Genomic DNA, 72089 nt, shown 5'->3' on the forward strand with positions numbered 1-72089 from the left:
CCATTGAAAATCCCACACCACTTGATATGAGACTTAGGAACCCCATAATACCCAAGTCTCTATCATAGCACCACCACCACCAAGAGTCAACATTTGGATCACACTACAACACTTCACTTGGTAACACTTCACTCAATTTCCCAAATGATCATAACCACCCTCCACCAGTCAAAACTCTTCATAGGCCTTCTTGAGACACCAACAGCTAGATCTGATACAAATCGGGAAGTTAGTGGTTAAGGACTTGAGAGAGGAGAACCAAACATTTAAATATTCTATTGAGCATCTCAAAAGCATCTGATGGTACCCGAGTCCATCCGCCCCCATATTCATATCAATGTAGATGGAGTGCTTCATAGAATTCTAACCTAGCTATGAGTAAGAGATTGTTGAAAGGATTAGTGACAAAATAGGTAATGGAGGATGGTATCGCTCTTGTATCACGTTGAGAAGAGAGAAATCGAGAAGGAATATAATGAATTTTGTGTGTTGGGTACACACATGAGTGTTCTTGTTTCTAATGAAGAAGAGATACAAAATGAGGAACAAAATCAATATCTAATAATGGAAATTTTTTGGTAAGATATTTCTCTATGAAATCATATTATATTTGTTTATGTAATCAAATCATATTAACATACCAACTCGTATCTCTAACACTCCCCATCAAGTTGTGGAACATAGTTATGATGAGACAAGCTTGTTACAAGACCCCCTTGAAAGACTTAGTAAGCACGTCAATTAGTTGTTTGCCAAAGCTAACAAAGTAAATAATGACAACTAGTAGATATTTTCCAGACATTGTCAAAGTAACAATCAATATTCAATATGTTTAGTCCTTTCAAATCATATCTTTAACACTCATCCTCAAGTTTGAACATATCTATCATGAGTCAAGCTTTTAAAATTTAGTTAGAAGGCACTACGGTAAAAAATACTTGTCGAAAAAACATTGGCAGCAAGCAGTTTTCATCAGAAAAACGTCGGCGATAATGGAAAAAATACTAGTAGTACACAGTACATGTCAAAAAACATCAATGGTAAACACTATAAACCCAAAATGAAACTATCAGCGATAAACAATATTCACCAGATAAATGTTGGCAGGAAACAACACTTGCCAAAATGACATTGACGATGGACTATGATAAGGACGATGAACAATGTGTTCAACATGAACAGTGACGGGTAGGGAGAAAAACAAAAACTGAAAAATGTACACAATTTCTAAAATATTTACTCCTATAAGCATTGGGGCCCACATGGAAAAACTTGATGACTCCAGCTATCTTCACTAGCATCAACAAGTTGAGCCTGTTATTAAATCGTATCGACTTCAGCAATTCATTGTTAATCCTACTATACCTCTACAATATCTCCACGACCCAGATCATGATTCTGATCTGTGAATCCTGCATATGAAGTTTGAGAAGTTCAAGATCCAATACTTCTTAATGGCTTCAATTAATGTTATTGAAGTTGATTCTCTCTCACATTATTGGTTCGACCTACTGCTATCAAGTTTGGGACACGGTTAATGAGTATTTTCATCTTCAGACAAAAACACATGCGCTTCATCTTTGTACCGATCTTCATTGTGTATCTGTCAATGGTAAGACGATGCGAGAGTTTTTAACTCACATCAAAACCATTTTAGACAAACTTCCAGGTGTGGGTAACCCTGTTCTGCTTGAAGAGCATGTTGATGCCATCCTTGAAGTTTACCAGTAGAGTATGAATCAATCATTTCTATTAATGAAAACAAGTTTCATACTCCCTTGTCAAATCTCAAGAAACTAAAGAAATTTTACTCAAAGGAATTGTTGGTCTTGATGGTCTTTACTCTTTCCCAGATCTCCAACTTCAAAGGTCCTTTGTTTTGTTGTCTTCTACAACTGATTCTCCTTCAAAAACTGATAGTGTTTTTTATGTTGTTTTGAACCGAACTGTCACACTACATGGCATGTTATTCTTGGTCATCCTAGCTCTATGTTCTTAAATTCATACTTAATCGTTGTAATATTCCTTCAACCAACAAAAATGTTCCTGACTTTTGTTCTTGTTGTATTGAGAAATCCAATAGACTTCCTTCTTCTACCTCTGAAACTGTTTACATAGCCCCTTTGGAATTAATTTTGAATGATCTTTGGGACCCTCACATATTACCTCACATTTTGATTACACTTATTATGTTTTCTTTGTTGATGTGTATTCTAAGTTCACATGGATTTATATTTTTAAATCTAAATCTGAAACTTTCAATTTTTCAACAATTTAAAACCATGGTTGAACTTCAGTTTAACAATCAAATCAAAAGTGTTCATATCCAATTGGGGTGGAGAGTTCAGACCCTTTAATGATTTTCCATCAAGTCATGGTGTCACCCACAGATTAATTTGTCCACACCATCAAAATGGTGTTGTTGAAAGAAAACACACAATGCTGAAACTAGAATTACTCTTCTCCACCATGCTTCTTTGCCTTTGGTGTTTTGGGATTACACTTTCACTACTACAAGGTATCTCATTAACAGAATACCTACTCATTCATTACAGTTTAATATCTCCTTCATGTTGTTGTTTCAGAAGACCCCTGATTATAACTTCTTAAAAACTTTTGGGTGTTCTTTTTTCCTTTTTTATGACCTTGCAATACTTACAAACTTAATTTCAGGTCCCAAGAGTGCTTTTAGGATATCCATCCTCTCAAAAGGGCTATGTTTGTCTTTCTAGTTCTATCAAGATTTACATCTCCAAAGATGTTATCTTCAATGAACAATTTCCCTATAACAATATTTCTCAGCAAAGCCCTGATTATCTCCTGATGCTAGTCACCCTCTTCATGATCATCATCCTTCCTCTATGTCACCCACTCAGCCTCCTCTCTCTCCTCGGCCTATTAATATTCACCCCATGCAAACCAGATCCAAATATGGACAACATAATCCACCTCCTCATCCTTCATTGTTTCTAGCTCATAGTGAACCAAAAGTAGTCAATCAGGCTCTCGCTGATCCAAATTGGTTGTCATCCATGCAGCATGAATGCACTCATGAAGAATCACACATGGGATTTAGTTCCGCTGCCTTCTGATAAAAAATCCATCGCAATAAATGGGTTTATCGCATAAGACAATGCAGATGGGTCACTCAATAAATAAAAAGCCCATCTTATGGCTAAGGGGTTTCATCAAGCTCCTAGATTTGAATTTGATGACACATTATCTGCAAACATCAATCCCACTATTTTTATACTAGTGTATGTGGATGATATCACTTTCTCTCTCAAACAACTTGGCCACTTGGACTATTTCCTGGGCATTGAAATCAAGCAATTACCCAACAAATCGCTTCTCATGACTCAAAGCGAGTACATTCATGATCTTCTTCACAAAACCAACTTGGTTGAAGCTCATTTTTTCTTCTCTTATGGCTTCTTCCAGAAAATTATCTAAAGCAGGTGGGGATTCATTTCAAAATCCTACACTCCACAAATCTGTAGTTTGTGTTCTGCAGTATGCTACTCTTACAAGACCTGAATTAGCCTTGCAGTTAACAAAGTTTGCCAATTCATGGCAACTCCTCTTTATACTCACTGGGTGGAAATCAAGAGAATTCTATGGTACCTTACTCTCATGGTCTTATGAAACATGTGGAAATCAAGAGAATTCTATGCTGATTGGACCTCTGACATTGATGACCGTAGATCCACCTCTGGTTCTGCCAGGACCGACAAACAGCAAGTTATAGTCAGGTCTAGCATGGAGTGCGCTAAACACATGGAAGTTAATGTCTTTTATCTTCATGAAAAAGTTCTCTCCAAACAACTTCAGATCTATCATATTCCAGCCTTGGACCAATGGACAGATTTGCCGACGAAACCTCTTTCTCCAACCAGATTTGTTTTGGTCAAAGACAAACTCAATGTGAGAGACATTTCTCATGCACCTCCACCTTGAGTTTGAGGGGGGCTATTAGGACATATTAGAATAAAAGAATATAAAAGATATTATTTTCTCTGTCTGTATCTTTCTGTAACATTGTTCCCTCTTCAGTTTGTTATTTCCAGCTGTCCCTTTCAGTGAATCTATTTTGGGTTTTTTGGTCTTTTTGCTTTCAAGGGTAGCAACTATAAATGCTCCTATTGTATTCAGCTTTATACATAATAGAAATAATAAAATATCACAACAGTTTCTCTTTTCTCCAAGAATAATTAAAAACAAATAAAGGCATTCTTAAAATAATAGATGGCAATCAAATATAGGCTAAAACACAGATAAGTTTAGTTTACCCAATTAAAAAATATCACCAATAGCATACCCAATCAGCATCTCCATCCATCTCTTTCCAAAATATATCCAGTTGTACAGTAGTTAAGGGAACAATATCTGAAAACGTATAAACACATGGATATATTACTTGTAATGTTCCACTAAACTTCTGATTCAAACTTTTGAAGCTATATGAAATAAAAATGTATAGTTGCAAAAAAACAACAAACTTAATAGTGATATATGCCGTCAACTTTCGTAAACAAGTAAATTCTACCAATAATATCTGATTCTACCAAAGTTTGTTTACCAGACTTGTCATCCCTTTTGTGTTGCAGATTGAAGGGTTGAATTTGAAAAATGCTAATAATACCATGTTGCCATGGACTCGGACCAAAGAGAAAGACAACTTGATACAAAACATGCTTATCACACATGATAGCTAGCTTTTTAGGTCATCATGTAAACAAGACATAATACTTGGCAACAATTACAGAAGCTTAGGCTAAAAAGCAGAAAACAAAGGCCTATCAGGAAAATTAAATCTGACACATATAGCATAAACTATATTTGTTCAACGTCAGCATTCAAAATTTAAAAGAAAAGGTAATTTTTCAAACAGATAGCAATTTTACTTTGTACGAAAGAACATCTTCACATACTCCTTTATAAAATTAATTAATATTGTATACAAACAGAAAATGTAGGCCTCAATAGATTAAGTCAGAAACTATTACAACAGGGTTACAACAGGCCTAAAAGAGACAGAAAGTTAACTACCAAACTAACCATCATCCATTGGAAAGCCACTACTCTTTTGGTTTATCCATATTTGTAACGGAACACGAACTTCCTGTACAAATCAAAGTTAACATACTTGAAAATCTAAAAATACTCAAACCAATACATGTAAAAGGTTGGAATAAAAATCTCCAAAAATAGACATATCCACAACCAGTAAAGCAGGATAAAAGAAAGTGGGATGTATAAGAGCTCAAAACTAAAGAATTATCTAAAATTAAAGACACGGCCATGATTACTAATCAAAAGTGATACCTAAACACAATCATCATCAAAGAGGAAGATGGCGTAGTAAAGGGAAAAAACAGTGCATGTTTACTAGCACTCATCCTGGAAAACAACTACACAAATTAAAAGGGAAAAAATATGAAACACAAGGAATAGCCCTAGCAAATACTTAAGTACAAAAGTAGGATCCAATCCAACAACTCTATGAAAGTTCTCTTAAACCATTGATTCATCACCTAAAACAATCTTTCCTGCTCTTTACCTCTTACCAGCCTTCTTATTCCTAGTAAAGCAGAAACAATCAATAAGCATGTTCACATTCTCTGGACAATCATTTCATTCCACTTACATGCATGTGCCTTGAGATGGCATATTACTGCCTTGGAATTCCTTAAAAAGATGGGAAACCATGCATGTCAAGCTGGAATTTTTAGCTACCCTTTCTTCAATTATTAGCTCCCAATATAACACAAAAGAGTGTTTAAATTAAAAAGGCATAGCACAATTTTCGAACAAGACAAACAAAAACCAAGATATATCATGTTAGGTATCCCACATTAAGTAGAATGAACTACATGATGCGGTACTTAAACCTAGAGGCTCTCCCCCTTAATGGACTAATCTTTTGGGTTGGGTTCTCCTCTTGTATTTAAGTCCTAGCAATTGGTACTTTTACTCTGAGAGTAGGGTCACAAAAAGGCTACCTATAGGCTGGATTAGAGTATAGATTGACTACTAATAGGTGAGTGAAGCCACCAAAGAGAAAAGGGCAACCATCAGTTTACTGTTGATGGAGTAATGCCTGTAATAGATGTCAGTCCTTAAAGAGGAGTGGACAATATTAGGAGTCTCACATTGAGTAGGATGAAGTATTTGAACCTTGAGGTTCTCCCACCTAATAAACTAGTCTTTTTGGACACTCCTTGTGTTGAAGTCCAAACATACTACCATTATAGCTTGCCATAAATAATAACATGAATCGTACAAGATTATGGTTTTAGGTGTAGGCACAAGAATGGTCTTTTATATTATATCTCTAACAGTCCCCTTCACAGCTCATGCAACAGCCCTTTGGACTTGCAGCAGAGATAACGCAGAGGTCTACCAACCTCATGCTATAATTCAACATTTTGTTAGAACAGGAACAAACTCAAGTGAAGAATTATTACGAGATATAACTATTTTTAGGACTTATTTTTAAGAAGCTACTTCTTTTAGCTTTTGAGAAAAGTACTAAAACAGCTTTTATTGAGAGCTTTTTCTCAAAAAGCTTACATAATTATTATAAGTCCTTAAACATGTTTTTAAGCATTTCAAAGAGAAAGAAAAGGAAAGTTTAAACAAACAGGCTCTTGGTCACATGGGCTCTAATACGGTCATGAAGCAACTTTTCCAGAAGCTTTACTTGCTAGGTAAAAAAGCTCATGACTTTCTTCCGTTTCACATCCCAAAAACTGAGCATGAAAATAACACGAAATAAACACTTTTCAGTATAAAGCACAGCAAGTCATTGCAAAACCAACCAAATTAGTAACATCATTTTTGGACTCCGCGTGAGATTGCCCATTTTCAAATATTATCCACCCTCCAGTTATGGCACTTTTAATATAGTACAAATAGCGAATGTTTGAACCCTTGTAAGATGGTGGAATAATGCTAGGCAGCTTTGTTCGCACCACATCTGCAATTAACATCCCACATAATCAACCTTAAATCAAAATATATAACAAATCAGTACTAAAGCATGCAACGTTCAAATTAGTAATCACCAAGCATGTATGCTGGATACCAGAAAAAAAAATTATTTGTTGTTTTGTTTCCTTTTAGAGAATAAATTAGAATGAACATTTTAAAACTTCCTGCAAAATTGAGGGTTTATTATTTAAGTCTATAATTAATAGTTCTGGATCAAATTGCCCATTTGTCCAATTTTAACTTATTTTGCCATCACTTTCCACGTTGCATCAATGCCTAACATCTTTACATAACTCTTTCTTTGATGGTTTCATTACAGGATATAGGTTCTCCTTTATTCCCACTTTCTCTTTTCGTATCAATTATTAGAAGATCCTAATAATATGAGCAAGACCTCTCCCAAATAAGATTGAGATAATTTCATTGATGAAATTTGTCCCAAAATAGCCCAAGACCAAAGAGTCCCGCCTATTGTCTCTTTATTTTATCAGGTCATAAAAACATACTCACGTACTTCAGTTCACATATACCAAGTCCTAACTTCAACAAATCTACAGTGCACTTCATTTTGGTAAAATTAAAACTTTAAAACTCTAGTACATAATTGCGAAACAAAGCAAATATAAAATAACTTATAACTGTGTCATCCCTCAAAACCAAAAGTCATAACTCCAGCAAACAAATAACTTAAAGAAAGCCTATGGCTGAACTAGCACAGCAATCAACACATTTTTAAGGCATGAAAGTTGTGTGGGAAAATAGCATCAGACACTGTTCTACTAGAGGCTATCTCTAACAAAAAATGAAGCAAAATACTTCAGTGTTGTATTGCCCCCGTGAAAATGTATATGGAACAGTTTTACAATCTCTAAAATGCCCATATTAAGAATTTGAGTACCAAAATTCCACATGCATAACCAGACTATGAAGAAAACATATAAGAAGTAACAAAAATGAAGAGAGTCGATAAAAAAAATCAGAATACTTTAGTGTAGAACTTATCATACAGGATTTGGTAGCGCCAGCATTAATAATGTGGTTTGCAACTAGGAGTGGTGTTGAGAACTCCAGAAAAACATGCTCACCTGAAATAATAATAATAACAATAATCATAATAACATCAATGTTATTATATAACTGTTATAGCATCATAGCATTACAACATGGCATTTTCCAATTCCTCCACCAAGGGCATCTTGTGAAGGGAGGCCCTTGTGGCGGAGCCATAAGCCAAACGGTGTCTTATACTGCAGAATTTCCACCATATTCCGCCATCCACCATTGATAACCTTCATACTACAACTACTGCTAATATTAATAAGAGGGTAAAAAATGTTATTGGTCTCCCCAAATATCTCGAAATTCGATTTTAATTCCCATAAAAATTTAATAGGTGTTTTAATCTCTACACATTTTGGTCTCCTCTAGAAGTGCTAGCAATATACCCCACTATCAGTTAAAGTTTATTAAAAACTATAAAACCAAGAGTGACGAAGACTAATTAAGTAATCAGTGAAGAGAGACCCACAAAAAAAATTGTAATTTTTACTAAATTTTAGTCAGTAATACAGATTATGATCAAAAGAGTGTGTTATGTGTTGCTAGCCTTTATCTTAAAAGAAAACCACGTCACTTCAGGTAAGGACTAAAAAAAGTATATATAGGGAGTAGGGAGTAAACCTGAATTTCAAGATATTTTGGCAGAACATAACTTATTTTACCATCATAATAACAATGATGATACAGTAGAAACTATAAATTTTCATCTGGGTGTTAACAAAATAAACAAAACAGCAACTAAAAGAACTCCAACTCCAATTTGACTGTTGTTATTGTACCAACGAACCTCTCCTCTGTTTCGAGCCAGGATAAGGCTTCTGCGTGGCGAACCACTGAGTGTCCAGTTTCTCGATGCCCCTGATCTCAAAACCGAGTCTTTCCATCAGAAACGAGCACCCTTTTGAGGGATTGGAGATCTGGATGGTCACAACGACAGGATCACCGGGCCTGTAAACCTGCCTATCGGTTTCGAGCTTCAGTGTGGGGGAGACAACGGGCGCGACTCCTTCACCCTTCGATGTCGAAGTGGCGTTGTCCACCGCGTGGGAATCTCCGCCTCCGAAAATTGAGAACCTCCCAGAAAACATTGCTGTTTTTTGGGTCCAAGGTGTTTGGTTTTTTGCCTGTGAGAGCGATTCGGGTGAGAGAAAGAGCAATGGGTTTTTTCCAAGGAGGGGGAAAGAGAATTGAAAGGGAAAATTGGGGTTGTGAGAGAGAATTGGGAGGAATGGGGAAGAAGGATATCGCCGGCGATGATCAGAGCAGTGTGTTGAGGTTCTCACACGGGATCTGACCTGAGTCACATGGAAATCCACTGTCCACTATTAGCTGAATATTCAATGTCTAATAAATTCAAAATTAAAAACAAAATAACGATGAGTAATTTTGCATTTTTTATTATTGCACCATCACCCATATGTGTTTTGCATATTATATTTATATCATCTTATTTTATTTTAATAAATTCAAATTTAATACTTATGTTAATTCCAATTTTAGATATATCAAGTCAAATAATATATTATTACTTATCGTAGTTATAATAATATATAATCTATATCAATATATATTTCATTCTATATATAATAGATTCTATTTATCACAATATATAATATGAATACATATTTTATTTAGTGTTATTGCTATATTAGAAAGATATGTATATATAGTTACGTTGGATAAGTGTGGTAGTTTTTTATTATTATTTTCTTTTTTATTATTATAGTTGAGAGTGAGTTTTGTGTTGTGATTTAAAAGCACAACTAAAGTTTAAAAAATAAAAAATATTTGTGTATACTAAAATTGTGGATTTTTTATATTTCTTTTTTATTTAATTTGATATATTTTATTTTATGTCTAAGATCAGGGATGACAATGTTGAGACGAACTGACTTTTTAACTTGTTGTCCTACTTAAATTTGTCTCGTAAAACTTGTAATTAGTGCAGGACAAGTATCAGGTAGGGTGGAACGGGTCAGCCTGCATAATCTGCATATCTTAAAATTTCATTTCAATCCCTAAAAATAATAGGCCAACCAACTGTAATGTCATTCCTCCTACTACATACAGTTCCTGACTTTCGTAGCTAGGATAGTTGTTATATGGGTTATTGGGAAAGCTAGTCAAAATAATCCAATTGTTCAACATTGGAGTTTTTTTATGATTAATAAAATTTCATTAAGATACATTTGTACCTATGATTTTTTTTCAAAAAGTTTTCCTTATGCATCAACTCACATTTCTTATGCAGGTTTGGTCAACCCGACCCACGTTTTGCGAGCCAAATGTAGGATAGGTCAGTCGCATTGTCATCCTTATTTAAGAACTTCAATCTTGTTTTAGAGTGAGTTACCTCGTTGACATCTTTTTTTTAATTTAATAGATTATTTTAAGTTTGAAAGATAACAACATTATTATATACCAAAGTAGAATTCAATATCTATAAGCATTTATCAAGGTAGAGTGGCGTAAGAGTTCCTTCCCCTGCAAATAGCAAGAACTTTCTTTTTCGTTACCAAGGCACACAAGATGTCACTGGTCCAAACAAAATTGTATTGGAAATTTGAACATGATGACTATAATCTTTTGATAAGGTCAATGCTTGACCCTTCCAACAATTGCAGGTAGCCAAAAATTGAGTGCATGGTAAAGATTATCCATCACATTATATTAAGTCTCAACCAAGTTTGTCTTTAAATGTTGAATCATTTTGTAGATAACATGATCCATGTTTCATGTTTTCCATATATTGGTGTTAGTAACTTTAAGTATATCAAGTTTCATCTCCTAAAGCTCCACACACCAATGGAGTTGTGTTGAATTTGAATAGGAAGGTTGAAGTAGTACGCCAATGAGAGGTATTTAACCAAGTTGGAGCAAACACAAAGTTGCAAATGTCATTTAGGTTGAAGCTTTGTCAACATGGCCTCATTCCTTGAGGTAGAAGTTTCCTTTTGGAGTAGGAGTAGATAAATACTTCATTGCTTATAGGCTTTGTCCTAGGCCATTAAGTGTAACATAAAAAAAAATTAATATTTTCATATACAGTAATAGATTGTCTAACAATAAGATATTTATAAGATTGTCTTGTCTAATGAGGGATCTAATAGCATGTTAGATGCTTAGACACTTTAATACATCCTACAACTTTACAACCCACTATTAGAATAAAAAAAATATTTTCTTTGGTTCTACTATCCTCAAAACACAAACTCATATAGTTTCCTGATAAAGAGATCGTATAATGAAAAATCTCCTGAGATTGAGAACTCTCATAAAACAAAGAAATAACACTTTCACATATAGCACAATGAAAACCCATTGGGTATAATGATTACACGTTTACTGTTTATATATATATATATATACCAACAAAATGATTTTGCTTTTTTTTTTGCTTGTTTTACCCTGTTATGCTTCTTCAAATGAACCTATTCTATACCTCTCAAAACTATTAATTTTTGTTTCCTATAATATTTCCAAAAGTTCATCTTCTTAGTACTAGACGCTCAAAATCTTTTCTTCCTGTTAAAACGTGATTTGGAACAGTGTATATGAGATCTTCAAACTAAGATGTTTAAAAACAATCAGAGATTATCACGACAAGTTAGAAAGTCATTTACAAAACTTAATTGGAACGAACTTGTTAAAGAAAAAAAGATTCCAGAACTGTACACAAAAACAGGGGCAAACAGAGTATGTTCGAACTACAATTTATTTCCATTTGATTATTTCAAGAATATTTACATTGTATCTCAATATGTTAGAATTGGTTCAAAACAATTTATTTCTCTAAAATATACTCAAAATCTTCTTTGCTTCCTAAAAGCATTCATTGTTACTAGTTTATCACTTAAGTCAAACCTAATACATATTCAAAGTACGGGGATAACATATTAGACACATTGACAGTCTAATAGGTCATAGACCTTATAGAATATCAATAAAATAATAAAATATATACATATACATGTATAATAGTTAAAATAGTGAGGGATTATCTCATCAAAAAAGAGACAAGTCTGGTAAGAGTAAAAATCTACAAGCATTTAATATTACAGATAAGACAAAATTGACTTGGAAAGACTTGAGTCATAAGGTAAGAATATTCTTATTCTTAATTGTGTCATCTTACTTTTTTACCTTGCCACTTGCTTTTAGCAAATTAGATCAAATTAACTTGAGTCAACACAATAAATACATATTTGTTCTTTATCACATCACTTTATTCCTTACTCATGTTATCTTATCTCTTATGAATATATTGTTTACAAAACCTTTTTATACTAATTTGTGTCATAACAATTTTATTATATTTATGGGTCACGTGATCATGATGTACCTAATTTGATTATATCTCTCCGGATTAAATGAGTAGAAGTTATTATCTTTTATGATTGGAGGGTGGTATTGGGATTACTCATTTATCTTGAATATTCATAGCAGAAGTTATTCCCAATGTTGAAGTTATTCCCAATGTTCTCTTAGTGTTATTCTTAAGTGTTTTCTCCTGATGTTATTTCTAATGTTTTTCCTAATATTATTTTCTGAATTCTCTTTAATTGAATGTTGCAAATCATCTAATGGTTATGTTTCTCTTGCTATTTACTTGTTTAGATATAAGAAGCTTCTTTCAAGTCTTTTAAAAAAAGAAAAATATGATTTATTCATTTATTATTTTTATGCAAATCTTATTTGTATAATATATCTCACTTTCCTATTTTCTCTTTTTGGCATATACAAAACAAATATCAAATTAAAATAGATACGGAAGTTCCACTCATGTTGTTATATTTTTTTCAGTTAATAGTTGGACCACTAATGTACCTGAAAGCTTTTTCACTTTCAAAGGCACATGACATTCTACTATCACCTTTGCCCAAATTTTGGATGTTTCACTAGTACTGAAAGTTCCAGTTATGGTGTCATTTTACCTTTCACCTGCAATATACATGAATTCTTTAATTAGTTTATTTCCCCAATCCAAACAAAAATTATAAATATATATATATATATATATATATATATATATATATATTCAAATATAAAAAGGATTTAGAAAGATCCTTGTAACCTTTAAAACACATTTCCATGGAAAAATATGAAAAGGTCATTGCATTGGTAAGACGATCTTTGTTGTACAAAGTTAACATCTAAAATTTTATAATAAATATTTATCAGATTCAGTGAGTTGTCTAATACCTTGTTAGACGTTGAGATTATCTAACACACTGTTGTCTAATACATCCCACAATTGTATAAATTGCTATTAAAAAGAATAAACATTTTTATTAAGCTTTGTTATCGTCAAAACATAAACTCGTATAATTTTCTGATTAAAGATCATATAATGAGTGTCAATTATAAGACATACTAATTAAATCATCTATTGATACAAATTATGACTCAAACATATAAGGCTTTTCAAGCTCATTTTTATTTCTTTAAACCCGTCTAAATGCATAAGAACGTTGTTTCCCAAAAACTAAATGGGTTTTAAACTAATGATTCTAAGTATAATCAAAACAATTGTGTTTCAATTGAATATTTACTTACTGTACTGGACAGGAGTGCTCAGAGTTTCGATCTAAACACTAGGACATGTTCAGTTCAGTTTTGGGCGAGTATGGTGTGTTGTGTTTGAGCTTTTTAATTCTATTAGTATCGATTGCTATGCACTTGATGAGATAGAGCCCCGAGCTTTGTCCAAACAAGAGAAAAATAAAGTACGGAATATGGCCTCAGTTTCACTAGTTGTTACTTTGTATGAATTTTAATGCAAAGATAGTGTTAGAGTCTTTTAGTAAAACATATGGCTTTACCTTTTAACCATAATGAACTTTATTGTCAGTGGCCATTCTGAAATGTGGTTTATAATACATATTATATGGTTTATTTACTCATCTTGCAGATTTTTATAAGTAGAGAAGGAGGAAACAAAAAAATTTCATCAATTTTGGCTCCTGGCCAGCATGAAGGTTTAGGGTAAGGTGGCTTGTGTAGAAGTTTGTAAAACAATGTTTCATAACTATAAGTCTTGCAAAAAAATTAAGCAATACTATTTAGCAATTTTATAAATTTCTTTTTCATGTTACATTATGCCTGCCTTGATATCTTAACTATCTAGTAATAAGAGAATATTAATCAGTGGTAATAGAAAATATCATTGGTACAATTACACCCAATCAGTCCCTATAAGTATAACTATCTGATGTTCACTTGGATGATAATGATTGATAAGTTACTGCATGTCATTTGTACCAAAAAAAATTCTCTTATTGGACAATTTGAGATTTCATAGTTGCATTGTCTTGATGACTTTTTTATTGCTTACATGAAGTTATGTATGAAAAAAGAAACCTAATTTTGCATAATATTTCCATCTGCATCTTGAGAAAAGCTTCTGATGATGAAAATAATTGATGGGCTTAGCACAATATAAGTTTGCTTTCTAACTCTTATGTAGAGGCATACCACAATACTCTAGCAAACTTTGACTAATGTACTGCTAACTACTACCTATTTAACACTTGAGAGCATATTGACAATATTAACCAAGTTGCAAAAATGTTACTCTTTTGATCTGGTGATTAGTGTCATTTGAATTTTAGATTATGCTTAACATTTTGGTTTTTTGGGTGCTTTTCATGTATCTAAATACAGATACATAGACTCAAATTCATGTTAATTTGTTTTTCATATCTACCAAGAAACTTAATGATTAGGGCATATCATCATGGGGATGGAATCTAAGTGGGCAACACTCAACCTACCATGCTTTGTTTCCAAGACCTTGGATAGTTTATGATGGTATATTCATTTATATTAATTGGTTCTTTACTAAACGTGTATGATCCTTATTAATTAATAATTTTTTTCTTATTCTCAGGTGAGCCAAACCCAAAACTAAAAATATCATGCCGGTAGATATCCCCATTCGTACTACATAATTATAGAGAAAGTCGTCTACCTGCTGCAATTTTTGCTTATGCGATGTGTAATTTTCTTTTACCATTGTTACTTAAATTTGTATGTAAAAGAATAGAAGGGTCAGTTTCCTTGCACTATTGTTTGATATTTTTGTTTTCCTTTTTATTGACACATAATATTATATACTAAATACAAACTAGTTGTTGCACTTTAGTTTTTTAGAGAAAAATTAATTGCATTTTTCTTAGTTTACATCAGTGTAAAATCTACTATTATGTCCTCTTGTATGAAATGACATTTCACCTGTTTATGTTTTGGTCCTCTCTTAAAAAATTGGATTAGATGCATTCTATAAGGTTGTTTTTTATTGTTGCAAATTACCTTCACTTTGACTTGGACTCTTTTCATCCCTTGAAATAAGTTAGATTTTTATTGATAGTTGTCTGGTATTCATAAAAGAATTATGGATTTTTTGGAATTGAGGAGAGGGAAGGAATAACAAAATTGTAGGAAGTCTTTTTTTTGGTATGCCTATTATTTAGAGAACACAAATTATGTAAAGAAATAAAAAAATGAGTGAAAATAAATTATTTAGATGATTAGCATTTGTTTATGTTAATTCAAAAGTCATTTGAGGCTAGTGAATTCTGGGTGGATTATATAAAAAAAAAATGCTTTGATGTAATAAATTACCAAAAAGGATTTGCAATGATTTAAAAAGTTGGTTACTTATTATTTAGGGAATACAAATTATGTAAAGAAATAAAAAAGTAAGTGAAAAGGGTTTGCAATGCTTGATTTAAAAAGTTGGTTACGGGATAAATGAACTAAGAAATTTCAATTTCTTATTGCTATCAATTTCTTTTACTTTGTAATAATATATCTTTTTAATGATTACAACTTTTACTATTTTGGTATACATTAAAATATGCAACTTGCATATTTGAAATATTAATATTATATACATTATTTTTAGTTAAATTATAAATGTGATTTAAATGTAAAATTACATACATAGTTTAAATGTGTAATTACGTTTTAAAACAGTTTGATAATGTTGTATATTGCGTAATTTTAAGTTAAGATGTATTTCACGATTTTTCACGTTAAAAAAGTGTTGTCTAAAAATACATACAACATGGACATAAATATTGTTTAAAAAGACAGATAACAAGTAAATAAGTGTTTCCTTAAATAAGCATTGCTTAAACATTATGGAAAAAAAATGTTACATATTTTATCAATATGTGTTCTCGCTGATTGACCTCGGGTTGACTGGATGGGCAAGCTCCGCTTCTAGATTGTTTTCCCATTAGTGCACTGAAACAACGCTCCGCTGAGACATAGGGGCTCTACCTGTGGATCACACTCTGACGATCAAGTTAGTGAGAGCATACAAAATAATAATCAGTTTCAGTCTCTAGTACTCAGAAACAGCATACATTTATCGGGGGTCTCAAGACCCTTTTATAGTTATCCCTTTAACATCTTTCACTCACGAGAATATAATCTCAACTGAAAGCATATATAATAGAAAAATATTCTGCCTACGGACACATTTACTCACGATGTTAACAACAGAAGAGAATCTCGTGCACCTTTATTCACGAGTGTTTGCTACTTAGTTAACAACTTTAACAACTTATATATTCACATATATTCTATTCTAACAGTTTAATATATATATCAACATATATATTTAACTAACAACTTTATATTAACATATGATCAAACTTATTATCTTCCCTATTTTTAATTATTCTTCGTCAGGCTTACCAATGAAACTAAGTTGAGCTCATGACCTGCCCTTTGGGCCCAAAACCGAGTTGACCATACCCAAATACTTGTCCCAAGGTCCCGAGCACACGAGCACTCCTTTCCAGTACAATATGCAACACTAAAAATGCGTTGTCTATTCTATCAATATGCAACACTGAAAATGTGTTGTCTAAGACAGACAACATGTAAATAACTGTTGCCTGAAAAGATAAACAATACGTAAATAAGTGTTTCCTAAAAAGACAAACAACGTGCAAATAAGTGTTGTCTTTACCAATGACAACATTCAAAAAAATGTTGCCTAAACAATAGGCAACATTGAAAATGTGTTGCCTAAACATTATGAGAAAAAACGTTGCCTAATTTTTTTTTCAAAAAGCATTGCCTATTCTACCAGCATAAGGCAATGGTTGTAAAAAAGTGTTTCCTAAACCTAAGTCCACGACTGCATACACCTGCAAAAGCGTTGTCTAAAGTTAAGGCAACGCTTTTCCTACTTTAGGCAACGCTTTTTAGATGTTGTCTAAGGTAAAACATGGTGTAGTGCTTGTTTAGATTGTGAGTTGTCATTTTTCACGTGGATGGCCTCCTCCGCCTTTATGTGGGTTGCTCATCGTTCTTTCACTTCAGCCACCGATTCTGCTCGGAACCTGATAAGCGAGTCACTGAAAGGAATTGCCCCCATTCCTTTCATGAATGTCGCGACTACCATATCTTTGTTTGATGTATGAAGTCTTACTGAAACAACACAAAAATGATTCAGATAGTCCTTTAGGGATTCTCATTCCCTTTGTCTAACGTCAAAAAGGTCGGGCAGCGGGGGAGGATCGACTTTGTTAGCCAAAAGTTGCTGCTTAAAAACCTGCAAGAACTGTTGAAAATACGTTATGTATCCGTCTAGGACTTCGTTGAACCATTGTAGGGTCATTCTCGTAAGGGTCCCCATGAGCATTTTGCACCGAACAACATCTGACCCGCCCGAGATGATCATCCGAGCTCGAAATGCTTTCAGATGATTTTTTGGGTCTTCCACTCCAGAGAAGGGGGTTATCTTCGGCGTGATGAAGTGGGGTGGAATCGGTTCTTCCATGATTTACTGCGAAAAAGGCTGGAGGTTGTCTCTTGAGGATATGTTTGGGGAACGTGCTTAGACATTGCGTCGTTTCTGCCGATGCATGACTCTTCGTAATTCCTCGTCGGTTTTCTGGAGCTCCTCATTTACCTGAGTTGCCTCCTCCTCATTCACCTGAGTTGCCTCCTTCTCATTTGCCCGACAGTATTCCACGTTGGCTTGTTGGAGAGTTCTCATTGTCTCCATGATTTGCTGCAACACGGGAGTCTCATCTCCATAGGGCATATGGGCTCCTTGCCTCGTGTTCCTCATATCGTTTGATGACTGGGTGGGATTTTATGTGTTAGTATTTAGCGGGATCAATTTTACTTTCCCTACGGTGGGCGCCAAATAATTTTGCCAACAAATATGGGTCAGGTCTTGATGGTGAACTCCGGGTTAGCCTTCCAACTTTGCCACTTTTTTATGCTTGCAATCACAACAAGGAAGAATTCCACCTGTTGACAAGACTTCGACGATGAAGTCAGTAAGAACATAAATTATGAGTGTAGTGTATAGTGTATGAAATAACACTTACCTTTATTTGGGGTCTTATAACCCTTTTTATAACACTTGTAGATCCTTTAGAAATTACAACTTTAAAATAATTTATTAATATTTTTCTTTATTTTAGAAATATAAATAGGCAGATATCATCTCTGTTAGTTTATATTTGCTGAAATCGATTTAAACAAATATAATCAACTTATTTAGTTATGCATTCATTTTTTATTCATTTTTTTTTCATTTTCTGGCTGTCGAGGTTGATCCATTTACAGACCTATTATGTCTGATATTTATTTGGGTCGAGTTTTATTTTATTTGTATTAGACCTCAATTAAGTGGATCATGAAAAATTATGTTTTAATTGCTCGAGTCCGATGAGTACATATAGTATGAAATTTAAGAATCTAACTTTTACATAAAGAGACTAAATATAAGTTTACTAGGGTAAATGACTTATTTAAGTATATTCAATTACTATGATACAATGTAATATTTTAACAATACAAGGTACAATAATATGTTTAAAATATTTAAAATCTAAGTTGTCTTGAAAACATAAAAGTGATGTGAAGTTTCAACAAACTAGGTGATGGTCTCATGTTTTTGCACATCTTTTAATAGAATAATTAAATGGAGAAAAACTATAAGGGTAAGGAAAAAGTTTTAATTCATTTTCAAGTCAACATGTGACTATGATAGTACGATTTTAATATTTCAAATTAGTTATTTATTTTTTAAAACACATACAATATAAAAAAAATGTCCTTTCTCTCATAAATATGATATGACATTTTTTTTAATAATACACAATGTAATAGTGAGTTTAAATTGATTGAAAAAGAACCAAGTATATTTTTGAAAAAGATAACAATGTGGTGTAAAATTTCAACATAATATTTTTCAATAATACATAGAGTAATAGTGTTTTTAAAGGTGATAAAAGTGTAGTGTGAAATTTCAACAAATTAAATAGTGGTTTTCATCTTTAGGCATTTTTTAAATAAAATTTGAAATAGAGACTAAATATGAATCCAGAGAAGAAAAAAACAACTAATTTAAATTTACCATTGTAGTCTACACGTGATAATGATCATTGTTTTTAAGTTTTTAAATATGATACTTCTTTTAAGTAATTTTTTTATCGTAAAACATTGTGAAATTGAATAATTATGTAAATAAAATTCATAAAGTAACTAATCTTATTATTAAAATATACTTGTTATAAACAACTTATTGTAGGGATGGGAAGCGGCTGGTCCGCCCGCATAGGTCAGTTCCGTATAGGTCCGCTCCGCATAGGTCCGTTCCGTATTTGGTTCGTTTCGCAAAGTGAATGTGGACTAAATTATCTGTTCCGTTCCGCATAAGGGTTAACTCGCAGGTTTGTGGGCCAACCCGCATTTAATTATTATTATTTCTTTTTAGAAATTGAATGTTTTTTTTTATATTTTTTCTCTTAAAAAATTGTCACAAAAAACAAAGGCATTAGGATTAATATAGCAACAAAAATTAATTGAATGTTACATAATCCAAGTATCAACGTTCCAATATTTTTGACTTACCCACTACCTAACATATCCACTATTATTTATTCCAAATTACATGAAAAATATCATATCCAACATCCTGTATTTTCATTCCCAAAATTGGACCAAAAAGGAGTCTCAAGGAAATTATAATGACCCTTGTAATTTTCTACCCAAAATGAAAAGGAAGAAAAATAGAACATTTACTCCACTGCTAAAGTCAATTTTTTTTAATGGTTTGCGGGCTTGCGGGTCAGCCCGCCCTACCCGTTGCTGGCCCGCGCGGGCCGCGGGTTATGTGGAGCGGACTAATGCGGGTTAGCGGATTAAAAAGGTGAACATGATCCGCCCTGCTTTGCCATCCTATGTATAACACACAATGGTCTTCGTTTTGTTTGTGTTGTTATATTTTATAGATAAAACAACCTATTCTTTTCTCTATCATTTTAATACATCATCATTCTTAAGATTTTCTTCCAATTTTCATTATAATGAAAATATTTTATCATATTCACATTTTATTATTTTATTATTGGTATTTCAAAAACAGAAAAATATATATTTTATTTATTTTGTATGACTGGAAGTCTTCAAGTTTATATTATATGAGTTTTATATACCATGGTTCTTTCTTAATGACTAACTCATAGGAAAAAAATAACAAAATTTAGAGAAAAATACATAACTATAAATAAAGAAAAAATTAAGACAAGAAAAGTATTTAACCTTTGTCAAAGAATGAGAGTTATCAATAAAATGTTCTTATACATCAAAACATAATTTTATATAATTTAAATTTAATTATTATGCATTCTTACTTTGATAAATTTTACTTTATTATTTAATAAAATTTATTATTATTATTATTATTATTATTATTATATTTTTAAATAATTAGCACAAAATCTATCACATATAACTAGTATAACCTTGCACTAGAAGTCACATAACACTACAAAAAAAAATTATTTTTAGTGAGAGTTATATTTGACATTACCGGCAGTTTTAACCCCCGTGCGTTACTCGAGGTTTGCTTTTCTTCTGGAAGAATCAGCGTCGCTAAATGATTACCGACGGTTTCTAAGAACCCTTGGAAAATAATCACTTTCCGGCGATTTTGAACCCCCGTTATTCCCGGCAGTTTGACAAACCTCTGCTATTCTTGACGGTTTGGGAAACCTCCGCTATTTCCAGCGGTTTGAAAACCCCACTAAATTTAAACCTGGAATTGATAAAAAGGGAGATGCAGGTGAAAGATGAAACCTTTATTGAATTTTGCACTTTCTCCACCCTCATATTTTGAAATTCCAATTTTACCCGTTAAAATAAATTATCCCTATTTTCTAAATTCCCAAACGTTTCAAGTCAATTTATTTATTTTTATAAAATTATAATCCAAAATATAAAATATGTATAATTTAAAATCTATATTTTCATTACAAGAAAAAAACGCTATTACCCATGGATTTCTTTTTTAATGTAAATTCAATTTATCTACTGAAAATTCCGTAGGTAATGCTATTACTCTTGGAAAGAGGAGAAGTGATACATTACCTACGACTGTTAGGTGGTGGAAAAAGATGATACAGTGGGTAATATTCTTAACTCATGGGTAAAGTAAAAAACTTAAAAATAATTAAAAAAAAAATACTATTTTTCGTGAAACACTTTTTATTTGTTTCTAAGAAAACATGTTCTTCTTGCTTCCTCTCCAACGAAGCATTCTCTAACCTAGGTTTTCTTCACTTCAAAAATGGAAAACCAAGAAAGGGCTCGATCCTCAACCTTGCGTTCAAGGAGTCAAAGGTCTTGATGAGGAGTTGGTCGTGCGACGTCAATCCTAAGAGCTTGGTGGCGGCCTGGTCTCTGTGGCTAAACGTGTACACCTTCTTCATGTACAACTTCAAATCCAAATTGTGAGCACTTGAGAAATCGAATTCTAAAAGAAGTTGTTCTTTCTCTGTTTTGAAAATGTGTTGCCTAAATTTCCTATTTCTTGTTCCAAAATTGCAACCTAAATATTGTGTCTTCCTGAATCCCCAATTTCTAGTTTCAATTTGTGAAACCGAAAGCCCTAATCTAATTTGTTGTTCGAAAATGAAAACCCAAATTTCCAATCTCGACTTCGAAAATCAAAAGTGAAAAATTCAATCAAGAGCTCTGCAAAGGAAGTTGGATTGAAGCCTCATTCTCGTCTAGCGCTTCAGATTGTGGTGTCGTTGACGAATATCCATCGTCGCGGCTTGAACTAGTGGTGAGTCAGAGGAGACATTTGGAGGATTCATTGATTAAGTATTGAGAAAGGTATTGACATTCTTTCTCTTTCATTTGTGTTTGGATAATGTTCAATAGGTTTAGGGTTTTTTACGGCATACTTTAAATGAAGGGGAATTCTGAGTACTCAAATCTCAGCTTGTGTTTTGGGTGGCTAAGATGGGATATCTCAGTATTTCATGGTTGACTGTGTATGAAATATTGTATGAAGCTTTGATGTGATGAAAATGGACAGTGGTGTAGCATGCGTTTAGAAATTAAGTGTAATTGTATTTATATGTGGAAGGGGTTAGTGATGAGGGTTTATAAGCAAAAACAGATTATATATGTAGAAACATCAAAAGCTTTTTCTTTTTTACTTGAATTAAGTTATTTGGTTGAGTTGAAGAGAGAATAGGATACCTTAGAATCTTAAGTAGTGGGAAATTATTGTGTAAAAATAACTAATATAAATTATTAATGTTAATCTACCTGTGTGCAGTATTCCTTCTTCCTAAAACCCTTATACTATTTTCCTTCTAAAAACACATTCTTAGTTTTTCATTGTCCATTTTTATTTATTGTTGACTATATTCTTGTGATGTATTGCCATATTTTCACCATTTTAAAATAAGTCCAAGAAGAATAGGGTAATATTGGGTCACTTCTCAGATGTATATTTTAGCTTCTTTGTGGCTAGCATCCCGAGTGTTTAGGGTTTAGGGTTTGGGTGGTCCACATTCTCTTCAATTTCAAGATTAAAATGACTTCCTCATTTCAATATTGAACTTAGTATTATCAGGTCAGTACAAAATATTAAGGAATATAAGGATGAAACTAGACATGGAAAAATAAATTATTTGAAACTAAAATATATCAAAAGAATTTGTACTATGTAATATTATCAACAACCCATTTATTAATTTTCTTATTATCTTATAAAAAAGTTAGCATATAAATCAAGGAAGAAAATTGGTAACACAAGATTATGAGAAAATTTACTATTATGTTAAATGAAACTACAAGAATTTTGGCTAAGAGGTGAGTAGTTAATCAACTTTTGTATTGTGTATTGTTTCACCTTCTTGACAATTAAGAACTCTGAATGATTTGTGTTTTTAGTTTCATGTGTTATGTTGAACGGTTTTGGTTTTGATGCTAAGTTAAAGTTTTGTGGAGCTCTAAGGAACCTGTTTTTCTTTATGTTGCATGTTATGTGAGCTCTGAATATGTTTCCAAACACACACTTCATCAAATTATTAGTGTTATAACCTTCTCTCTTCAACCGTATTGGCAATGTAACATGAGGATTTCAATTTGATAGTTGAATTTGAATTTGGAGCAATATAGAGAGGCACAATGACAACTATGATAAGCCAAGTTGAAAGAGTGTTATGCTTCTCTGAAACTGAACAGTACGAGCTCAGTCCATTGCATATCAACCACTTTGGTTTGAAGAAAATCTGAAGATATCAGAGTGATGTCATTAGGTAACCATATTTCAACTTTTTTTAATTCCTTTCACTATCTTAAGAGTTTTGGTCCTCTCAAGTTAAAATTTTTGGATACCAGTGGATTAGTTAAATCTGCTGTCATGGTTAAAAGGGTTTAGAGAATTTGGAAAATGAATTGAGCACTTATAAATGCTGGCCTTTTGTGGGAGGCATGCTCTCTCTCTATCATGGACTAGTGTGGTCTTATTTGCTATTTTGCTGACTTGGCTTAAGTGTTTTCCCTTTCACTAAGTTGTTTTGTGCACTCATCTTCATCCATTATGCTACCTTTTTTTTTGTTGAAGTATGAAATAATAGGAGAAAATTTTTATTTGTTTTTTTTCCTAACTTGCCTTTAAGAGAAAACTACATTGAAAAGATCAATGGATATGTAAATTCTAAAATGTAAAATTCTCTAAAGCAACAAAACATAATGCAACAATCAAGTATCATAGCAATTCAGAACCATTTTAATGATTCTTTATTTACATTTTCTGTAATGAATAATAACTTGTGGTTTACGGTTGAAGACCACAACATAAGAATGTACATCAAATCATAAAAATTCCATTTGAACTAGAGAATTAGGTTCATAAAAAAAAATCTTGCACAACAAATTGAGAAACAACCTATCATTATTAAGTAGTTGACCTGATTAGCCTTGGGATATTGGAACTCAAATCGTTATTATAGGTTGACCTTTTTAGACCAACCTATAATAAAACCACAAAGGTGGCATTTAAAAAAGAATATTCAAATATATTTCTTCTTTCAATTTGAGATGTTCTTTGGAAGTATTTCACACATGATTAAGAGGAAATAGGAAAAGTTGTTAGAATTAATTTACTATACATTAGAATTTTACAACTGATTGATAAGGAGATTTTCATTTTCTTTGTTTTGTGTAATACAGTTAGGTACCTATTCTAATTGGTTAGTATTGTTCTTCCTTTCCTTATTTCTGATATACGAAGTGCCATTTAACAACAATTTGAACAAGTGTTGCTGCAACAAGAACCACCAAGGCAAAAGGAACCACTAAGGAAAAGGAGCCACCAAGGCAAAAGGAACTACCTAGACAACAAGAAGATGACGATATTGATTATGCATGCTATTAGGATTATGTTTGTAGTTCTTTTAAATTTTAGATTATATTACAAGTTCACTAGACTTTTGAATTATGGATCTTTAGTTATGTTTCAAGTTTGTTTGAATTTTTTTTATATTTCAAGTGGACTTGAGTTTATCTTTCATATGATGAGAACTTCAATTATATTATGTTTGAATTCGAAATTAAATGTGTGTTTTATTTTATTTTATGTTAGGTGTATTGGATGATGTTTGGTAATAGATTGTTCAATTAGTATATCTTGAATATGTTAAATTTATATAAGTGTTTAAAAAGACATTCTTTTAAATAAATGCATGAATAAACATTTTGATGGATATAGGATTACCTACGGACTGGTGGTCATGGGTATTACCTACGGACTTGTGGTTGTGGGTATTACCTACGAACTGGTGGTCATGGGTATTACCTACGGACTGGTGTTCGTGGGTATTACCCACGGACTGTTGTTACCTACAAACTTATATTTTGTAGGTAAATTACTGACGCCAACATTACATACGGATTTCTGTCCGTGGGAATTCCGTAGATAATGTTGATTTACCTACGAATTTTTGTTGTTACATACGGATTTGGTTCGTAGGTAAATTAATTTTTTTTTGTAGTATTGTATTTTGCATCATACAAAATACATATTTCTACTTGAAATTGTAAATGTATATTTTTAAATAGAAACAATTTTGGAATGCATTTTTTTGAAACCTGAAATATATTTATTCCCAATGTTAGTATAAGGTTAATTATACATCTAAATAAAATCATATTTAATCTTAAAATTTACTTATAGTTGTTTTTTAATATTTAAAAGTTAAAAAGATAAAGAAAATTACGTTAAATTTTAGAAAAACAAAAATAATTCAAGTTTTTTTAAAAAATATATCTAATAATACATTTAAAATTTGCTGCACAAAACACATTTTACTCCAAATCATGAGACAGCTTCGTTCCCAAATCATGTTCCCTGATTTGTTCATTCTTCAAATTCCCAGCATTCAAAATCGCAATCGCAAAGCGTAATTCCAATAGCTTAGGAGCTCTAACGCCATTCGAATATAATAAAAAAACAAATAGGAACAATTCTAAAAAAAAACCTTGAAGTTCTTTATATAATTGCATTCCACTTTCAAGAAATTTTTATCCCATTTTTCTTTAAAGTGAATCTGCAAAATGGAAGAGAAAGTAAAGTATCATTTTTCTCTTCCATACAATTAAAACAGAATCCACAGATAACTAAAACCTATAAAATCTTAGAAAGTGAATAATAAAACAATCCCTACTACATTCTTCGATTATGATTGTTGATGTTGATAATTTGTTTCATCATTAGGAACACTTCCTTGATCAGATGCCTAAAATATAAAAATAGTTATAATAAGTAGCATTCCAATTACAATATAAAAAAATATATTAATTTAATAAAGATTACCGGTGATGCATGAAACATAGCAAAATCATGAGGCAACTCTTCGGAATAGTTTTGCAAAAAAAAAGTCATCATTGCCTTCATTTGAACCTAGTTTATAACACAAAATGAATGAAATTAATCACTTGCCATCAAAATACTATTGCCAAATCAAATCGATCAACACCAAAGTAAAAATTAAAATATAATAATTTACAATTGAGAACAAGAAAAGTAAATAATTAATTAATAAAAAGTAATATGTACATGTTAGCAACAAAAACAAAAGAAAGCAATATGATGTTACTCTGATTAAACTAAGTGGCTATCACTAAACACTATTCCATCATTTAGGCCAATATCTAAAATCACCACTTCCTAAAAATTCCTAAAAAAACAGAACTTACCATTAATAGGCTTTATTTCATGATTGTATCTAGTATACTTATGGCATGCCATAACACCACACTAATTAATACCCTATAAATAAATATTAAAAGAAAATATTTTGTACAAATAAATATTAAAAAACAAAAATATACTCAGTGACGCATAAAGCTAGTAAACGAATCAGATGTGTAGTTGCTTTGTGGCATCTTGGTTGTTGACAAACCACTAAGTCCTTTGGAGATTGCATGCATGAAAACTGATGAAAATGACCATGAATTATCGTAAGCCCAAGTCAAGTGTATTTAGGTCTTAGGTTTATTAAGTTTTTGATAGAATTATATTGACATTTTTCTTAGTTTTTTGGAAAATATATTATACACTATGTTTTGGACAAACTGTTTATCAACATTTAAAACCGTGCCAAGTTCACAAAGTTGTTAACCTAATTCTTTCATTTTAGCATGTCAATCACTACAACAATGCTTCCATCCACTATTAAAACTACATTCATTAGTGAGGGACTCCAACAATACTCTTTTATGAGTATCAAAACTTTTAGTTTTCCCTAATTCCTACTCACCAACTCTATCCCTATGGCCAACTCCAAAAACCGAACAAGTCTCTAATATGCCTCAAATACAAGTCTCTAATATGATATTTCAATCAAGGTTTCTCATCTTTTAAAAAAGGTTAGTGCCTAGCTTAATATTAAGAATGAAGATGAGGGAACTAGAGTGCAAATATACAACAGAAAAAAAATGTTGCCACATTTCCACTGTTGCAACTCACATCCCAAATGAAAAAATATGATCAAAAGTAAAATAAATAATGAACCTGATTTTGAAAATCTGTATTGGAAGATGTCCCACTATACGAATGAGCATTGCAGCCAAATACTTTAGATGGACAATGACCCAAACCTAAACCCCTAACACGTCCATAATGTTCTTGACTTCCGAAAACATAAGCTAAGGAATCGGTAGTTGATATTTCTTTAGATATGAATGGTGATGAAGTTAATTCATATGCTTGAATTTTTTCCTACAAAGAACACAAGAAGAAATAAATTAAACTTACATTAAGTGTGATTGACAATTATAGACTTTATCAGAATTAAACTTACACCAATTTCTTTCGCTTCATCACTCACAAATGCTCCATTAGCATGCTTATGTGTAGCTATCCATATATCTCCTCTACTAACCTTGTGGCCACACTCTTTTTCCTATTAAAATGAAGAAAAATTATATGACACATTCTAAGAGAGATTAAAACATAAATTTGACATGAAGATATGTATTATTGTCACCATTTCATCTCTTTTCCTTGTAATGGTCTTAGATCCACCCGTGTGAGCAATGGTTTGCTTTGTCCTATTCTCTTTATTTTTTAGAGCATTTTCCTAATAATCATCACAACATGTAAAAATTAATAATCTGAATGTAAATGCCTAAAAAATGTTTTAGTTATACCTTCGTTTTTGAACTTAGACGGTAATCCACAAACGAAGCCCAATGATCTCTATTTTTTCCTTCTGGAGCCATTGCAATCAATTCATCTCTAGTACGTGTTCCATCATTCCTTTGTTGCCACAATTCTTGTCGGTGGTCTCTCCATTTTGTGTTAAGTTATTTAAGGACATGATTTATATGAACGTCAGAATGGATATCAAATTTAGCCTTCAAAACAATCAACAAATAAAATTAACAATAATTATAACATATTTAACTTAAAAATAAAATAAAATTATAGTATAACTTTAGACATGATTTACCTGAACAATGTTTTTAAGTATATCTTCTTTATAAACTTTAGGAATCTTCCACCAACTAGAATAACTAATAGGAAAGGCATTATGGTTTCTTGCAATACTACCTAAGAACCTATTCAATAATGCTCCACCATCTCCAAGAGGTTGACCCTCGTTATTCCATTTCACAAGAATCCTTTCATTAGGACGTAGATGCCAAACATCATTGGTTCTTAGCTGTTTTGTGTTTCTCTTTCCTTGCTCATCTGTGAAATATAAAAACATTTGTGTTTAAGGGATATAAAACTAAACGAAAAAAATAATACTACATAACTATATATAACATTGTATGATTTTAACAAAATTGATAGTGGCTTTATACAAATTTCCATTTTGAACTTGATATATAGTGACTTACCAATGATATCAACGAGCCATTCTCTTTTGCGGGCTGTAGGCCTTTGTTGATGTGCTTGCATCTCAGCTTCCTCGTTTTCTTCCTCTTCATTATCTGAATATACATCTGATATACCAGGTATTGTTGGTACAAGTACATGTACATATTGATGTGGTGGTTTAGAATTAGATTGAGGTGCTATTGGCGGTTGACAATGAATGTAGGAGCAGAGTTAGTCTGACTTTTTGAACATATCCTAACTTTCAAGGTTCCTAAAAATAAATCACAATTAATGATGTGATTATTAATAAATTTGAAAAAGAAGTGAAGGTAAATTACTTGGCTGAGATGCGGTTGAAGGTGGAAGGGGAGCACGTTTAATACTTGGTTGAGGTGCAGATGGAGGTGGATGGGGAAATGGAGATGGAATACCTTTAGGATTACTTGTTTCAAGTCCTGCATCAATCACAAAATTACAAGTGAATTATAAATGAATCAATATATTGAAGAATGTAATTTATAGATAACAAATAAATTGTATGAAAGTTTAGACATCTAACCAGGTTTATAAAGGTGAGTACTAGGCCTTGAAGGATGACTACTCACTTGATTTTCTGACTTAGACTTACTTGAGTTTGCAAATTTAATCTTCAAGGTTCCTAACAATCAATAAAACTCTTGAAGATGTAACATTACGTATTAATGAAAATTAAAACTCAAAATTTTAAATTGAACATATTACCTAGATGAGATGGAGGATAAGCTGCAGATGAACTATTCTTGTTGGTTGGTATTTTCTTCATCTTCAGGTGGTCTACAAACAATAAGATAAACACATAAATTTATGCAATAGGATAATAATTACATAAATTCAAAGTTGTAGGATAATAAATTAAAATGAAATAGTAAAAAAAACCTTTTTAGTTGTATATTTTCTTCCACATCTAGAAATAATGTTTCTACGTTTTGTTGTTCAAATGGAATCAGATTCATGAAAATTGTCAACATCATCTTCAACCATGTTATACAAGTCTCTAGGCTTTAAATGTACAGGTATGCACCAATTTTTTTTTATCAAATTCATCTTCTACATAATATACCATTTGAGCTTCTGATGTCTGGATGTATGGCTCGTCATCATCGTTATCACCAGTGTTGATCAAGTGTGAAAAAATTAGTAATGTAAATCCATACTCATCACTCATAATCCCTTTAGATGTATTAGTCCACATACATTTGAATAAAACAATTGAGAATCGACCATGGTAGTTTATCTCAATTATGTCTATCAATCGACCATAATACGGTACACCTCCAAACCGCATTTGAGTATCACTACTACTTGCATAACTCCTTGTCCCAAATGTACCAAACACTCCATTGTTTTGTTTTTTAAGCCAAAGGTCACGCTCCAATATACGAAATTTAAACCCATTAACATTGTAGGCACTATACTGCTTTGCACAATCAATCAGACCCATAGCTAAGAATTTTAAATCATTTGAATGAATACCAATTGATTCATTCCTTACCTAAAAGAAAAAAAATATCATATGAAATGTAATATAAATATATATATATATATATATATATGAATCAAATACTATTGGTGTAAATATACATACGCGACGTGAAAACCACTCTGCAAATTCTCTATGAACCCTCTTGTCTATCACAGAGGATGATCGTGTGCGACTTCTTAGTTGTCTTCATAGAGTATCTCTAAATTCCCTATATTAAACATATAAAATATATAAGTTAATACAGAAGAGAAAATCAATTATAAAAAAAAACACTATGGTTCATAAACTTACTGCAGAAATGGGTCAACTATGGTGCAGTTAGTTAGCACATGACGATGTGCTTGCAATTTTTCCTTTATAGATAGAGTGAAATAAGTAAAACCCCCAACTGGTTTTCCGACTGACGAGAACAATGTATTTTCATTAGAAGGCACAATAGCAGGCTCATCATTAACACGATGCAATCAATTGAATACAATCTCAATTCCATCTAAATATCTCGAACAAAAAGTTAAAGCCTCTTCAGCCATGTATCCTTCAGCTATTGACCCTTCTGCTTGTGCTTTATTACGAACATAAGACTTTAATTTTCCTAGATACTTTTCAATGGGATACATCCATCGATATTGGACAGGTCCTCCAAGCTTGACATCTTCTACTAGATGCACAACTAAATGAACCATGACTGTAAAAAAAGAAGGAGGAAATAACATCTCCATGTGACACAATGTGAGGACCACTCTACTTCGTAGCTTGTCATTTTATTACACAATTTTCTAAAAACAAACATAAATCAATCAAAACAGAGCAGACTTCCTTAGGAAGTTTATTTCTCATTGCCAAAGGTAGAAGCTGCTCCATCAAAATATGTGAGTCATGACTTTTCAATCCTCCAAGCTTACGTTGTTTGACATCAATGCATCTGCTAATGTTACTAGAGTAACCATCTGGAACAATTATGTTCTTCAAAGTTTTGAGAAAGACATCTTTATTTACATTTGTTAGTGTATATATAGTAGGGAGATATCTACCATTTTCATCAAGCCAAAGATCAGGTCTAATACCCCAAAGCTGTAAATCCTTTCGTGCCTTTAGATTGTCTTTACATTTATTTGAACTATCATTCAACTATGTAAACACCACATTATCACATACATTTTTTTCAATGTGCATAACATCCAAATTGTGGGGCAATAAGTTGTCTACCCAATAAGGAAGTTCAAAAAATATACTTTTTTTTCGTCATTGTTGAGTGTTTAACTTTGCATGATTAACTCCCCGCTGTCTTTTTGCCCGCTCTTCAAGTATTGGTTCTTTTCAGAATTCAACATTAAGATTCTGAACTTGTTGTAAGACATCATATCTTGAGATTGCCAAAGGTGGACTTTTGTCTTCTCTAGTTCCATCAAATCTCATGCGAGCTAGTCTAAATTTATGCCTTCTATCTAACCAACGATGATGACTCATGAAACAAAATTTACCACCTTTAAGAAGCTTCTTAGGAATGGTGTCAAAATTACATCTAGGACATGCCAACCCAGTATGTGTGTTCCATCCAGATAGTGTTCCAAGACCTGGAAAATCACTAATAGTCCACAATATGGTTGCATGTGTATCAAACACTTCATTTCCATATGAATCAAAGGTTTTCACGCCAGTGTTCGATAACTCTTTCAACTTTTCTATTAATGGTTGTCAATATACATCAATATCATCTCCTAGAGCTCGCTTTCCAGGAATGATCATAGAGAGAAAGAATGAACTTTGTTTCATACACATCCAAGGAGGAAGGTTGTACGGTATGAGTACAACTGGCCAAATACTGTGACTAGTGCTTAAATTTCCATATGGATTAAACCCATCAGTAGCCAAACCAAGTCGCACATTTCAAGGGTATGAGGAAAATTCAGGATGTTTAAAGTCAAATGACTTCCATGCTTCAGAATCTCTTGGATGCCTTAAGATGCCTTCATCTGTACTTCCTGATGAATGCCATCACATATGCTTGACTATTTTAGAAGACATAAACATCATCTGTAAGCGTGGCTTCAAAGGGAAATACCTTAAAACCTTTGCAAGAATCTTTTTTCGTTTGTTACCTGTAGCACAAGCAATTGTACTCTCTTTTTTTGCCTTCCATCTAGATGTTTTACATTTCTTACAAAAATCCTTATTTGTGTCTTCTCCTAAGTACAACATGCAATCATTCGGACAAACATCAATTTTGGTGTAATGAAGACCAAACTTGTTAATGGTTTTCTTCGCCTCATAGAATGAGTGTGGAATTTTAGCATGTTCAAAGGCATCTGCTAACAAATTTAGTATCATGGACATTGCCTTGTCACGTATTTTGCATAGACATTTGATGTAGTACAACTTGATCAAGAAAGAAAATTTAGAATATTTATCACACCCTTCATATAGACTCTCTTGACCACCTTGCATTAACTCAAAAAAATCTTCAATATCATCATTCACAGTATGGATTGAATGTGCACTCGTTTCCCTATCATTCACCATGTCATTGCTATATTGATGATGCCCAAATGCCTCGTTAACCATATCACACATCAGATTATTAGCAACAATTCTTTCATTATCTTCTTGCGGAAGTACATGTGCTTCATTTGTCACATTTACTCTTGTTCTCTCCCCATGTAGAAGCCAGACTCTATATCCACTTGGAAAAGGTTTAACAATCAAGTGGTCATACACTACTTCACGGCACTCCCATTTGTTAAAGTTGCACTTCTGACATGGGCATATTATCTTCTCCCTCACACCATTATTAGCAAATGCAAAGTCCAAAAACTTATTCAAGTCTTCCATATATTTCGGTGTATTTCTTGGCATGTTTATCCAAGATTTATCCATTGAAATGAGGTCTGCTCAAACAACGATTAATACATCATTTAACTATTTCAATAAAAATATATTCAATGATCTTAATTCTTTATTAACACAAAACCAAACATGTGAGGATGATTTTTCTGTCATGTTAGATAACAAAGGATGAAGATGCTATAAAGAAAGTTATCAAATAATATATCCTTTTTATATAATAGTATAGATATAAAGATATATTTTAAACTTAAAAAAGTATATTCTAAATCAATTTTTGAATTAATCCACATAAAAAATATTGTTTTGATGTCACTTGAATTTTTAAACATATAATATGTACCAAATCAACATGTCAATCAAGAAATAAATACAGATAAATCAATACTCTGTTAGTACATGTATGCCCTCGTTATGTAAAAATTAAATTTTTATTTAATTTCGGTGTAAGATAAATTTGTTGAGTTTTATATAATAATTATTTTTAAAGTATGTCCAAAGGTATCTTCTTGAAAGTCCAGTAGTTAGAAAAAGTTGTAAAAAACTTCGATATTACAGCTTTAGAAACTAGTTGATTAATACTATTTTGGGCCAAAACTAATAATATAATCATAATAACAGTAATAGCAACAGCAACACAAAAATTGCATACACATTGTTCTAAGTTAGTTAATTAGGTGAATAGTTTATGTGCTTTTTTTCTTTTCCGACCTTATTCTGAGTACATCATACTTTTTCTAAGGCCAAAAACTGTAGATTAAAATAGGGTGCAGTAGAGACAGAAAAAGCAGAAAAAAAAAACAAAGTGCATCAGTGAAAAATTAGGACAAGTTTTTATGCAAAACTATACAGCTGCACAAGCTCCTTTCACACAAGGTTCATCAACATCTATCTAGACCACCTTCACTTCTACATACCAAAAACCTTTCAAAGAACACTTGACAGTAGCATCACCAGCAGGTCCAGTACCATTTGGGTGCTGAAAAAGTCATCTACCAGTTCCATTTGGAATCAATAGATGGATGGTTCAAGGAATTATTCTTTAATCTTAATAGTAATAATAAAATTCTCTAGTCAGAGTTTAGGAGTTTTGTCAATTTGCTAGGTAGTACAACTTGGTCCATTGGAACCGTTGGGTATAAGTTGATTTGAGATCATAATGTACTATGCCTCAGACATTGCTCTCATGCTCTTGAAAAAGTGCTACCTCATTGTGGCTGCTCAACTTCTTTTTCCCAAAGCTATGGTTGAGAGTTTCTCTAGGTTACCTTAGACCATAGTTCTTATGCTAACTAGTATTCTGTGGTGTTCAATGAGAACACCACATTTGCTCACCAATAGCTTCGTCAACTAATGGTAACTTCTAAGAAACTTAAATTGAAAAACCACTAGTCATAAGATCTAAATACAATACAAAACAAAAAAAATCAAAATAAGTTAATATGAGAAAACAATTAGACTAGGTATGAGAAACAAGTATCATAGGGCCCAAGCAGAAGTTGTTCAAAGTTTTCACTTTGTAAAGCTAAAGAAGGGAAGAAGGGGATGAAGGTAGTGACAGAGTGCAGGAGACAGAACCGTGTAGCAACTTACGAAAAATAGTATCCCTATACTCCATTACACAAAACAGTCTCCCTCCATAAGAGAAGTAAGAACTGGAACAAATTAAAGAATATGAATGCATTGCCCACATTTATATCCTTAAAAACAAAATGCATACATTTTAAAAAAATATTCAGAACAATTCTAAGAAAAACAAAGATCGGAGATGAAGAACGCGTCATCAAACCAAAAAACTAAAAAATCATTACAATGAGAGAAGAGTGGACCTGAGACTAATCAGAGACAATGTTCCAAGAGATCTTTGAGCAGAAACCCGAGGCACGAACGTGCAAAATGCACCGCAGCTCTAACAATGAGAAATGGAGAAGATGAAGACCAAATTTGAAAAATCAAATAGGGGAAAATGAAAATGAATACCAAATATACCAAAAGCAAAGTGAGAAATTAACCTTCAATTCAGAGGGAAGAACGGAGAAGTTGAAGATGACTTTCTAGGACAAAATCACAGTGAGAAACGAAGCTTCAGAAGGAAGAATGGAGAGGTGGAAGATGATTTTCTAGGTTAGTATAAAATAATCGAGTAATTATAATTTTGTTCACAGGTTAGTATAAAACATAAAAAAAAAAAATTACGTAATGGAAATGTTTCTTACCTTACTAAAATGGTTTTAGTCAATTGGTTACGTCGTAATGTTGGGCTAAAGCTCATACTCCCATACAAAAAAAGTTTCGTAATATAAAAAATTGTATATAAGATTATGGTAAGAAAAATGGAGATTTCTTATTATCTGTGTAATCACTCCATGTATAGGAAATATATACTGTATGGAGACTTTCTCTCTCTAAATTACAAGTTAATTATGTAATGATTCACTAATCATAGGATTCTATGATTATCAAATTAATTGTATATAATTGCGTACAATAATTGTATATAATTTGATAATTATTATTTTCTTAATACGTAACACCACGATGGTTGGAGTTAGAAAATATGTCATTTTCATAAAGAAAATATGAAGAGATTTGAAGATGATTGTTTTCATGGGGAATAAATATATATATATATATATATATATATATAATAAAAGATAAGTTTTAAATTGAATGATATGAAAAAATATGAGTTGTGAAGGTATCATTATCATTTTCTTTATTAACTACTTTTACTTCCACATATAGATAGCCACTAGTATATAAAACTTAAAGCTTTCATGTCTCTCTCATTAGGCTTCAAAAAGTTTACATCAACCATCTAAATTAATAAGCTCAAACACATGGTTAAAGACGACATGACATATATACATACACTTTATCCAGATCAAACATGTGATCAACTTATTACTTTATCCATATGAAACATGTGCTTCAGCTTATTCTAAGAAGATCACTAGTTGTTTTCTCTTGTATATAATATGTTCATATACTACTATGGACCAAAATCAATATCAATATAATGATTCATCATATATTTTTTACAATTAGTAATTAATGTTTATAATAATTTTTATATTCAAATATTTTACTATAAATTATAATAAAATTAATATATTGTACATGAAGTTATACTTTTACTTGTTAGACTAAAAATATCAGCATTATAGTCCCTACACTAATATTTTTTCAATTAATCATGAAATTCTATCATTGTCAAATTAATTGCGTATAATTTGATAATCATTATTTTCTTAATACTCCCCTCAAATTGGTAGTTAAAGATCATAAACCCCTAACTTGTGTCAAGAGATGCATCATGCATATTTCTCTCAGTTCTAACTGTATTCTCCATTTCTTCTTCTATCTTTACAAATGGAAATTTTTTCTTTAGTAAGATGGTCCTACAGAGGAGGTGGAATTTAAAAAAAGAAGGTAGAAGTTAAGACATAACGTTGGTGTAATCATCCTGAACTGTAGTTTTTCTACACGATTGGAGCTTTGGACAATACAATATGTTACAAACTCTTCTATTTGTCAAAGTTTAAAATTTCATCTCACGCACGTAAAAAATGCAAAACAAATTTCTCAATTGAGAACTTCATAATACTTTCCTTAAAATCTAAACAACAAGTAAAAAATAATCAAGCAAGTAATTATAGTTTTGTTCACATGTTAGTATAAAACATAAAAAGAAAAAAAAATTACGCAATGGAAATGCTTCTTACCTCACTAAAATGGTTTTAGTCAACTGGTTACGTCGTAGTGTTGAGCTAAAGCTCGTACTCTCATACAAAAAGGTTTCATAATATAAGAAAATTGTATATAAAATTATGGTAAGAAAAATTGAGATTTCTTATTTTATGTGTAATCACTCCATGTATAGAAACTATATAGTGTATGGAGACATTCTCTCTACATTACAAGTTAATTATGTAATGATCCACAAATCATAAGATTCTATGATTATCAAATTAATTCCGTATAATAACGTACAATAATTGTATATAATTTGATAATTATTATTTTCTTTAATACGTAACACGGTGGTCGGAGTTAGAAAACATGTCATTTTTATAAAGAAAATATGAAGAGATTTGGGGAGGATTGTTTTCGTTCTCCCTTTGTTTTCGTTAGTAAAATGATAATATAATTGCATATAATTTTTAACGCAATAGATTTAAAAATAAATATATATAATAAAAGATAAGTTTTGAATTGAATGATATGAAAAAATGTGAATTGTGAAGGTATCATTATCCTTTTCTTTATTAACTACTTTCACTTCCACCTATAGATAACCACTACTATATAAAGCTCAAAGCTTTCATGTCTCTCTCATTACGCTTCAAAAAGTTTACATCAACCATCTAATTTAATAAGCTCAAACACATGGTTAAATACGACATAACATATATACATACACTTTATCCAAATCAAACATGTGCTTCAACTTATTACTTTATCCATATGAAACATGTGCTTCAGCTTATTCTAAGAGAAGATCACCAGTTGTTTTCTCTTGTATGATGAATCAGAAAGAAGTAAATCATATAAGAGAAATGCAATGCAATATTATTCAATCTCATTGTCTATTATCGAGAGTTGAGTGTTTATGTATAAACATAGTTAGAGAATGGAAAAGCAATGTATGCATGTAACCATGCATATGAATGAATAACACCTCGTTAAACTTATGGTTGGATTAACTAGGAGTAGGTGGTCATGGATTGAATTTTTCAAAATTTAATCTAGATCCAATAAAATGGATTGGATTTAAAATTCATATCTATTTTAACTAGATCAAAATTATTTGGATTTTTCAAATCCATTTAAAATAGATTAAATCCACTTTGTCAATTAGATTAAATTCACTTTATCAATTAGATTAAATCTATCTTGATTTGGGTCCTGGCCGACTCAGCTCGACATGGGTTTGAGCCCACTCGACTCGACATGGACTTTGACCCACTCAACTCGACAAGGGCCCGAATCAACTCGGCTCGACCCAAGCCTAGGTCGACTTGGCTCTACATGGGCCTAGTGTCGACTCAACCTTGGCCAAGACGACTCAACTTGGCATGGGCACGGGCCATCTCGACTCAACATCAGTCTGCACTCGCATGACTTGACATGGGCCTGGACCGACTCAAATCGACATAGCCCTAGGACCCAATTGGGTCCGAATTGACTCGAACCAACCAGGGCCCAGACCAAGTCAAAATCCAACCCAAAATTTATTTTGGATAATCCAAATATGTATCCAATCTATATCTAATCTATATCCAATTAAATGGATTGGACTTAAAATCCAAAAATATGGATTTGGATTTGAGATAAATCCGTTTAATTTGATTAAAAATAATATGAATTTGGATAATTATGAATTGTGAATTGGATTTGGCAATTTGGATTTTTTGTCCACCCTAAAAATGAGTTTTGTTAAAATGTCAACTATTTGAATATGAATCAAGTGAATTCATTAATGTTGAATATGATTACGAATAAAATAAAGATCTAATTCAAAGTGTTTTGTTTTGGAATACATTATAAGATTTTCACTGAGTATAGAGATAGCAAAGCAGGGCAGACCATACAGGCCGACCCGCTAGTAAAAAACGTAGGACATGCTCAATTTTTCAACCCACTGACCCGCTCTAGCCCGTCCTGCATAAATCCATTCATTTCATATTCTTCTTTCATTCTAACGTCGCTGCACACTTTAGGTTTTCTTCCTTCATCCCATTCCGCTGTTGCAAGTTCAACCCACACACACGCACGGTCGCTGACGCCGCTTTGCCTGCAATGTAGGCACACAAATGTACGATCACGAGACAAGCCTCCTTTGTCGTGCCGCACCGCTGTCGCGCCACTCTGTCACAAAAAAAGATTAAGCATTATGTGATGAATGCAGACTGGCCTACAAACCCATGGGTTGACCCTTATGCAGAATGAAACAAAGAATCCAACCTACATTAATTACGTGGGACGGGGCAACCTGACCTGCATTTTATGGGCCAAGTGCGGGGCAGACCTATGCAGAGTGGGCCTGTGGGGAACAGACTCACCCGCTTTGCCATCCCTAACTGAGTATGTTAGACACAATATTATTTATTAAGTTAAGAAATTGTTTTATGGTACATAACTATTTTAAAAAAAGTGCATAATTTTAAAAGTTATTTATAAAATGAAATTGAACTAGGATAATCCTACCTACAATTTGAATCCGCTTTTTAGGGTACTCTCATAAAAAAAAAACACCAAACACTCTTATAGAAATATATTCTATTCTCATCTCTATTTCTTCTCTATATTATTCTTTATATAGAACAATGAAAATATTACGATTTTTAGTTATATGATATCTGAAATAAAATAATATAGGAATAATATTTGGTTTTGAGAGATATTAAACTAAATATAATATAATAACACTAATATCCATAAGAGACTATAATTCTCTTTAGCTTTTATTAATCATCATTCCAAAGTATAAAAAATAGAAAAATTTCTTTTCAATATTGACTTAAGAAAATAAAATTTTTAAATAATTCACATTTTTTATAGTTAAGAGAAACCAGATTTTCTTTATGAATTTATCAATATTTTTAAATATTAATATATATATATATATATGTTGATACACTTTATCCGAATAATAAAACTAAAATCACTTATTTATTTTTCTTTTAATTGTTCAACAATTAAGCATTAATATATAAGTTAAATCCTTTTGGACAGTATGTTTATACCAAGTCTCAATGCTAATTTTATTGAATTAAAATGGATTATTATCGTTTTTAGTAATATTTGTTAAAAAATACTAGTTATATATATATATATATCGAATATTTAAATAAATAAGAATTTACCATCGTAAATTAAAATAAATAATTATTAAGTATTGAAAAATTTGATATAAGTATTTAGATTTATATGATCTTAACTATTTTTTTTATATATAGTGATAGTAATATGTGATTTTTTAATACTAAAATTATTAAAGTTTAATTTTCTACTAAATCAATTAGAACTTTTTAATAATATGAGTGAATCAAGGTTTTTGTAAGAAGGAAATATAATATTTATTTTTGAGAAGGAGAGTACATGGTAGTTAATACAAGAATCTCGCCACCCTCCTTCTGGGAAATCATGATGGTAGCCGTTACAATCACGCAAACACACCTTTCCTATTTTGCCCCTACTGACTATTAAAAACGACCTTCTTCCTCCTTCGTCAGCTTCACTTCTCTCTTTTTCTTTCTAAAAAAAAAAGAATAAAAAAAAATTCACCTCCGTTTCGTTTCTCTTCCTTCTCCCAACTCTATAAATATCACACAACCATCACAATTCCCCTGGTGAATTCTTCTGTTTATCGTTCTCTCGTTCTGTTTCTCATTCTCCCTCTTGAAAGGTACGACCTAACTCGAATCTCGTTTTGAATTTTCTATTCGCCTCCTTACCTTTCGTTCTCTCGAGATCTATTTGAATCTCGCCGAGATCTGTCCGCGCCGATCTCCGATCTGCGCCTCTTCTCACTTCTGTAATTTCTCGAGTCTCTCCACTCGCGCGCTCGCGCATTGTCCGATTCCGTTACCGAATCCGAGCGTTTTGTTGAAATGGAACGAGAATTCATCTGAATTGTAATCGATTCGGCGTCTCGTGAACTTATTTTCAGTTTTCTGATGTTCATTTTGTTGTTGATGTAATGGCTAGGCTAGTTGTTTAGTTAGCTTCTGAGATGTGGTTTTGGCTTGTTTTAGTTAGATCTAAATTTTGATGCCGGTTACGCTGCATGAAATTGAGTGATAGGCTTAACGAAAATTTGAAGGATTGATCTGTTGAACAGATAAATTATTTAAGGATGTGAGGATTTAGAGTATCATATGTAAATGCATTATAAGATCAATTCACTCTTATATGTTTTAATTCAAGCAGAAGTATCCTATAATTTTATGGATCAGATATGTTTTTAAAGTTTTCTATTACCTATCGAGTATGATTCAGACATAATAAAAAATTATTAAACTATACTAAATTATAATTATATGTTAACTGTTTTATGTATATTATATATTATTCTAAAATCATTCTATTTCTAACGGTTTTCTTAATCGTTGAACAAGTTACAACAAAGTACACATTAGGAAAAAGTTTATTTTTACACGAAATTAGCAAAATTAAATTATGTCAATTATTCTTTTTAAACTGTGCTTGAATTAGTAGATGATATCTACTGAAAAGCAATTATGTTAATGACTAATGATACTAAATGGATACCTGTATTGTAAGACACGTTTTTTTTTTGTGTGACTTAGATCACTTCTATTTGACTCATTTGTACTTGACATTTTTTTATAGATAAACACATCTAGGTGCTACTAATGGGAAGTGTTGAATCTGCAAAAAAGGTATTCATGGATTCACTTCTAGAATTTGTTTTGTATTTTATCTTGTTATTTTTTAAATCATATTAAAGTACATTTGTGAAGGTTTGAATATTGAAAATGTTTTTCCTTGATTGTGAAATGTTGGTACTATATCCAGCAAAACATAGTTTTCTTTTTGTTCTATAAAACCAATATAAGCTTTAAGCTTAGTTTTATAGCCTTTTGTTCTGTTGCTGATTTTTTTTTTTTAATGAAGTGTATATTTAGACTATTTTTAATCATTCATTGTAGGATGCAAATGGAGGCCTCCTAGAGAAAAATCCTACAGTTGTTTTTGTGTTAGGTAAGCTGTTATCAATTTCATTCAAGTTAAGCATCTCCATAGTATATTCCCTCTAAAAGAACTTTTCAATCAAATTCTGGTGCATGGACTTTGTTTCAAATTGTTGAAGATGACCCTTGACCCTTGCTTAGTAATTTCATGTTATATATCTTCCCTGTGTTCCACTCATTAGTAAGAGTTTGGTCTTTTGAAAAGATAAAGTTGTGAATTTCATGTTATATTTCTTCCCTGTATTCCACTAATTAGTACGAGTTTGGTCTTTTGAAAAGATATTGTTGTGAATATCTACTGAAAAGGTTTTTTTAATCCCTTGAAATTCTTTTCTTTCTTGCTTTAGTTTACTTGCACGAGTTATAATGCAAATCCTGAATCTGCAGGTTTAATTGTTTTTTAGTTTCTCAGATGAAATCTGTTTACCATTTAGACAAGAAATTAGACCAATGACATTATTATTTTTTTGTTAAGAAAAATTTGAAAGAAATAACATACATATACTTGTTCCAATCAAAAAATAAAAAACATACAAATACTCGTAAACTATAGTGAATACATTGATTCTGAGTATTTATAAATTAATTGCAATCACTAATTTAAGGGCTTATTTTGTTGTTATGTTCCGTTTCCTTTTTAAGAGTGAATTTATTTATCATTTATGTCTAATGTGTTCATTGGAATTTACTGTGAATTTTTGTCTGACTTCTAACTTGGTTATTGATCTGATAATGGTATAGGTGGCCCAGGCAGTGGAAAGGGTACCCAATGTGCAAATATTGTTGAAAATTTTGGGTTTACTCACCTCAGTGCTGGGGATCTTCTGCGTGCAGAAATCAAATCTGGTTCTGAGAATGGGTGGGTACACGTTATATTCTTTATGTTAATATATTGTTGGGCTTAAATAGTCTTATATCATTTACCATTAACTGCTCGTTCATTTCATTTGTTTGGCAGTACAATGATTCAGAATATGATTAAAGAAGGGAAAATTGTTCCCTCTGAGGTAACAATTAAGCTCTTACAAAAAGCAATGCAGGAAAATGGCAATGACAAATTTCTTATTGATGGTTTTCCCCGCAATGAGGAAAACCGTGCAGCATTTGAGAAAGTGGTAATTGAGATACTAAAATTGAAAAGAAATAAAAATTGAACTATTCCGATATTGATAATGGTGTACTAACTTTGATTTCCAAAATGCATTATGGCTTTGCAGACAGGAATAGAGCCAGCTTTTGTCCTATATTTTGATTGCCCTGAGGAAGAGATGGAGAGGCGACTTCTTAGTAGGAACCAGGTTGAGGTTTATTTTTGTTTTGTTTTAATTATTTGTATTTCCTTGTGCTATTACTGAAGACCATTTCTTAATTATAAAGGGTCGAGAAGATGACAATATTGAAACGATAAGGAAGCGGTTTAAGGTTTTCTTGGAGTCTAGTCTTCCCGTGATTAATTATTATGATGCAAAGGGAAAAGTTCGCAAGGTAATTTATAGTTGTGCTTCTACCATAGTTTCATAAAGTTTCTTGGTTTCTTTGGTAGGGACATCACACAAATTTTTATCACCCAATTTTTTCTTTCGTAGATTGATGCTGCAAGACCTGTTGAAGAGGTATTTGAGACAGTCAAAGGAATCTTTGCTCCCAAGACTGAGAAGGTAAATCACTATGTTCATCTTATGTCAAGACTTTATATGTATAAGTTCCGTTTTGTATCAAAGACAAAATTTGGGAATCATTGTCTTCCCTAATGTATATGTCTCTTGATAATATAGTATGTTGTATACTATAATTTCGCTACTGATAGACTCCTGTCTTGCATGAATATTTTAAGAAGTTTAATTTTATATACATTATTATGATGTTAATTCTATATTGCAAATGTTGTAAAACTATAAATATTTAAATAATACTTTGACTGCCCTGTTTTTTCATTATCAATTTTATTTGTTTTAGTATAAATTAATGATAGGGTTGATATATTCTTTTCCGAATAAATAAAGATATAGACAACATGAATGAAAATATTATCTAAAGATGTGTGCCATTCAAATAGACATATTAACATAATTCTCAATTGGACACAAATATGAATTCGGTAAGCTGTGCTTGCTGGGCCTTCATGAAAACTTTTAAGAATCAGTTGCTGGCTCTCACATATGCTTTTAATATAAATACAAGACAAAAAAAAAATTATTAACTATCTAGAACATTCTTTAATGGCAAACTACTATTGTACGTTTAAGAAACATGAAGCCTTAATCATCAAACATTCTTAAACCCTCAAGGTAGATAAACTTTTTTTATTAGACTACTCTTTGAATCAACTATTGTAACAATTATATGAAGCCTAGTCTCTGCACATTTATGTATCGAGAATAGCAAAGTTGCGACCGTTAGAAGCTTGTAGTAGATGTTAACTTTTCTACCAGACTACTTACTGGTTTCATAAAGAAAGGATACTTGAGAAGAAAAGCTTTTGAAACTTAAATTGCAACCTCAATTAAGACAAGTACAAATAAAAATGTACATTGCATGTGATCCTTCTATTTTTCACTTGTTAGACGAGTGAGAAGTTCAAAGAGTAACTCTAAATTATAAATGGTCAACTTTTCACTAGAGACAAATGATTATTATTTTTTTTCATGAAAAGTAACATGCTATTTGAACTGCAATATTTTATGGGAGTTGATGTTCATCTGTGTTATTTGCAGGCTGAATGAGCATGTTAACCTTGAGTCCATGGTGGAAATTTGGAGGTAAATGTTTCATCATGAATGATATATAAGCATTTTTTTTTATTGATGCATTGTACTGTACCATATTTGTCTTCATGACATGATCACGAATCTAACGTGTGGAAGTAATCAAATTCACTCAGTAGATTGAAGTTTAGAAGTTTTTTTTTTTTCTTTTTTATGTTTAGCATTTTAAAACTGATTGCATGTTATATCATTCTTCCAAGTGGTAACGAATCAATTCTTGTTGGATTTGCTTTTCGGATACACGATCAACCATCTTTTGTAATGCTTTTTTAAATATTCTTCATGTCGTTTGGTTAATGATGAAAAGTCAAGAATATTCTCATTGGAATCATCCAAGTTGTAGCCTGTAATTTTGGCATATTATTGGATGGATCAGTTTCCGCTTGTTTGGTTTTTCTTTTGTTACCTCTCTTTCCATTCCTATTAAACTTAGAATTTTTTACTCAAAAAATCTTTAAATTCATACTCGATAACAACAACCTTTTTGTGGAAGTGATGATATTGCAGAAACTTTTTTCAATTAACGCATCTGCACAAAATTAATGGTATTAGATATTTAAGAGTAACCAAAAGGATCTGTGTTTGATATTTTATTCGTTTCATACGTTGAATAATAGAGTTTTTCCATATTTGCATCCTTTATTCCCCAATGAATAGCATATGGATATCATTTATCATTATTACATGTGAATAGATGCTGATTTATTGTGTATCTTGTTATTTTCCAGGTCATATGAGTATTGGTTGCTTGATCTGTTGTCTCACATTTTGTTATTAATTAAAATAGAAAATTGTAGTTTATACCTGAGGGTTTTACCTCTGTTATTCTATTGTTATAATAGCTTGTTGTCATTCATTGAATTTGCAATAAAGAATTGTATGGGATTATTTCTGCCAATAGAATGTGTACTCTTTATATATATTTTTCTATCACTGGGAAATACAACACACTAAAATTGCATTCTCCAAGATGAAACCTCAAGAGCATCTGCTAATACACCTGCTTGCATGCACAGAATCTTTAAAGTCAATAACTTAAAATGCCATTTAATATTTCAAGTGACTTTTTTTCTTTAAAAGCAAAATTTTCATCTACATCAAGTTTATGATGATTTAAGACTATTACTACCAACTTTTAATTTTAATTGAAATCTAAATTTTTTAAGTATTCTTACAAAATCGAAATACGAAATCGAACTATATTTCTTCACCCAAAAACTTTAGGTTTTCGCGGACAATTTTTTTTAAGGATAATTTATTTTTTACAAGGATCTAAATATTCTTTAAATATAGAAATTAAAATTTAAGAAATGTGTAAGTATTTTAATCATTTAAAAATGTATAATATTTTGTTTAAGTAAGGAATCATTTATTTAGTTTTGTATATCTATGTTTCCCATCCCTCGTCCTATGTTGAAATTATAATTTTAAATATTTATCAACCTTTTATATAATAAATGAATTTTAATTTTTAAATGTCATTAGTCTATATTAAAATATCTATTAAAACCCGCACTTCTATAACTTATCCTGACACTCCATAGGTCAGATAAAAGACTATTTTATCCTTAAAAATTATTCTGAATTTTATAGTTATTTTTTATTTATTTATTTAGACATCTCAAATTTTATAATTTATATCGTATAATTCCGAAGATATTTATATTCCAGATTATGCTGTAATTCTGAAATATCTCAGATTCTATAATTTGATTTTTTTTTTAATTATTCATTCCAGAAAGAAAACATATTAATTAAATAAAAACATATTAATAGAATAATAGGTATTTTTGGTATTTTAAAAAATATAGGGTGTTATAAGAAGTTATGAAGGTGTAGGAAGAAACAACTTAGATGGAATTAGGAAATGTTAGTCAGCCTCCCAGTCCAGCCGTACCATTTTAGTTTTAGACAATTACTTCCTACATTTTATCAAATTTGAACTTACATCTTATTTTTATAAAATAATACATTTCGTACCCTTTCAAAAAAAATTTCTCAAACGTATTTTTTGCATTCAAGAGTTATTTTTTCAGAATGTACTTTTGATTTTTGTATTCTATTCTGGGTTTTAATTTCCTGAACACAATGTTTTTCTATAATACAATTTTTTTCCAATTCTAGATTTTTATTTCCAGAATGAAGGGTATTTTTGAAAATTTAAAAATGGTTAGGGTGGAGGTTCAAAAGGGTTGGGTTGGGTGTAGGAAGAATTTGCCTTACTTTCATGAATTATAGAAAAAAATATTTCCTTTTTTGTAAGTTATGAAGAGGGATGCTTTTAATTTTCGAAGAATAAATACATAAATAAATAAAATCATGCCAGTATGTAAAAGATTATCATTGACTTTAATTTAATGAAATTTTAAAATGTCATAATAGCATCATATATTTTTTTATATTAATTCATTGTTATTTGATATTATATTTTATAACTAATTAAATTAATTTTACACAAATTATATTTTTCATGTTGAAACCAAAATATAATTAATAATTAACATATAGACTATTTAAAATAAATATGTAAATTAAAATTCTAAATAATGAGATAACATCATATTACTTGTTAAGTCACTCCAATCCGATAAAATCCGACAACATGATTTTTTTTTAATTATAATGGACTGAATCTATTTTAATTTACTGAAAATTTAATTAAAAATAAAATATATTTAATACAATTTCATTTCATCCATTAACAATTTTCATGAATAAATATTTAATTCATCCAAAAATATATTTTTTAAAAGAATTAAAATTAACATTGTAAATCAAATTTAAATATTAATTCTTTTTAAAACTATAAATTTTAAAAAATATTATTTGGATAAGTTTGGATTAATATGAGATATATTAAAATTTGAAAAAAAAATTCATAGATCATTAATCATCCACAAAAATTAAATATATGTATTTGATTTTTTTTAATACATTTTTTTGGGATGGGTGGGATAGATGATAAATAAATAGACTGTTATTTTTATAAAAAAAAAAGGTAAGAATTTGAATTTTTTATTTAAATAAAATTCCAAAATTATAAAAAGGTAGAATAGAATTTCTTATTCACTCGAAAGTAAATATAATTTGAATTGACGTTCATTAATACTTATTGCTTTTAAAACTTTGATTTATCAAAGAATTGAGAAGATTTATCATTAATAAGTATTAATTATAGAAAAATTATAACATCATCTTTACTTAAAATTATGATTTTTTATTTTCCTATACTTAAATTTTTTATTTTTTAAAATTTTTAACTTAATCTTTATTTTAATTTCTAATTTTCATGAAAAGTCATTAGTTGTTTCTAAGTCAGAAGATAATATTGGCCAGTTTCTTTTCCTTTAGTACATAGCTTTTACCTTACATATGAACAAATAATATGTAATAATTAATCTCTAACTTTACTCTGATGAAAACTTAAAATAATAATAAATGTGACGATGGGGTTAAAAGAGAGAAAAAGATAGAAAAGGTTAAAAGACACGTCTCACGTTAAATACGAAGCGAAGAATGCGGACACAGTGAAGTCTCCTTTATCACGAAGTTGTAATTCGGGACCAGACTCTCAAATTTTCAAAAGTATTGGTTGTTCACAAATTCAACCAATTTTTTTGGCAGACATCTTTCACGGAAAGTAAACATAACGTGAATACAACTTTAAGTTTCTGTTTGGATTAGGGAGAGTATTTGACGGAATAGATTTTGAATGATTTGAGAGGAAAGTAAAGTTATTTGGACTAGAGTATATTAGAGTGGATTTGCGAGAAAAGTTTATTGAAGTTTGTGAGTGATATGATGATTGTAAAAATATTTGTATTTTTTTAATATGTAAAATGTAAGTTTACAAATTTACCCTTTACTTAAAAAATATTGAAATAATAAATATGAGATATTTTTTATAAATTTTAGTTAATTAAAATTTTATAAATATATAAAAAAAATATTTTCATAAAATCAATTCAAATAAAAAATAAAAATTAATTTTAATTATTATTAAGTATGTAATTTATATTTATTATTATTATTATTTTAGTTATTATTATTATTTATAATTTTATTATTATTCCTATTTTAAGTTTTAAATATATTATTAATATTTCATAATTTTTACATGTGTATAAAATAATAGTTAAGGATAGTTTTAACTTTTCAACAATGTTATTTAAATGTTGTAATGTTTCATCGTTTTTCTTCTCTTGACACGGAAGATGATTTTTGACACTCTCCCACAAATCATCTCTTTTCAGTCCGTTCAAATCTGTAGAAACAAATGAGACATTTCTACGCTTTCCAATCTAAGTGAATAGTCAGATACAAACTGAACCTAAATGACATTATAACTCTTAATATTATTATTTTTATATTTTTTATATTATTTAATTATAAATTTATTTTTTATTATATATATTTATATCTAAATCAATCAAATCAAAAATTTAATACAACTGTCTTTCTAAGAGCTCTATACTCATACCTAATTATCAGCTTTGTTAATAGTCCTTTCTATTGGTTCTGAATGATAGACTATTTCTTCCTACAACTCCGTAACTTCTCTTTGCATTTTCAGGTAAGATCAAAAGACTATTTTGTATCTTACAGTCTGAAAATAATTTTTATTTTTTATTTATATCTTTTAAATAGTATAATTAAAAGGTATTCCTAATCCAGAAATACCTAATATATTCTACAATTTGAAATTTTTTTCTTTAGAAAAATAAATTATGAATTATAGACTATGGAAAGTATTTTTAGATCTGAAAATACTTTCTAGATTTTATAATCTAAAAATATCTTCTAGATTTCATAATCTAAAAATACCTTATGAATTTCATAATTTAAAATATATTTTTTTAAATAAATTCATTATGGATTATAGAATAGAAAAGGTATTTTCAATCCATAAATACCTTCTGATTCTATAATCAGAAGTTTTTCCGAATCATCCATTTCAAAATAAAAAACATCAATAAAATAATTTTTGTTTTAATATTTTAAGAACTATGTGGTGCCACAAGAAATTATGCAAGTGCAGAAACAAACAACCTGAAAGGATAATATAGTTAGGAACAATCTAATCCCAGCTTAGTCAAAGTAGAGTTGGAATTGTGGGGTCAAATATGAAACGATTGAATTATGTATTCCTATTTACGTTGGAATGACATATTTTTACCTCATTTTAGTGTAGAAATATAATATGTTTACGATATCTCAACTACTAGCTATACAATCTATACGATACCTCATTTTAGAGTTTGGCATTTTTGCTTGCAATTAGAAAGAAATACCGGATGACTTAAGATATTGCTTCACCTTTTTTGAATCAATCCTCTTACTTTTAGGTTTTGTTTAGATGGAGGTGAGAGTAGAAAAGGAAAGAAATGAGGAAAAAGTGAGATTATTTGAATGTAAGGAAAGTGAGTGAATTTAAGAGAAAAAAAAATGACATAAAAAATTATAGTGGATTTAATTGATATGACGGAAAAAAAATTAAAATTTAAAAATATAATGAAGATGACTAATATGTCCTTGGGATATTTCTTTTATAATATGTATAAATTGTATTTGAATGGTGAATATTTAAACTTTAGAATGAACTAAAAAATATATTTTGAGTATGAAAAGAAATTGTTTTTTTTTAATTTTTTTAACATAATTATAATCTCAATTTGAAAATATGTCATGTATAAATATATTGACTTATATATTTATGTTTTTAAATATATTGTTAAGTATAAATGGAAAATTTTGTAGAATTAATTTAAAAGAAAGTGGATGATTATTCATAATATTTCAAAAGTTGTTTTTAATTTGAGGTAAATTAACTAAATTCTTTTTCTCGTTGGATACCTTGCACGCTTACAAATTAGACTACATTTCATGTATTAAGTGCTCCATCAAATTAAGGTTTTTAGGACTTAATAGTAACGCTTACAAATTGGACCGCATTTTCCATTTTAAGTACTCCATCAAATTAAGGTTTTTAAGATTTAATAATAACATCACACAACATGGGTCAAATATTGCTCTGAACCAAAATGAGACATAATTGATTAGGTCTCCTCATATAAAACTTTCCAACTCCACCCTCCAATTTGTCTATTTTCCTCACATGTGAAAGGGGGCGCACCTTCCCCTCCTCCTCGTCTTTCTCTCCATACAATTCCATACAAATCAACTATTTCAAATATAAACAGTACATCAAGTGTTTCCACTCACAAATCATTTTCAAGAGAACATTACTTGATCCAAACATAAAGTTATAAACTCTAAACCGTCTTACCAATTCACTCATACTTTATGTAAGCAATTGTCAAACACAATTATAGACTCTAGACAATATTACCAATTCACTTAGACTTTATGTAAGCAATTGTCATATACAATGTCAATTTTATTGAGGTGACGCCAAAAATCTCAAATAATGAAAAGCAATATCAATTGACTTTATGCATTGTCAATCATAAAATACAGTTTCATACAAATCAACTATTTCAAATATAAACAGTAGATCAAGTGTTTTCACTTACAAATCATTTTTAAGAGGACATTACTTGATCCAAACATAAATTTATAAACTACTACATTTAAAGCACCTACTACATTTTTAAAACTAAATTCTAAAATTTAATGTTTACAATGTGCTAGTACATTTTAATATTATATTCCAACAAAACACAACCATAAAAATATGAGGGAAAATATATCTATGACATTATATTTCATCAACATTCACTTAACAACTGTTTTTTTATAATAAAATATTATATTAAAATAATAAAAATAAATATAAATAATATAGTTGTAATTTAAACGTGAGAAAGATCATAATGTCAAACTATCATCACCCAAATAATAGTGTAGATAGAGATGCTCACGACTCCCCTCAGAAAAAGAATAACGGTCACACACTAAACAACAAAAACGAAAGAAATAAACAATGATAAGATTAACCATCGTACTAAACAAGAACGAAAGGAACAAACAATTACAGGAGTAAGGGAACAAGAGGAACAACAATTACATATCATTTAGGGATTCGTGTGTGCACAAGAGAATGAGATTGGGACAGTTGAAACCGATGGGAGTGGTTTAGAAAAAACCTACAACAGAAAGGTGTACACATAAAAGGGAATGAGTGCAAATACAGGGTCCCATCTCAAATGAACCAGGTTGTAAACCCCGAATTAAAAGTCTGCATGAGAATCCGTAGGACCAAATTGCCATTCATAACAAAAAAATATTCAAATTAAAAAAAATGTAATTTTAACTTTTAATAAAAGAATATAGTACGTGGTCTCTCCTCATGTACAACCTCCTGGGACAAGAAACAACAATTAGCTCCATCACTATCCTACGATCAGCAAAGAAATATAAAATGGCTTATTTTGTTTTTAATGTCAATGAATATACAAAAGCCAGAAGAAAAAAATAATATAGACTCTAAAAATAAAAATGATATCTTGGTGTAGTCAGCCTAAGGCACTGAAAAGGTCCAATGGCAACCGAGTTCAACGTGACCAGGAAACAGAATCAATTTCATCCCTTGCTGCTTTATATAGTTCAAGCCTTTTGGCACATTGTTGCCTCCTCTCCATCAAGGCAGGGTCTTCATCTAACAACTGGGATAGCTGTTTAGCCTGCACCAACATTAATAGCAGATCAAACCTTGTGAATATATTTGAAATAAAAATGACTACAGAACTTATAGTTTTGTCGTATAAAAATTAAAACTTAAAACGGAAACAAGAGATCAAATGATTAGTGTAACAAATTAAAAATTACACAGAATAATCACTTGGATATCACTTTAGAAGCATATCTGAAGCAAACCAAAATTCTTCCATGATTGTATAATATTCGTTATCAGAAAAAGAGAGAAATTAAAGTTAAAGCCCGTATTACCTCTTTCTTCCCTATTACTGTGTAGAAATGGTTTAGCAATGATAGTTTTGCTTCTCTGACTTGACAAAAAACCACAGCCTTTGGGATAGTGTTCCTGAGAGTGTCTGACACCATACCAATATAGGAAGATACATTTGATCCAATCCTCCTGTAATGCCCTTCTCCATATCGATCCTCATTTGGGGTAGTAGCTGGATTAGCTGGATTTCCGGCTTTCTCCATTTCTTGAGGAAGTCTCCGGAAGAACTCCACAGTGAGATACGAAGCTTCCATGTCGACAAGTCGAATAACTGTCTTCTTACTCTCTTCACGGAACCTCTCTAAAGCTTCACTTGTAGCAGCAGCAAGTTCGGCTTGAAGAGTTGGGAAACGTCTCAGTTCCTACTCAATCACAAATTCATAGTCTATTTTAGGAACCTTAAGAACAAAGATACTATAAAATAAAGGACATAACGAAGACACAGTTGCTTTTGATGTACTCCTATCAATAATGAAGTTTTACCTACTGTAGATCTGTGTCTAAAGTTATGTCCTGAAATAAATCCCCAAAATTTACCTGAGTTTCAGCTATTGCTTTCCTCACAAGTTCTTTCAAGACAAAGTGAACCTACATTGAAATCAAAGAAATCCCGCTTTAACTTCTGTGTAAGCTTTAATTAAAAAAGAAGAAAGAGTACAACCAGGTATTCTTACTGCATCAACTGAAGCTTCAGCTGGGCCTCTAAAGTAGCTGAGAGCTCCCTCGATCAGGCGCCGGTAACCTAGCTCTGGGGCAATTAAGTGAGGCTGGTAACCATCTGCCTCTGATACCACTTTCCTTACATTTTGAAGAGATAGGTGACGGTCAAATGGAAGCTTCCTTAATGCAGCAGGAAGCTGATTGTCAAAGACATTATAGATTTTATCTCCACCCGCTCGCCTATGACAATAAACAAAAGGGTTATGTAACCAAAGATACCTGTTAACTTGTAGATCAGAAAGAAAGATTATTCATGACTATCATTCCAAATTGCTATACCATATTCAGGTGGTACATTAAATCAGTATACAGTGTTATTTTGTCTAAAAAGAACAAGAACCAAAAACAAAACCAGATTTTAAGTAGGATTTAGCTAGCTGTAAACAAAAAGAGAATTACTTAGATATCAAATCTAACTTGTCTTAGTTTTAATTTTTTCCATAAGAGATACCAATTTTGCTTTATTACGTGTTTAGATTGTTTTTCTTTTTCTTACATGTTTTTGGTTTGTTCTCCCATGTTTTGTATTCTTTTCTCTTTTATGTTATATTTCATGTCATCGATGATTGGTGAATTTTGAGATATTAGCCTAACTGAGATGTCAAAATGTATAATGATTCCTAACATAAGTTTTATAAAAAAAATTAATTCATGAGGATGATAATGGGGAAAAGTCAAATACCTAGTTTGAAGTAAGTACATACTATTTCATCCCAATTAAACCTAACCCAAACATACACCGTCAAACCCTTGAGGATGATTGAAAATAGTCGAGTTTCAATAAAGATGCCATCCACCCAAAAGTAAAATCAAATAAACTAGTATTATATAGTGTAAAATTGAACATCATATCAAATATTTACCCCCCGAAAAAAATTCAGACAAGATAGCCTAATAGAGTAAAAGTGAATATCATAGCATATATTTACCCTCCGTCTAAATGTTCCTTGAATATCTTATCAAATGCGCGGCATAGTTCTAGGATGGTGTATAGTTGAGCCTGTATGAGAAAGAATAGTTAAAATATTCTTCTGCAGGATATTAAAGAAAGAGTACGTACTTTCAGGAAATAATCACAAATGTAAACCACTCACTCCTGCATCAACAGCAATTGGTCTCCCAATTTGATTCATCTCTGATTCAAGTTCTTCAATTGTTTTGTTTATCAAAGATGTTATACTGGGTATCCGTGCCCTAATTACTGACTCCAAATTCTACAACATAGTTAATATGATTAAAGTAACAATTTTTTAATTAAAGAAGGGAAAAGAACAACTTTCTGAAAGACAAACCTGTGAGAGAAGTTTTGCAAGGAATACAGAACCCATTTTATTGGCTAAGTGTCCATAGTCGGGACTGGTTTCAAAATACTCACTCTCCTTACGTCTAGCAACAATCATATCAACGTTTTTATTGATATCTGCTTGGGATCGATTTACTACACCAACCCAGGGATGTTGCAGACGGTAAGATCTTCCTTCAAGGACCTTAAGGGGAAAAAATGGGCAAGGCAAACTAATTATATGGTTATATAGGGCACTGTTAAAACTTTTTAGAAATTTAATTATATACAGCATAAACAGCAGGACAGGGAACATGCTATAAGGAGAAAGAAAGATTACATCCAAGGCATTAGTTCCTTTGTCCATTAAATCAAGCTTTGTCAACACTCCAAATGTCCTCTCACCTGGATTATTTACAGTCAAGGATTTCAGTGACAAATAATGACTCGAGCAAAGGTACTAAACAAGTCATCATTCCACAGAAAATCTATATACCTGAGGGATCCACCTCCTTTGAAAGCTTAATAGCATCAGAAGTGGCTATGTCTTGGTTTGCTGGAGATATTGCCAGTATAATACAATTAGGCTGTCAAAGAATCAAGTATAGCACCAGTTAAAGTAAATATGTATCTTACCACCATCACCACTTGCTGACTAATGTATAAATAAACATTTCAACAAGGTAATAAAATGGTAATCAACTACCCATATCACCATAGAAACAGAGAAAGGATATTGGTTTGGGAATGGGCAGTTTAGGTCTCCAGTCTCAGAGGTAAAAGTACAAAAGAAAATAGTGCACTAAATGAAATAATAATGCATCATCTAATCAAGGTTATTCAATAGGAAGAGTGAGAAGAAATTAAGCAAAAACAGAGAACTTCTTTTACCTTCTCAACATAAGACCGAACCATATTTTCAATGTCTTCGACAATAGTCTGAGGCTGTCCCTCTGAAAATAACAATCGCAAATCAGTATAAACTAAAAACAAGTATTACATTATCCAAAGAAAAACACAGTGACAAATTGAATGCAAGTCATACCTACAGCAACTTTAGTCAATCCAGGCAAATCAATCAAAGTTAGGTTGACAACTGCTCACACAAACGAGGAGGTTGAATTAGGAAACGCACTTAACTGAAAAACTAGTCTCGAGTTATGCCACATAATTATACATAAAAGTAATACTAGTGAAGTGAACTCACCCAAGTAAAAAAATGAATGAGTATAAACTAAATATAAAATTCAAAAAATGACTAGTGCTTAACATCAAATCTATAGACAGAGTCATGAGCAAAGGTTACGAGTAAATTATTGTGAAGTAGCCGTAACTACCAGGATAGCCAGTGAAAGTGTAGCCAAGACTGGTGAATCAGATGGCCTGGCCCAGCACAACGGACTAACATTATTTTCAATTGTTTTTAAAAAAAAGTTGACCCATGAGACTGTCCCGAGTGAGAATAGATTAAGCCCATTAAGCCATGCACTAAACGTTCGGGACAACATTTCTCCACTTCAATTTAGATCACTATTTTTTCAGTCTAACCAAACCTGTATTATGAGCTATTCGGATTGCCCAATTGGTCAGACCAATTTTGCCAGCAGCCCTTACTAAAAGATGTTTTAATCCTGCTTTATCTAATTGGAAGCAAGGCTGGGGAAGTAGATTTCAGCAAATCAGCAAACTTTGTAGGTACAGGTGGAACAAAAGAAAAAGGAGGGCAAATTCATTTTACAATTTATCGGCCTTAATAGTTGGAAATTGGAACCACACAAATAATGGGGTAAAGAAGCACCTCTAGACCTCGGTAAATTCATGCAAGTCTAGTCTTCGGTAAATCCATTTCTTTAGGCTATTCTTTGTTCTTATAATAGCTTAAGGACAGGAAGTGGTTCATCATGCGATTTTTTTATGTCATCCCTTAATAGCCAGATTTATAGCACTTGGCAAAGTCTCTATATTTTACCTGTATTATATGCATAGGAAGACTTCTGATATGTTAACACTTCTCACTTGACTTAACTCTGCCTATCTTCAAATGTATACAGGACAGTTTATTTAGACCTTGGATTCCTCTGGTTCTTAGAGTTGTAGATGCTTCTTCCATATCCGTAATGATATGTTTGATGGCAAGTAAAGAGGGAATAATAGTAATTCATGGGTTTATAGATTTAGAAGGATAATAAACGTTCTTCCTCCCTCCCTTGGGCGTTCTTTCATTTTGAACAATGAGATTGTTGAATTCCTTATGGTATTCAGCCAATGATATTTTAGGGAGCTTACTTCACAAAAAGGAAAACAGAATATAGGAATCTGCTATATTGATCAACACACTATTTGGGCTATTACAATTTTTTTCTTTCGAAATGATATGAGAATACTATTCCCTCAGTTTTCTATTCATTTTTCTATTTCAATAAAAAAATCCTTTAATTCAAAAATTGATAACAAAAACATGAGTTTACAGCAAGCCATCCATCTTGTAGTAAGTAGTTAGAGGCAATAAAAATAAAAGCGCACCGTGTGGAGAGTAAATGCTAAGATGAATTGGAACAGGAGATATTTGCTTTGTCCTCCCTGTTACTCTATCAGTTTCATTCTGAATCTCCTGGCGAACAAAGGCTGCAAAAAGAAATTCAAATTTGAAAATTAAAACTAAAAAAAGGAATAAAAATATTAGTTAAATTATCAGCAGCACACAAATAATTGCACCAGTGAGCTAACTGTGAAGCAGTACAATGATGGCATGATAAATTGCAAGCGAACTATTAGTTAAAGGATAATGACAAAAAACAAATCGATAGAAAGAATAAATGCCAGAGTTAACTAACGCTGGTGACGAGTCTAACAATTGAAACACAACCGAATCAGAGAAAATAAAACCACAAAACGGAAACAAGCATTAAAATTGTCCTACATGCAAAACAGAAACAGGGGAAACAAAAAAGACCCTCCTGTCCTATTTCTATAATTAGCAAATAATTTATTCATTACAGCACAAGTCTCAACTTAACTTTTGAAAAACATCAACTAGTAAACCATTAAATACATAACAGTAACATGAAATACAACAAGCAGCAAACAAAATCAGTTACTGAATCACATTACCATAATCAGTGATCTTTTGCCCTGGCATGTGAAGAAACTCTGCATACTCCTTCGCTTTGCCATCAACCTTATGAAGCTGCAACACTAATGGACGCCTCGTCACAATCCCTGCAATTCAAACACAAGCTCCAATTAAAATTCAATTAGTAAATTAATTAGCTAAATTAACTAAGATATTTTCAGACAAACTTTTCAATAAGCTCAAACGAGAGTTTTTAAAAAAATCAAAATGATGAAACAAGTTTAATTCATTTTATGTTTATTATTTTCCTCTTGTAAAGTTTATGTAAACTACGCCAAAATAAATAACACACTCCACAAAATAGAGAAAGGAACAGAGAGAGGGCGAGCGAACCTGATCCTCTAGGAAGAAAGTCACGTCCAACGATGCTTTCCAGAACCGAAGACTTACCCGAACTCTATTCATTTTCAATAAATAAACAAATCAATTAATTTTATTTTTGAATGGTTCTTATTCTAGGACCGAACAAAGATTTGTATTAAAAGATTATGTAGATTCATTGCAAAAGTGAAACTCAAATTTTGGCCATAAAACAACGCCTAAGAAATTGTGTCTATGTTTTCTCTTTTTATTTTGGATGGTTGTACTTCTACTCCTACAATAGAGCAGAACATGCTGAGGTTTTGAACAAAAATTTAAGATACAAGTGTTTTGTGTTTGCTCTCCAATTGAAGTTTTACTTCGCATAACATATATCTGTAAGAAAGGATTGTACGTATTGATTATGGAGGTAAAACTCTAATTTTGACTTGGGAACGATACAAACAACACCAAGAAATTGTATCTACGTTTTCTCTTCTTATTTTTGGATTGTTTTACTTACTCCTTTGAAACAACCGAACATGTTCAAGTTTTGGACAAAACTATACTATTCTTCACAGGTGTTATTTGGCTATTCTCCTATTGGACTTTCACTTAACCTAACAAAGGTTTGTATTGAAACATCACAGGACTGATAATCAAGACGAAACTCTAATTTAAACTCCAGAACAACATAAACAGCTCCAAAAACTCTCAAGTTTTCTCTACTTATTGTTGGATCGTTCACCTTCTACTGCATACACAGAGCATGTTGACGTATTGGAAAAAAACTTCGATATGTTATTTACTTGTAACTGTGTTGTTAGAGTTATTCTCCAATTCAATATAAAGGTTTGTATTCAAGGTTTATACAAATTCGATTAGCGAGGTGAAACTTTAATTTGACTGGAGAACAACACAAACAAACAGCACCTACGAAATTCTACTGAGTTTGTTTTCTCCTTTTATTTTTAGATGATTATTTATACTTCTACGAACAAAGCGTGTTCATGTTTAGTGATTGTGAAGGTGATGACCTGGCCTCCGACGACGGCTACGGAAGGAAGAGCTTCCCATAGAGACGAGAAGGCGTTGCTATCGGCGTCGCCGCCGTAGTCGCCGAGCACGGTGCAGGCCTGCTGGATTCTGTTCACCAAACCGATCAAACTCTCCATGCTCGTCATCTCGTGAAGAAGAAGATGATGAAGGCGTTGAGGAAGCACAGAGGATTGAAACCCTAGACTTTTGCTAAGAGTGAAAGAAGAAGTTCTAGAGAGAGAGAAACTTCTAGGACAAGTTAGTTACAGACAGAGAAGAATGAAAGAAGGAGAAGGAGGGAAAAGCGACGAAATAATGTGGAAGGAGTCCACCGTTGCAGGTTCTTGTTTTCAAGTTTGAACCGATGATTTATTTATTTATTATTTATTAACAGTAAACTAATTTTTATATATTATTATCATCTATTAATATAAAAGAAGTTACATAAAGAACGGTGTAATTTTATTATTATTTAAATAATAAAATTAATTTATAAACAAACCGTGTAATATTTTAAATATATTTTTTTAAGAAATTTAATATCATTTCCATTCCTCTAAAATTTAAAATGTTTTTCTAAATTTTGTCGTAAATGACGATTTTAATACAAACTTTTTTAGTTATGAATAGCATTAAGTTAAAATTGTTTCAAGTAAGTTTTTCATCTACATAATAACTATTTTTTTCATATTTAAGTATTAGAGAAAAGAAACTTATACAAAAACATGTTGGTTATATATTTAATATTTTAAAATTTTACAAGGGTGATGCCCATTATTTATTGTCTTTATAAAATAAGAAAATATATTTCCTAAATTGCAATTAATCAAGTATGTAGATTCAAAAATTTAAATTTCAGGAATAAATTTGGTAAAACATTCCCATAAAATATATTTTTGAAAATTAAAAAAATTAAGAAAGATTTAATTGTGAAAAAAAATGATGGAATGATCCATTAAATGATGAGAAATAATTACTATCCATAAATATTATTTTATAAATAAATTTTGTAAAATTATGTTAGATTTAAAATTTACTTAGTCATCTAGAATTTATTATAATGAAAATTTATTTGTGTGACGTGGTATCTGAACGTTATATTTTTCTTGGTTATTAGTTTTGTCAGGGTTTGTTTGTTTTGTTTTTAGAGAAAAGTGGGAGCAACAATTGTTTGAACGTTGGAATTCAAAGTTAAGAGTCATTTCTGATTATTCCTGACTGAGGTAATATTGGCGCTGTGTGATGACCCGCATGCGTTTCAAGAACAATTGAGGCGGCGTCAATATTCAACAACTTTCCATGTTTCTTTATTGGGTGAATGCGTGTTTAATTTTTATTGACATTCTAAGAGTTTTTTTAATCATTTAAAAATATATTACTATTATTGCTTTATCTATATAATAATTAGATATATAGGATTGAATTCCTGGTAACACAAGTTTAAATATTTAATAAACAATAATATTTAACTACTCAAAGTCTTCATCAATCATTATTTTCTATAATAAATCATGCAATTCCGTGTATTAAGATGTTGGGGCAGTTAAGGTCAAACTTTACATATATTTTCACCGGAAAATTTATTTATCCAAATGGTGCAATTCACTTTGAATATTACACAAATAAATAAATGTATAAAAATTTATAAACATTATGAGTTAATCAGATTGACAATTTCAATTTAAATAAATTATAAAAAATTTGAATATTTGATTGAATAATTAATGTATTTTATTAAATTAAAGTTATCAATTCGGTAACTTGAATTTTTTTTTTAAAATGATAATTAATATTTTTTTAAATTAAAAATATATAGTTAAAAAAATTATTTTATAAATAATACTAAAATTTAATTTTTTTTTATTTAAGAAAATGAAATATAAAGTTGAAGAATTAAAATGAATTTTTTTTTACAATAAATTTAAATAAATTGGATTAAAATTGATTTGTGTGATAAATTAAAAATATTGACTATTTCGTTAAATATTTTTAAAGTTAAAAATACACTTTTAAAAAAAATGGACATAATTTATGTATAAATTTTTAGATTATATAATATATGAAAGTATAAATTATATAATATGTAAAAAGTAATAATATACATGTATTTATGCTAAAATAAATGTATTAAAAAATAAATTAAATTAGTGAATATAAGTCATTAAAAGAAGATGATATTAAAATATTTGATGAGAACAACATTACAAAGGATGATTCTATTGTTTAAATGGACAATTTCCTCTATTGTGACCTTCATTGCAACAATATAAATATATTTTTGGCTTGTTCTGAATTGGTTGATCCATTTCATTATGCAAACGAGTTGTAATTGGTCGTCTCAAGTCTTTACGTTGCATGTGGAGGTTTGGTATGAAATTTGGTCTGATATAAGTATACCAATAATCCTCGTTTCGAATGGGATGGAATTCAACTTGATATGTCTTTCTAATTATGTGCAAGTTGTAAACTTGATCAATTAGGGTGGCAATGTGGGGCAGGACAGCCCGCGGTCCGCTACCAAAAAGTGCGAGGCGGACTCACTAATCTTGTTAGCTGACCCTCTTTGGCCAGCTCCACATAACTCGCAGCCCGCGCGAACCAACAGTGTGGTGGGGCGGGTTGGCCCGCTGGCCTGCGTAAATAAAAAATTAATTATTTAATTTTTTTGTAAAAAAAAAATCGTACCCCATTCACCCATTATTGCAGTGTGACCTTTATTTTATTTTATTTTAAAAAATTGAATTTAATGTACTAAAAAAATGAATGTTTTATTTTAATCATCTAAAGGAGTTAGTATTAAGAGTGACAATGAGTTTAGTTTTGAGTAAAGTTTTAAATTTAAAATTTGTTAATAAAAAAATATTATAAAGAAAAGATTTCAATAGGATAGTTAAAAAATAGTCATCTTCATTAAAATATTTTGTAGCAAAACTTTGATAAGATACTCTTATACATTTACATACATATATAGGAAAAAATAGATGGAAAACAAAACTTTAATTATTTTTAATCAAGCCTTCTAACAACCCTCATACTTGAATTTATATTTTTATCTTAATTAAATAAATTGAAATACAGATAAAATTTTAATTTTTCAGTCGTAGGAATAATTTTTTTATAATTAATGAAATTTTAATTTTTGAAAAAAAAAATCTTATGCGGGTTGCCCTTGCATGCATGCGGGTTACTTCTTATGCGTGGTGGGTCAATGAAATGAGCCCCCACTCCTAGTGCAGGGCGGGCCAAACGTGGGGCGGGGCTATGCGGGGCGGGCCAGCCCGCATTGCCACCCCTAGGATTCATGAAAGTCGTCATTTGTAAATGACAAGAGGAACAAACGACAATAACGTGACGACAAGGAAGTTGAAGAGCTTGGAAGTGGTCACAATCACACCACCAATCATTTAATCTAACTGACTGAGGTCGTCGACCATGTTAGGGGCGACTAATTCTTGGACATCAAATTCAGAAATTTTTGCATTAAACCTTTCCACAAAACACATAGCCGAATCTTGTTGATTTTTTCTAAGTAAGGTTGTGATATCTTCTGGATAATAACAACCTACGAGTAACATGATGTCTATTTTGAAGGCTCGTTCAACAAACCATATTTTTGTTTTTTCGAAAGTTGCTTTAACCAAAGCGGAAATCGACAAGGAACGAGCTCCCTTTGCTGGATTTGTGGTCATATGACCATACCTTTTTCCCCCCATCATATGCTTGAGTCCATTTCTCTAACGGTATGCGATTTATCCAAGAAACGACTTACTTGAACTTAGATCACATAGCTGATAGCTTTGCCTATACAGTGGGTTGCTTCATCTCATAAGTTGTCATAAAGAAGTAAATGAAATTAGTTAAATGGTAAAAGGTAGTAATTATCTATGAGGGAAGGTAAAGAATGTTATTACCCCATGTTAATCAACTGTCATTTGAGCTCACCATTTTTTATTTTATTTTTTGTTGAAATTCGACGCGATATGGCGTATGCAATACACAGAAATAAGGTCGCAAAGTTATCAGACTCGAGAATCTAAGTAGACTCGTGGAAGGTCGGTAAACTCAACTCGTAAATCCGACTCATAGACTAGTAAGAGTCTACTTCGTGTAAAAATTCAATAAAGAAAGTACTCATATACCAATTATATAATATTAAATGCATTTATTAAATGTTTTTAAAGTATAATACATTTCACTTGTTATATATTTGAGTAGTAATTCCACAATTTCATTGTATTAACCAAAATTAGAATAATAAAACATAATTTTATCCCAATCTTATTTTAGAAAATATCTGAGCCAATGATTTAAAAATTACTTTTATGATAATTTCCAATTTGCCCCTGTCAATAAAACCTAAAATTAAAATTTTTCAACCCCTCAATCGATAGCCACGCACCCCAATTTGCCCCATCAATAAACCCTAAAATTAAAACTTCCCAACCCTTCAAATCCACAGTCGCGCATTGCAACAACACAACCCAACCCAATCGTAGGACGACAAGGCACGTGCGACGAGGTGTGGAGAAGTGCGAGGAAGTGTCGTGATGCGAGGCACAGTGGAGGCGAGGCACAGCGGAGGCGAGGCAAGGCGCGGTGGAGGCGAGGCACGAAGACTTGAGACTGCAAAAACACACAGCAAGGCGAACTCGTTAACTCGGCCTCCAACTCGCGAGTTTACACCGAGTTTAGCGAGTCTGTCAGAGTCCACTCCGAGTTTGCCAAAAAATAAGTCTATTCACGAGTTAACTTGTGAGGCACTACTAGACTCTTAAGAGTCAACCCGTGAGTTTGATAACCTTGCAAGGTCGCCTCTTTCCTATCCAACTTCTTCAGATTGTAATGCTGAAATTATATCGGTTCCTCTATCAGTAATCATGCACAAATTCAGTTGAGGTGTCACATATTGTTGTAATAATTAGAAGAACCAAATCAAAGCCTCCTGAGTCTCGCCTTCAACAATCGCAAACGTCGATGGAAATATGTTCTAATTCCCATCTTGAGCGATTGCGGTCAACAATGTTGCATGGTATCTTTCGGTTAGAAATGTCCGATCAACTAGTACAATGAGCTTACAAAACTTGGAACTGTCGATACAAAGCTTGAAAGACCAAAACATGCGATCCAACGTGTAACAAGATTTGTCTTGAACACCATCAACCATACAAAGAAAAGCAATATACTGCACAATTGTCCCCAAATTTCTTTCTTTTACTGCTTCCAACCATCTAGGAAGATCATTGTAGGACTGTTCCCAATCGCCAAATGTCGTAGCAAGAGCTTTTTGTTTTCCCAACCAAGCTTTTCTATATGTGATAGTATAGCCATGCAGATTTTTTATTTATGCAATTAAGCTTTTAATTGGGACAGAAGGGTTTGCTTTTAGTGAAGTCAACACCATGGACGCAATATAGGTTGAGTCCAAATTAATATGGTCTGCGGAAATATTTGTTGACAAATAACTATGTTGCGCATCAATTTTCTTTATCTCCCATTGACTTCAGAATTTACTAAAAGATGCACATAATCTACATTGGCACCCTGCATCATGTTGTATGCACCGAGCCATATATCTGTCTGGATTTGATTCAATGACAACAAATTTGTAATCATTGTCTATGTGGTATTATTTTATGACATTCAATGTCAACTCCTTTGACATGAAAGACATGTGTTCATTGAGGTCACAATCAATGTTATGTCCGGATTGTTTGTCAGATGGAATATATTGTGAAGAAGATCTCTTGAACTGATCTTCATATCCAAACCAAAGTCATAGTTATTTCCATCTTCACTTATGTCGTCCACGATGTCTCTAATTATTGTTTCTTCATGTTGGCTTAGTGACGTTCCACCAACATTCCGCGTGTCCATTTGCATTTTTAAAAAAATAACATTACCTTAAAATATATATGTGTGTGTGTTGTGTGTTGCCTAAATAGAAGGAAAGAAGATGAGAAACAAGAATGTTATGGCACTACAAAAAAACTTGTAAATTGTGGCGGTTTTAATATGGCGGTTATTAAAAACCGCCACAATTATCCACATAATACAACATTTTTAGAAACGTCACAATTCTCCGTAGAAATATTATCCCGCCTTTTTTCCCCTCCATACCATTACTTTTTTCCAAATTTCCCCCGTTAGAGACCTCACACTTTAACTCCTTCACCCTTATCCTCTCACTCTCCTTACTGCAAATCCTTTCACGATTCACATTGAGCATTCCTTCAAACTCTTTTCCGAGCCATCTCTTAGAACCCTAAGTCTTCTCTCTCCCTCTCATTACCCTAACCCTTCTCATTATCGTCCTTCGTCCTGTCCGCCATTGCCGTCGCCGCCACAGGCTGAGGCAGTCGGTGAGAATGTCGATGTGGCTGACGATGTCGAGGATGTCGTATTGTGAAGGGAGGGTTCTGTCGGAATGTGTAAGGGTTGGTAAAATTGTTGTTGCAGTGGCGACTAGGTCTTCTTGAATGAAGAAGGGTTGATTATGCCGGATTTGAAGATCGGAAAATGCTTCCAAATCATCAACGACCACTCCATGCCCGTCACCTCCGTCCACTACAACCGCGATGACACCCTCATCGACGATAAGGTCTCTGTTCTCTCCTTCGCCAAATTCCACGATATCATGTTCAACTTCTTGTTTCTCTCAAAATTATGAAATATTATAAATGACACAAGTTTGGAAGTCATAATAATTGCCACTGGCAACAATGTTCATGATTGATTTATGACAGGCTTGAACCGGATATGCTAGCATTTTCAGGTTGTTATTTTGGTGGGGGAGAAAAGGAGAAATGTGAGCTTGGTGAAATCATGTGTTATCCATCAATTTACACTCGAATGGGTTTAGGTGTTTCATTTCCCATAATTGAAGATAAAACAACAACCGCATATTTGTTTTTTAAAATTTAAACAGAATCGGTTTGCAGCAGAACGAAGAATTTATCTTATTTTCCAATTAATTTGATTTAAGAAGTTGGTATCAATCTGAACTTTTTGGTAATCTTACAGGCAGAAGATGCGAGGTGAAGAGTTCAACAGTAGTTACATTCTTTAAAGGTAAAATCGGGATATGGGATTTTAAAGGTATTATACTTATGAATTAGTTATTCAATTAGACATTAAGCGAGTTTACATGTGCCTTATCAAATAAGATTTTTCCTGATTGAAATAGCGAATCAATACTTTTTACATGTGGCATAATAATTATTTTTATTCTTTATTGAAATATCAATCCATGGCAACCAATAAGTTTTTCTTGATTAATTGAAATAGTGATCCATGGCATAATAATCTATTGTCGTTGTGTTTATGCTTTGCCAATGGGATCTTCTGGTGAACATTGAAGTATCAACAATGATGGGAAGATGCTACGTGGCTTCTGTCGGGGCACTACACGGGATGGGAGAAGAAGGCCTCTGTGATGAAATATTGTGTGGATTGCGGAGGACTCTGATTTAGGCTTCTATTTCTAAAGTGAAGAAAATTTCGGTTGATGAAATGCTGAAGGCTCTACAGCGCACAACAACTGATAAGGTAAGAGAATACTACTTGTCATATAGTTATTTGCTATGTAGTTTGTACAAGAAATTTCCTGTTTTTGAAGTAAGGTTTAATTATTATTGTTCACGAATATATACAATTTTAAAAACTTAAGCTCGGTTTGAAAGGTAATTTATTGGTAGCCGTTCCTTGATAAAATCAAGGTTGAAAATTTAGGCCCAGAGACAATGAACTGGTTATAAATGATCAGTCTCTCCAGTAGTCCTCTGAGTAGTTCATTTTTTATTTTATTTGTCAATTATGGTCATTGAAATGCAATGGCACAAAGAGCCCATTTCCTTTGTGCTTACCACCCAATTTCAGGTTAGGGTTTTAGGCAAGTGTTTTGCCTCTTTCTGTATCTATATATTTACATCAATAGGAAACTCGACAGTGCAAGAATATACATTGGTTTTCAATCCATATTATTTGTTCAAGTGTAATTGTGAAGCATTCTTTAATTATCATTTTCCTCAATAATTCAAGTTCATTTATAATGATTTCAGGAGAAGAGGCCGGAAGAAGAAGATGAAGCACTGATAAAATTAGTTGTCTTCCATGTAATATCCTGCAGATCTAGTTCTCATCCTTCTAATTACTTTTATTGTTAACCTTCATCTATTTTTTAATCTATATGTTTTTTTTGGCCTAATAAATTATCATAATCATTACACAGCTACTCACTTATGATCATTTTAAGTACACTCATTAGTCTTAACTAATGAACTTCAAGACCTAACCTTCGATTTCAAATTGCTCTTGAACTAAGATATCCCACATTTTCAGTAATCTCTAAATAGATTACATTTTAGAATTATCTTTGATAATTAAGAGAAATAAGCATTTATCCTTGAAGCTTGGATGAGAAATTGAAAATGGTGGAGAGTACTTGATGGTAACGTGACAAAGACAGAGGACTATATCTCAACAACCGAATCTTCCATGGACATTTTCATTCTGTTAAAGGATTGTTAATTAAGTAATTAAGAAAAGTTCAGTAAAGAATGATTGAATTAAGGGTTTTGGTGAGTGTGCGGTGTTAATGGGTCCACTTCATGGATCTTCTAATGCTTCACCTTTTGCTTTTCAATTATTATTATTTCTATTTTCACTCCCCAATGGGTTTTTTTGTCAAACAATTTAATTTTGCCTTGAAACATTATTAAACAAACAAACTAAATAAACTAACAAATTTTACAAGAAACACATGTTTTAATTTTTAATGAAAGGAATGGATGATTATAACTTTATAAATTATTTTATTTTATTATGAAAAAGTGGTAGTTAAATTTTATAATTGTGTAAAAAAGATTATAAAAAAGTGGTAGAATGAAAGTTAAGATTATCTTTACGATTTTGTTTGAACTTTACGCTAGAATGAAAAAAATATGTATCCCACAAACCTTTTTCTCAGTTTTTTTTACGTGAATACAACAATTGAGAGATATTGAAGTAGAACAAAGGATGAGTACAATGCTAGAAGACTTCATTGCTCTTTTATTATATAACAAATATTTTGTCTGAATTAAATATAATTTAACATAATTATTTCAATTTTTTTTCATTACGACAAGTCAAATCCTCAACTACGAATGCGACACTTTTTTCAGTGTATAGAAAACCATCATGCACACTACACTTTGTTTCATTTATTTTTTCTCAGTTCCATAACAAAGAAATTGCCTTTGCAGTTAGCAACTTTGCATGGGCACAAAATGAAAATTTTTGACACATCATTGGCAACTTCTATTCAAAGAGCATGCACCCGCTTTATTTCCTCACAAACAATCCTTTCTTTCTCACATCACATGCCTAGCTCCTATACCATATGTGCACATGTGTTTTATGGTGGTAGCAATTACTGATTTTATTTTCCTTTTTAACCCTTTTGTCGTGCAGACAGTTGAAATCATGGTGAAAATGGATTGTGATGGCTATGAAAAAAGAGTTCGCAATTCTGTTTCCAACAAATCAGAAATAAAATGGTGAGGGTTTGGAGGTTGAAGATGTAAGAGAGGAGAACGTAGGGAGCGGAGGCTTTGATGGTGAGCTTAGAGAGGGTGAGGTTCCTAAGGTGGGAGAGGGAGACGACGAAGATGTTGCGAAGGCTCTTGATGGAGATGAGGAAGCGGAGTGTGGAGGCGAGTTGGGGAGCGAAGCACTTGGGGGAGGCGGTGGGGGTGAAGGGATAGTTGAATGAGGAGGCCAACGTGTACAACAGATTAGAGTTCACGTTTGTAGTCGTCTGTGCCACATCAGAAACACTTAACACTGTTAGTCCAAAGTTAACAGAAGAGACCAACAATACATTTTAAAAAAGGTTAGGACGAAATTGAATTTTTTAATAACCACGATAGTAAATTGAATATTGACCTTAAATGTAAGAAAAAAAAGTAATTATACCAATATTTTACTATAATATTATATATGAATATCTTTATATTATATTATTGTATATCAATATTTTTTTTAAGACAGTGTTTTTACGTTACACTATATATAAATATTTTTATATTTTTCTATTACTTTTGAATATTATATATGAATGACTTTTTAAGATGTTATAAATATTTTTCTATTATATTTTGTTTAATCTTATGAATATTTTGCTATAATATTATATATGAATATTTTTTTATATTATATTACTACATATGAATTTTTTTTTTCGTCCACTTGCTCCACTTATCGTATAACTGTTTTCTAAACCTGCTTTGTTATACAATATTTAGGTTATATGCTTCAAGTCTCCAACTATAATAAGAGAGAGATGTGTGACATTAACGTAGTGGGCTTTTTTTTGGCTACATGTTAAATGTACTAGGAGAGCATAGTATCTAACAATGTGTGCAATTTACACCCAATAAGCTCTTGAATTTTAGCATCATCCCAAGTGTTAATCCTACTTTATCCCGTAATGATACCAACAATTTGACATTTAATATTATGAAGCATTTTAATTGGTAAGTAATTTTCTGGTACTCATAAAAATTGCTTGTATTTTCAGGAATCATCTTATTAGAATTTCATGGCATCTCATCGCCTTCCCGTGAATATTTCCCTATTGCGGATCCAAGAGAAACATGTTACTAAAGATGTATGGAAAGGTAATAAAAGACTATTGAGACCTAGAAGACATGCAATCTGAGTACTAAAGCACGAGGACATACTTGACCAACGAGTCAAACACTTAATTGATCATTCTGGTTTTGGACATTTGTTAAAATTTAAGAACATTGACTTCAACCACCTCCTACTTACAACATTAGTGGAAAGGTGGAAAACAGAGACTCGTACCTTTCACTTTCCTCTTGGTAAAACAACTGTTACATTAGAAGATGTGCAATTGGTATTGGGTTCACTTGTTGATGGTGAGGTTGTCACTAGGATTACTAGTGGTGATTTAATATCTTTGTGTGAGCAGTTGCTCGGATTTATACCACCCGCTACAACGGTGAAAGGTAATGCAATTAATTTGTCTTGGCCTATTGATGCCTTATTCTTCAGGTAGTAAGGTACATTTAATGTATCTATTATTGTTGGTTGACTTGAACAACGTCAGGAATTATAGTTGAGGGTCAACTGTATTGGCTTCTCTGTACCGTGCCCTCGATCACGGAATAGACTTTAATCAGGATAATATTGGAGGTTGCATGTTGCTTTTACAATGTTGGGCATGGGAATGCCTAACATGCGTTTTCCACAACTTCAACCATTGACCGATGAAGAAGTTAAACAAGTCGTTGGTTTCCCACTCGGAGAAAGGTATGTTACTTTTGCATTAATTTTCGAGACAAGAAAACAAAGTTCAGCTCAAGTTATCTTAATAGCAAATTTCTTTATATTCCATTGTTATGTTAGGTGGACTCGAAGGATGCATAGGACACACATGAGGATCCATTGTTTCTCAAAATACGGGCAACGTTTGATGGCATTAAAGCTAAAGAGGTTTTAAACAATATATAAACTAACATAACATTTTAACTGAAAATTTCATAATACTTATTTTTCAAAACATTTATTTACAGTTTCTTTGGACTCCATATCAAGTGGATTATGTTAGGCGCTTGATCACTATTGAGGTTTCCCCAGTTGCACGGGTGGTAATTCCTCTTATATGTTTCACAACGGTTGAATTTCATCAGGTTGATAGGGTTATGCGTCAATTTGTATTTCAACAGAGTATTCCAAGTGAGCAATAAATTTTTCTCGCATATCCACTCTAACATACCTCAATCAAAACACACTTATTTTCTTCACACTTTCCTCTCAAATCCTCACACATCCACTCCCTCAAATCTTCACTCATCCTCTCCCCAATCCAAACACACCCTAAGGAGGTTTTTTTCCAAGTAAGGTTTTAATGAGGCTTATTCATTATCAACAAAAGTTTTTTTTTACACATCATTGTTTACAATGATACTTACTGTAAGTTGTTATCCGATATCAAACTATGATTGACACTTTTACCTAGATCAAATATTCTAAATTCTTATAAAAGACCAAACAACCTAACAACATTGATCGAAATCAAACGATCAATAGTGGTTGATTGAGAATCAAACAATCATTGAGATATTTTGCAAACTTGAACCAAACGATCTAGTAGCAAACCCGATACCAAACGGTGATGTATCATTGAGCTCAAGAACAAATGTTTATAACAAAAAATGGATAGCATATCTATTCTCATTCAAGCTAAAAATTACAAGAGAGATGCACTCTTATTTATAGGAGACTTGGATGTCTAAAATAAGAATTTTAACTTAAAAACTGTCTATTGGCAAGGTGTCCAATAGCGTCACTTGTTCTATGTTCATGATCTTGTCAAATGAGAGGTTCACAAATGTCACATCTTAATTGGTGTAGATCCTCTCCATTGAGGAAGAGTCATGTGGACGTTCATGTTTCTCATGCCACACCCAGACTTCCCATGCCAAGTGGTAAGTCACTATTTTTTAACCTAGAGGGTTTATTACTATATACACCCACTATTCTATTAGTCCAAATTTAAGAACTAAAATTAAATCAAGGCCTAATACATGACCCAAATAAAATGTCTTAATCTACTTTAAACATTTATTTATTTTAAACTAAACTCTGACCAAAAAAAGGATGATGACTTGTCCTTGACGAAGCTAGTTGAGTTTCAGTCTTCTTTGTAGTCTCTAACCAAGGATCTAGTATTCTTTTATGGTATGGAGGTGTACTCTGGTATGCTTTGTACATTATTTCCTCCTAGAGTTGCCTTTTTTAATGTGCCTCCTTATTCTATGGATGTTGTGGCTGGTTGATTTCTGTATCGACCAGTCCTCGGTCATCGACTCTAGTGGCTGACCTCAAACATCGCACACCAATGCCTGATAGTAAAGATGGGCCACGTAAGGTAGGCCCCGAATACACATATCAGGATGTTGGTCAGTCCTCGGACATCCGTACCACTGACCTCGACGGTGGAGATCAACATCGGGCGTCGCCAGTCGAGGGAGAGATTGGACGTCGACTGTCTGAACAATTACATTGGACCACGTAAAGTGGGTCCCAGAATTACACAATCTTCAGTTGAAAAC

The 72089-nt window shown here is 31.7% G+C and overlaps 3 protein-coding genes and 1 long non-coding RNA gene across 7 annotated transcripts in view; 2 read left to right on the plus strand and 2 right to left on the minus strand.

Moving 5' to 3' along the window:
• LOC137818642 (uncharacterized) overlaps positions 1-9447 on the minus strand; it is a 13088-nt gene extending 3641 nt beyond the window's left edge. For both annotated transcript variants that reach the window (XM_068622179.1, XM_068622178.1), the window contains exons 1-5: positions 8840-9447; positions 8001-8078; positions 6822-6979; positions 5059-5122; positions 4319-4386 (exon numbers count right to left, since the gene is read on the minus strand). In XM_068622179.1, the coding sequence (XP_068478280.1) occupies positions 4319-4386; positions 5059-5122; positions 6822-6979; positions 8001-8078; positions 8840-9140 (669 nt within the window). In that variant the 5' untranslated portion in view covers positions 9141-9447. The remainder of the gene's footprint in view (positions 1-4318; positions 4387-5058; positions 5123-6821; positions 6980-8000; positions 8079-8839) is intronic.
• A 12153-nt stretch (positions 9448-21600) lies between these two features.
• On the plus strand, positions 21601-24970 carry LOC137819464 (uncharacterized). Its single transcript, XR_011082294.1, has 4 exons — positions 21601-21821; positions 21956-22209; positions 23483-23648; positions 24565-24970. It is a non-coding gene; the product is annotated as an uncharacterized lncRNA (long non-coding RNA).
• A 15222-nt stretch (positions 24971-40192) lies between these two features.
• On the plus strand, positions 40193-45488 carry LOC137818736 (UMP-CMP kinase 3-like). 2 transcript variants are annotated; one of them, XM_068622316.1, is made up of 10 exons: positions 40193-40494; positions 41442-41491; positions 41762-41813; positions 42545-42662; positions 42762-42918; positions 43021-43101; positions 43181-43288; positions 43390-43461; positions 44518-44562; positions 45297-45488. In XM_068622316.1, the coding sequence occupies exons 2-9, from the start codon at positions 41465-41467 to the stop codon at positions 44524-44526; spliced, it is 624 nt and encodes a 207-aa protein (XP_068478417.1). In that variant the 5' UTR covers positions 40193-40494; positions 41442-41464; the 3' UTR covers positions 44527-44562; positions 45297-45488. The 2 variants fall into 2 exon arrangements, with proteins under 2 accessions (XP_068478417.1, XP_068478416.1); XM_068622315.1 differs by lacking the exons at positions 44518-44562; positions 45297-45488 and having other exon boundaries at positions 40320-40494; positions 43390-43671.
• Positions 45489-51791: 6303 nt separating this feature from the next.
• On the minus strand, positions 51792-59320 carry LOC137819018 (phragmoplastin DRP1E-like). 2 transcript variants are annotated; one of them, XM_068622715.1, is made up of 15 exons: positions 58968-59320; positions 57964-58027; positions 57609-57716; positions 57021-57122; positions 55543-55593; positions 55389-55450; positions 54994-55084; positions 54838-54902; positions 54508-54702; positions 54310-54429; positions 54145-54215; positions 53170-53395; positions 53033-53083; positions 52477-52857; positions 51792-52211 (listed from the first exon to the last, which is right to left on the minus strand). In XM_068622715.1, the coding sequence occupies exons 1-15, from the start codon at positions 59112-59114 to the stop codon at positions 52083-52085; spliced, it is 1863 nt and encodes a 620-aa protein (XP_068478816.1). In that variant the 5' UTR covers positions 59115-59320; the 3' UTR covers positions 51792-52082. The 2 variants fall into 2 exon arrangements, with proteins under 2 accessions (XP_068478816.1, XP_068478817.1); XM_068622716.1 differs by lacking the exon at positions 57964-58027 and having other exon boundaries at positions 58968-59287.
• Positions 59321-72089: the final 12769 nt, after the last annotated feature.

This window comes from Phaseolus vulgaris, chromosome 10, assembly GCF_000499845.2.
Source record: "Phaseolus vulgaris cultivar G19833 chromosome 10, P. vulgaris v2.0, whole genome shotgun sequence".
Classification (NCBI taxonomy): domain Eukaryota; kingdom Viridiplantae; phylum Streptophyta; class Magnoliopsida; order Fabales; family Fabaceae; genus Phaseolus; species Phaseolus vulgaris.

What these genes read in the sequence shown, in the direction of transcription:
- LOC137819018 (XM_068622715.1), bottom strand. Translation starts at nt 59,114, where the DNA reads ATGACGAGCATGGAGAGTTTGATCGGTTTGGTGAACAGAATCCAGCAG. An exon ending in CAATTGCTGTTGATGCAGGA is followed by an intron (nt 54,216 to 54,309) that starts GTGAGTGGTTTA and finishes TTTCTCATACAG; the next exon opens with GCTCAACTATACACCATCCT. An exon ending in CTGAAGCTTCAGTTGATGCA is followed by an intron (nt 53,084 to 53,169) that starts GTAAGAATACCT and finishes ATTTCAATGTAG; the next exon opens with GTTCACTTTGTCTTGAAAGA.
- LOC137818736 (XM_068622315.1), top strand. Translation starts at nt 41,465, where the DNA reads ATGGGAAGTGTTGAATCTGCAAAAAAG. An exon ending in GTGCAGCATTTGAGAAAGTG is followed by an intron (nt 42,919 to 43,020) that starts GTAATTGAGATA and finishes ATGGCTTTGCAG; the next exon opens with ACAGGAATAGAGCCAGCTTT. An exon ending in GACTTCTTAGTAGGAACCAG is followed by an intron (nt 43,102 to 43,180) that starts GTTGAGGTTTAT and finishes TTAATTATAAAG; the next exon opens with GGTCGAGAAGATGACAATAT.